Below are 71,050 nucleotides of genomic sequence, written 5' to 3'. Positions count from 1 at the left end.
GGGGGAGGGGCTAAGAGGCCATAGCTCTCGTGCCCCCACCTCTGAGTTGGATTGATGTGGACGTGATTTATTAGTGGGAAATGAACTCTCATTCCGGTGTGGCCTGGGGAACCGAGAGTAGGCAAACCGACACCAGCAGCGACGACTCCACAGGGCGCCGGAGGGACCCCGGTCAGAGCTCCGGGGCCTGGGCCGTTGGCTGACACGGAGCATGAGTATGGCCCGACCGGGGACATGGGCATGGGTGTGTGTGTACTCAGGGAGGCTGGTGTACACAGGAGTCATGTGGTTTTCACATGTGTTGGCGATAAGGCCGGATCGGGGTGGTCGCCAATCCCTTTGGCTGTAGTAGAGTCAGTTCATGTAAGAGTTATGGTTGAGACTTGTGTAAAGTGAACATCTTTTTGCTGCTCCGGTTAAGGACAAGACCATATGCGCATTATGTGCAAACCCATTTTATTTCTTGTCATTACCTTGCAAGTACCAGGTGGAGGTTTCTTCAAAATCTTCAATGATTGAACCTTTTGCAGGGTGACCAGGCGTTTTAGCCAACAAGAATTTTCAGGTGACGGTCGTAAACACCTTTTGTTATGTCAAGATCCTTAAATTCTGCCAATGTTTGGAAGTATTTGAAGAAACAGGAAGACCACTGCATAATTAGGGTTGCAGACCAGGTCTGGCTCAAATGAAGACTTGGTCGAAATTTGGGCCGCAGCATGCACAGTCCAATGTCTTACATGCCAACCCACGATTCAAACTAATTGGGGACTGCTCAGGACATGATTTCGATTACACCACGTACCTTATCTAGCTTTCCTGCAACAAGAAGTTTTAGGAAGTGAAGCAAAAACAAATAAGGCAGTCTAACACCACCAAGGATTTATGTATCATAAGCAAATAGAATAAGTCTGTTGTACAATTGTACTTTAGCAATATTCAAGTACCCTTGATGTATATTTACATTCTCTCATATCTGATGTGATCCTCACATGGAATTCACAATTAGGTGAGACAAGGAGGTATAAACAGGATGATATTAAGGGGCATAATTAGGAGAGACGAGGAGGTATAAACAATATGATAATAAGGGGCAGGGGGGACCAGAGCAACTTACAAATTCGAGTCACTCAATTTGATTTATTTGGTGAACTAGGTTCCTTTATTTATCTCTTTGTGGATATACTTTTGTCTTCTTGATATGGCATTCATCTAATTTAAAAAAAGGATGTTTCGTTCAGAACATAAGATCATTACACTACTGCTGCCATGCTTGATATTTTTTCTGCTCAGCCTTATGACAAGAACAATAAAGTGGAACAATGTTCTCTCCATGATAATACTATATATGAATCAGTAATGAGCAATATTTTACTGCTTCTCCAACTGTAACCTGGCATGAGCTCAATGTTTATGCCCATTAAAGTCAGAGCAGTATCAATCACTATGAACTATAATGCTTAATATTGCCGAGACATCTTGCTTCTGATGACTAAGCTTTCATATGCAGGGAACTGGAGCTCACATTCATTGGCCAAGACTTGACCTTGTATACACTATTTAGGTACATGACCTCCTTTTGGCAAAGCAGAACCTGGAATGTAGACGTGGGTAGTCATATTTTGAAGAAATACCCTTTTTAGTTGCAATTTCATAATGTACCCTTTGCTAGAGAATGATGAAGCTACAGATCAGCTTTTCGACTGCCCGAAAGAGACGAAGCAAAGGCTTGGATCTCTACTCTAGGATTTAGATTGATGGTTAATGCTAACACCACTAGGCGTGGGCTATAGAAGTTCTAGCGGCAGGATCAACTGCAACCCTTGCCGAGGAGTTCTGGTTTACAGAGTGATCCTTTTTCAGTATGAAAAGCCAACATGAAATATGAGTTCTGAACGAGGCATGAATCAAACTTGGGTCTATGGATCATTATAAACGAGTCCACTTCAGACAACTATAAGTCGCAACTGGATATGACTGATATTTGACAATATAGACTTAACCATTTTGGACCATCTTGTGCACCCCAAAGGTGAATCCACCACGCCAATCCATTCATAAACATCTTATCATGTCAAAATTCAGTTACATAGCTTAACCTAATAGCACGCAAGATTTGAACCTGAGATAACAAGTTCTTCAATACAGAGACGCCTTTTGGATCTGAGGATTTCAACTAAGACAAGAAATCCAGTCAATTGAAAAGCCTCTCACAAGTAAAAGTTTCCCTGCTTGTTTTATGTGAAGTCTCGCGACCAAAAGCAACTCAACTGGAGAAACATAAGTTTGTCTAAAATGTGGATTGACATCATGTAGTTGAGAGATCTCATGATAAATGCGTCTTTATAATGCTAGAGCTGCAGATAAACTGAATGTTTTCTTAGTCCCCACGCACAAGCTTCACCATCAAATCTGTTTTACCCTGGTTCCCTGCTATGCTACTAGTCACTCATATTTGGGTAGAAAATCGGAGTTCTTGGAAAACACCAAGCCAACAAATAGGCTGATTTGACATAGATCACTCAGGCACGTGCATCTGAAAGGCATACGTGCATCACTTCATCATAGCCACAATGTCAGACAATGAAACCTGAATAGTACTAGAAGGAGAAAAATATAATGCTATTTAAGATTTCAATGAAGAAGTATCTCCAAACACCCATGCTATAATAGCCCATAAGCAGAGGACTTCCTACTGGTATTATAGGACACTCATTAACAAGACCGTACTTGAAAAGCAGCAACAGGAGGAAAAGAACAGAAGGAAACAGAAAGGGATCAAGTGAAATAGAAAGGAGTATATCCAGCTACCAGAATTCCATGATCCTGAGATATCGCTGTTCTGCTGCTCATCCAATCAATTCAAGACAGCATAAAATGCACTACCAAAAGCTTGAAACGCCCATCAGTTCATCAACCCTCTACTCAAAGGCTGCCGTCATCATCATCAGGAAGTGGCTGAATAGCTGCTTGAGCAAGTTCTGCCTCATGCCTGTTGAGAGAATAAAAATCAACATTGGTCAATGGAAAGTTGAGAAGAGATTTATGAACTATGAAACTAGCTACAGAATATTAATATTAACGTAACCCAACAAGAGAAGAGCAGCTAAGATCAGAGAGGCAATCCACAGCCTACAATTTCTGCCTTATACACACTGTAACATTCTTAAGCATGATTACGATTTATATAAGCAATTAAGGGCATCTAGAAGAGAGAGGAAGAGGAAGGCCAGGATGTATGCCCATTTGCCTTACTATAGTAGAAATTTATGTAAAATAAAGCAGATAATAGAGGCCAAGATTCTTACTGTTGCTGTGCAGCCACGTCAATATGCACTTCTGGAGGAGCAAGGGCAGGAGACTCAACAAAGTGGAGGTTCGGATCCCTGCGATTGCAAAACAAATGATTAGCTACTAGACCATGACAACTTCTGCAAACAGGATTTGCACGCTTTGCTCAAGTACCCAGCAAGTTTTCTAGCGAGGTAGAGGAAGGGTTTCTCAAAGTTGTAGTTGCTCTTTGCAGAAATTTCATAGTACTGCAAATTCTTCTTCCGATGGAATGTAACCTGCTTTGCTTTAACTTGCCGATTCTTCACATCTACCTTGTTCCCACAGAGGACAATAGGTATGTTCTCACAGACCCTGTATAAATATGGGAAATTAGCAAAGATGTAGTGCCATCAAAAACTGCAGTACGAAAATAAATAAGTAGGTCGCCAGCGTTTTTACTCTACCTGCAGAGATCGCGATGCCATGTTGGGACATTCTTGTACGTCAATCGAGCAGTGACATCAAACATGATTATTGCACACTGGCCATGAATGCTGCAGAACAGCGAATAAAAGTTTGAAATTTCAACACACGAAGACACAGGAGGAAGAGGGATTCCCCCTCCCACAAGCAAGGTTAAAAAGTGAATAACGGAAATCACCACATTCAGAACTATCACCGCCAGCAACACACAGTCCAATAACACTTAAAGCCCTCCTCCTTTTTCTCCAAAATAAGATTAAAAGATATACTACTGAAATATAAATTTTACCAACTTTTAAGAATATCACAAATAAGGATGACCACAAAACAGATATACAACACCATACTGTCGAAATTCTTTTGCAAAACTACTTGCTCCTTCATCCACAAGGTTAAAAATAACAATTGACAGAACCACTATTAAGTAATAATAGTTATCCTTAGTATCACTCAATTCACAAGAACATATAATGCAATCTGAAAATCCTTCCACTAATTTAAAAGCAAGGAACTTCTAAGAGGGAGCTCTCTTTACTCACTAATATCCATCTCTTAGACCACCAAACTTCTCCTGCCCTGCAGTGTCCAGCAGTAAAACCGGATCTTCCCACAGTTTGTGAAGAAATCCAAAGGATGGACTTCGACACCAATGGTCGCTGTTATGCACAAGGACAAATACCAGAAGATCAGTACAGACTAAACAAAATAATAATCTAATGACAAAAAAAAAAGAAGAAGAAGAAGAAATAAAAGGCATTTCCACATCACTTACGCTCATATTTCTTTCGAACTCCCCAGTAAGATGTCTTTTCACAAAAGTCGTTTTACCTGCACAAAGTTACAGACTACGCTCAGCCTGCTATCCATTGCTCGAAGCTAGAAAGAAAAGATACACCCCGTGGCTTCTACATCATGACAAATGAAGAAGATCGCAAAACCACTTTTCGTCCGACACCCTTCGATTTCAGACCGATCCCCAGGAATCGTGCAAAAACATACTGTCCACCACTTCAAATGGTAAATCCTCTATCATTAAGGATACAGCCATGGCCATGCTACATTTTCCCGATCCCGACCAGTAATATAACTAGAGCAAACCCTAACGCATACGCACCCTCCTACGCAAACGGAGCAACGAACGACTGAATCAAGAAACCAGCAAAAAAAACAGAGCACGCCAGCGACAAATCACCTGTGCCTCCATCGCCAACAATGACGAGCTTGAAGTTCGGGTAATCGACGGTCTGCTGATTCGGCAAAGCCTGAAAGGGACACGCAAGGGAAACAACAGCAATTAAAACAACAAACCAAATGAGATCAAAAACAAATCCAAACTCGGCGATCACGTAACCAGATCGCTCGGCTCCAGCACCACCCCGCCAAAAGAAAATCCGACCACGACCCAAGAACCCGAGAAGAACGGCAAACAAAACCCAGATTCAAGAACACCCCGCAACCAAAAAGCAAAGAAAAAAAAAAACGAGCCACCCATGACGACGAACGCCCAGAGAACGACTCGATCGAAGGGAAAGAAAATCGAGCAAACGGACTCACCATCGACGACGGCGAAGAGGGTCGCGAGGGGGAGAGAGAGAGAGAGAGGAATGCGTTCTCGGAGGAGCGAAGCGTAGGGAGGGGGAGAGACAGCTGCGTGCTTTGATGAGGAAGAGAGGGGGTTTAAGAGGAGGGAAAGCGACGGGAGAGGAGGAATGAACGAGAAGGAAGACGCGATTTTGGGCTTTTGTCGAACGTAGCTTTAAGCTGACGCTGCCGCCTCGTCCGTCAGATTCGATTATTTTCCCGACGGCGAGCAGGCGTTCTAGAATCTGTCGACCGTCCGATCTGTGCAGTCACCTGTTTTAAAATCCCAGGGGTAGAGAGAGAGAGATAGGGAGGACACTTGGCAGCAAAATAAACCGGAAAAAAGTTCAAATTCTTTCGTCCTCCATCTCGCCAGGATTCTAGAATTTTCCCAATTATTGCATCGAATTTGAATGTGGGGAACGAGAATTTGAATGAAAAGCAAGGGAAATTTTTAATTTTTTAGCGAGAATTAATTAGTTTTTTTTAACTTCTTTAATTTCCTTACCAAATAAAGGTCGTATAATGAGATATCTCAATCAATTCTAAATAGTAATCGAATAATAATTCATAAAGTAGATTATGCACGTCCAAATAAAGAAAATTCATAGATAATAAATCTATTGTGATGGAAGGCGGGTTGCCCTTAGTAAAAATTGAAATCAAGAAAGTGTTTCGGGGCTATTTATGAAGAAATTTGACTTTTGCTAAAAAAACAAAATGTAAACCGTCGAACTGAAGAGCTTAAATATCCACAAATCATATGATAAAGTATTGTCTATGATCAAACCAAAATGACTCGTTATCAATTGCTAGATGAGCAAAGGATAATATTATGATAAAATTCCCCCAAAGACATAGAAAAAAGAAAGTGATTTTAAGGCATGAAGTATGCATTGTTCAAAGTTTTGTAAGACCTCCAATGATCCACCACTACGCCGGTGAAAAAAGCCTCTATGGAATGAGGCGTTCATGATATGAATCCCACAATCGAGAATATAATAGAACTTGCAACAATTTGTCGCATTTCCTCTAACAAAATTGTGCAACGAGTTCTCAGTCTTATGTATGGAATAAATTTGAATTCTAAATCTTTTCATTTGTTCAATTAAATCTTAAACTAGGCTAGAAAACACTAAAAAAAATCCTAAATATTTCAGTTGTTCAATTAAGTCATAACCATTTTCAATATGAAGCACAATAAGGCCTTTAACAATGATAAGAAATTAGCAATTCATGAACCATAATTGTCTAACAAGATATATGTTTAAAATAGGCATGTCTTCATTGAAATTGAAGGTTAATTCGATAAATCAACCGAAGACAATTATGTAATTTAGCAAAACACCAAAAAAAAAAAAAGTGAAAATAAATCTCATCCCCATATAGAACTCCAAAAATCAAAGGGTGCAAGACTAGGGGTAATTGATTCGTGGTCCAGTCCCACCAAGGAATCGGGAATCGAATTAAGAGGACCTCTTCCCAATTTCTATGACCGAGGAAGAGATCGGGCAAAGAAATAAGATTTTCAATTGAGTCGTTAACATTTGCAAATTTTACGATTTTATTTAGGATTTAGTCGTGTAGAAAAGTAGGAATTAGTCGCTAAAAAAAATAAAAAAATATAATTATTATTAAACAAAAAAACTTTAGGGGTCCGGTCGGGCCGGATCCGGCCTTGGCCCGGCCCGCCCCCATCCTTCATTCTTTTTCTCTCAGGCGCGCACGGCCCGGCCCAGTTCCTTTCTCCTTCGGCCCGGCCCGCACCCGTCCTTCCTCACCCTGGTCTTCGCGCGCAGACCTGCAAGAGAACAGGAGGGGACAGCAAAAACAGGGCAGCAGCGACAGAGGAGCAGGGGGATCGGTGGCAGGCGAGCGGCGCGATCCGCCGGTCGGGGCCCGGCAAGGCAGCCGGTGCTGCAGGGGGCCTGGCGCGCGAGCTGGTTCAAGAAAAACTAGAGAGGAACGACAGAGAAAGAGGGGAAGCACAAGCCGAGAGGAGGGAGAGAGAAACGGGGAGAGAGGGAGACGGAAACAAGAGAGGAAAGGAAGGAGAACAGGCCGGAGAAGGAGGAGGAGTTCCCCCTGAACCGTCGATCGCTGCCGGAGCCGCCGACCGCCTCCAACCTCCCCAGAATCCAGGACCGAGAGCGAGAGGAGGAGAGGAGGAAAGGAGTCTCAAGACCCTCGCTACCGTCGTCGACGCGCCCCCACGGGATGCCCTGCCGCCGCCGGTGAGCCACTGACCGACGCTGACCGCCGCCGTCTCCTCGGAACCCAGGTAGGCATTTCGCCAAACACTTGGTGTGCGGGTGTTGTACCGAGCGGGCCGGAGCTCCTCGGCCGTTTCGGAGCGAGCTCCGGCCACCACCCATCCCCCTCGCATTTCCTGTTGCTTTGGCGCCCTCACCGGCGGTCCGGGCTCGCGTTCGGGCCTCGGCCAAGCCCGGAACCCCTCGACTCCCGAATGCCCCCACCTGTTTGCTGCAGTGCCTGGTCGAAACTTGCGCCTGACTTCGTCGTTTAGAGCTTCGATCTGGACGTTTGGTCACCGAAGCGGCGCCGCGTCCGCCCGGAAGCCGGACGCAGGGCCGTCGAGCCCTAGCCAGACACCCCGCGCCGTCCGCCACCACTACCCTCTCTGTCACGACCGGACGGTCGCTGAACCGGAGGCGCGGACCGGCGAGGCCTCGACCGAACCTCGCCACCACCGAGGGGCCGCCTGACCGCTAGCCACCGCCGCCGTCCGCCCGGAAGCCGCCCGGTGTTGTGCGCCGTCGCGGCTCCTCTGGTCGCGGACCAGATGGCCGAGTTGGGCCAGATCTGTGATCTGGCCCAACTCGGCCTTTCTGTTTTCTTTGTGTGGGCCTACAGAATGGCCCACTTACAAGAGTATAGGGCCCCTCTGGTTGGGCCCAACCCCGGCCGCGCGAAGGCCCGACCAGTGCTGGTCGGGCCTGGCCTGCTCGGGCGGGTCGATCGGCCTGGCCCGGCCCGGCCCGAGCGTGCCAGACCCGAGTCGGGTCAGACTGGACCCGACCCGATTTTCCCAGAATTTTTAAAATAAAAATAAATAAAAATTTGAAAATCAAAAATGTAGGGTTTGGTTAGGGAATTGTCATATATTGTATTCTTAGTGTAATTAGACCTTTATTTGCTCATATTTTGGTTATATCACATGCTTAATTCGCATATTTTATCATATTTAATTGCATGTGCTAAAGTTTATTACAATTAGGAATTTGATTACAAATGGTTACTTTAATGATTGCACACCCGCATGATCACCTCATATGTTAATTGATAGGTATAAAATCAATTTAAACTGCTTGACAAAAATCTTTTCTTTTAAAATGAACAAGATTAGGTAACGAAAATGCACTAGTTGGTCAATTAGTATAATCAAGTCCTCGACCCTGGATTCTTTGGTTGCGTAGGAAGCGAGGTATATTCCTATGCCTCGAATGGTTTCAAACCTACCCAATAGGCAAATGGCGACTCATTTTTACAAAATTGCTAAAATTATCCAATGTCACGCGGGGTATGAGCTTGAGAGAGCTCGTGCCTAATCATGGCCATAGGTCCGTCCTTTAGGTAATACCCCTAAACCTATTTCCTCCTCCCAAGGGATAAGTCACGACAAAACCGATCCGGTCTGGTTCCAATCAGTGACTTCTTTGTTTTCTTCCTCTATGCAATTGAAATCAATGTGTATCATATGTAGTCCAAGTTCTTTATAACAAAAGAGATACTATAATAAGGTCAGCCAAACTCTCGCAATATAATTCATCCTATTTTGCATGTCATTATCTTCCAAAGAGACACAACAAACAAAAAGTAAGATTTGCGATATCTCCTCATGAAAACTTATGGAGCAAGTAGTCTTTCTGCAGTCTTGATCATGTCCTCCGGAAGATAATGACATGCAAAAGGGTGCATAAGTCTTCTGCAAGGCTGCATCAAAATCACCAAAATGAATGAGATCATGTCCTTCGAGCCATTTTCTAAACTCTATTCCCTCCGGAACTTGTACATGCTGCTGACAAGACAAGAGGGATTGAGGGACTGAGGAATTGAGGGATTGACGGACCGAGGGAAATATTAGGTTTTTAAGAAATTAATAAAAATAAAATATATAGGCCCCTGTTCTTCCTCTGTACATATGATGATCGTTTAGAGTTTGATTAAATTTCGTGGGTTCTCAATTGTTTCTGTCATAACCTATCCGGCTTTTGTTTTTCTTATTGAATTGATGTTGCTTCGTTTGGAATCTAGTTTCACGGTTCGGCTCTCGTTGAGGAGGAACCCGGTGGTGAGGATCGTTTGTTTACCCTCGTCTTAGCCGGGGCTTTGATTATGGGTTTTACTCGGTGTATCCTTTTTCCTTGCATTCTTTTTTTTTTTTTTTTGCAATCTCGTGCTTTGGGCTGTTATTTGTCCATGGTACTGATTCATTGTGTTTATTAAAGCATTTGTCTTTGAAGTATGTCGAGATATTCTGCCAATGTTTTTGTATAGATGAATGTGTTAGTATTTTACATTGTATCCATTTATTACCATCTACCATCTAGTGCAGATTATTCCATCAGCAGTTTGTAATTGTCTATGATCTAGAACATGGTGGTGGGTCTTCGTCGGTACAAGATATTAATTCCTTAATAGGAGTCTCACTACAGGAGGTTACTAGATGCATGTCACGTAGTGATCCTGAGTGAGCAGATTCGACCTCATGATCTTTTGAACAGAGGATTTGCTTGATAAGGTACAAAACATTCAATGTTAATGGCCTTGTCCCTCTGTTGATCCCTTGAGAAACTTTGGTATCATGCTCTGATATCGTTTAGAAAACCGTGTCAAAGAACTAGTGATTGAGTTCTTTGGAGCACCTTTAGATACTTAGGCAGTAGCAGATAGGTTTTGAATCCTTGTATACTTGTGAAATCAAGTCTTTACTGGCAATCTATGAGAGAATGTTTTCCTTAGTGATAAGTTCTTTCTTTCTGAAAAAAGTATACTCTCCAAATGCATGTCGAGGTCTACCCAGGATGTTGGCATGCAAGGTCTCTATTCTTCTGCTGCGGATGTTTTAAATACGTGAACTAAGATACAGTTTCTTTCAATATGTAGCAAGTGGTTTTTGGCTGAAATTTGTAGGTTTAAGGAACCACAAGTTTTAGGAAGTCAAGCAAACAAATAAGGCATTCTAACACCACTTGGGATTTATGTATTCTAAGCAACTAGAACAAGAACAAGAACCTGGGGTCCGATTGTACTTCTAGCAATATTAAGGTGCACTCGATGTGTATTTACATTCCCTTGTAGATGATGTGATCCTCACGTGGGATTCACGATTAGGTGAAACGAGGGTATAAACCGGATAATGTCAAAGGGGGAAAATCAGAGGAACTTGCAAATCTGAGTAACTCAAATTGATTTATTTGGTGAAATTCCTTTGTTTATCTCCTTGTGGATACACTTTTGTCGCATTCATCTAATTTAGAAAAAGAATGTTGCATTCAGAACATAATATCTCTACACTAATGGGCCATGCTTGATATTTTCCTGCTCAGCCTCGTAACAATAAAGTGGAACAAAGTTCTCCTATGATAATACTATCTATAAATCAGTAATGAGCAATTACCCTACTGCTTCTCCAACTTTAACCTGGTTTGAGCCCAATGTTTAAGCCCATTGAAGTCAAAGCAGTATCAATCACTATGAATTAACATGCATTTCCACATCACTTACGCTCATATTTCTTTTCAAACTCCCCAGAAAGACGTCTCTCAAAGTAGCGACGAGCCTAGTACTATGACTACAGGGGGGAGCTACCGCTTTGTAGACAGCTTGGCTTACTCGTCGCTTCTTTCTGGCGACTAGCTTCTCAAGTGGGTGGCATTGCCTCATCAACTAGCTAATCAGACGCGAGCCCCACCTCGGACAGATTCCTCCTTTTGCTTCTCAGCCTATGGAGTATCAGCAGCCGATTCCAACCGTTCTTAGCCTCCCAAGGGCGAGTTCTTACGCATTACTCACCTGTCTGCCACTGAAAACCAAACCTTGCGCTCGTCTATGACCATCCATGACCATTAGTAGCAAAAGAACGAATCCCAGTTTGAAACCATGAAAAGCAATGTCAAACCAAAATACCCAACTAGTATTAGCTCTCCCTGAAAACGAGATGATTCAGCCGCACCTTCCAATACAACTACCTTGTAAGGGTGTCAACGGTTCGGTTCAGTTTGGTTTTTTTGAAATACCAAACCAAACCGTTAGAAAAATCTTTCGAACTGAACTGAAGTTCGATTCAGTTTGGTTTTTCGATTTTTGGTTTTCAGTTTTTTTTTTCGTAGGAAATCCATTCTCAGATGACTCTAGCATATGTATGCCCCTATTGCCGAAAATATATTGAGTTCTATGAGAAATTTCTGCAATGATCTCTAGCAAAGAATCTGCAACTGCAACCATCCATTCTACACGAGCGCCATGATAAACAAGCTACTTCAATCTAATTTTAACACATCAGATCGAAAGAGCGGAACAGCAAAGGCCTACCTGCCTACCTTCCCTATGGTCGAGAAAGCCAGAGTCCCCATTATTATTCGGGGAAGTTGGATTAGCTTCCAGGAATAAGGGTATATCACCTTACATCATCCATGGTGACAGTGTTTTAGCGAGATAAACTTTATCAGCTTATTGTAAACTCCCCTGACAGATCCTGAATAGTAAAGCAGTTGGGCAGGCATAAGAGGGGGTTGGGAAGAGGAAATTGAGGTAAGAGAAATGGGTCAAAAGAAGAATCGCCAGAATTCAATAAAACTTTGGAACAGATGCCATCATTTCAACGATAAACTATGTTACAAAGCGGCCTACAAGGTGGAGCCGCAGGTCTAAAGCAAAGAACATGACACCAGTGCCATACTGGATATATGGCTCTTCTTTCCTAAGATTCTAATATGTACAGAATGAATCCAGAAGACCAAATCAATTATCACAAAGCTTAAACTAGTGAAGAAGACAACCATTCGGGGCTATGTGCTTCAGGTCTATAATAAAATTGTCCCGAAGAAACCCGAACCCAAATGTACCGTCTCTATACTGCCAGATCCTTCCCTCGTTACGCCTGTCAGTTGCTGTAGTCCCAGCTAAATCAGGAATTAGCAAGTCATAACTTGAATTTATGTACAGGATGCGAGCGACCAGCTCATTTTCCATTGGAAGCTCCCTGAACATAGAATTTTCTTCATCAATGGGGTGAAGGTGCATGCAACTGTCATACATGATCACCTCCTCTTGAGAAAAAGGTGGCTCAATAAACATTGCTTTTGATGTCCAAAAAACTAGGGCACAACCAGAAAAACGGTCTGCTGGTTCCCCAACCCTTCGGCAGGCAATTCCCCCAATTTCATTGTAAGTGACAAGAAAGAATTCCAGTTTCGTCCAGTCACCGATTCCCTGTGACGATGGGTAAGAAAGAGCTTCAGATATCAAGGAGAGCTCAAACATATTTAAGCCAACCCCCACATAAATAAATTTACAGCATACGATGTCATAGTTCATTCTTGTTCTTTTGAGTGTGTTGGAACAGAAAGGAGTACACTAAATTCGCAAGCACACAATGTCCTGACTTTCTGAAAAGCACTGTCAATCCACATTTATCAAATGAAAGCCTCAAATAATTTCAACTGAGCATAAGTTAATAGCCAGAATGAGGCACCAAGTTGACACCATTGTTTATATGCAAACTAATTCACCAGAGGAGTGAACAGAGGAAGAATTCATGTAACAGAATTTACAATCACAACGCATTGGCAATGGACCTTCCATCTTTCTTGGCATAAGTAGTGAAGTGTCACCACAAGGCATCTCTTGAAAAATCATTGGCATAAGCTGTCTTTAAATCGTAATGTCTTAATACCCAGTTCAAGTTAAACTTCTCAGAAGCATTACACTGACTGAACAACAACAGCCATTTTGAGAACTATAATAATCAGGCAGCATCAACATATAACTACAGTTGTCGATTGGCATAAGAGCAAATATGTAGTATTTGCATCATCGACATAAATTGTTTGATCGCAATGGGCTGGTTAGGAGTCAAAACTTTTTTAATCCATTTTGACCTCTTCAACAAATAATGCAGTGCGCTCAGCCCAAAGCATGAATTGCTTGGATGTACCAAGGGAAGACTAATCAAGTGTACTGAAAATCCCAAACAGCCAAAAAGCATATAAAGCATTTAGCACAAAAGACCCGACATATGGGATATACACAGAGAATCCTAACCAAGATGAGATCTTTCTACTCATTCATTTCCTAACAAGCCCTTCCTGCTCCAAATTAATGCTGGTCAGTCATTAAGTCCATGTAATGCTACAGACTCCGACAATCATACACAAGAGAACAGTCCCCCAAAACACCAAAAAAGGAAACCAATCCGATTCAAACCGAAACATGATCTTGCCAGGGTAATGTGCAAACAGATATCGTCACAACAAACAGCTCATTCAAATGAGCCCTCACAAGATAACTTACTCCAAGAAGAGAGAATTTCCCCAGAAAACGAAAAGGGAAAAATCGCACCTTCAAAGAGGCAAATCGCTTTCGGGTTCCGAAACCAAGACCCGCAACGCCACCACTGTGGGAGCAATTCGCAGAAGCATCGGACCACCTGTGGAGCTTACGAGGAGGAGGGCAGAGGGCACCACGCTGGCACGAAGAGGACGGCGTCAGAGATGAAGAAGAAGGAGAAGAAGAGAAGCGCAATGAAGACAGTCGAACCACATCCGCCATCTAAGCCCCCAAGACTCGACCAAAAGCCAAAACCCAGAAGAGCGGAGCCGACTTTCTTCCCCCTCGGAGCTTCCGGGCACCAAGAAAAAGGGGCAAAAAACGCAGCTTTACCAAAGAAAGAGGGCGAGGGGAGATATGGGAACGGAGGGTCGAAGCAGCTAAGACAAGCCCAAGCTTGGCCAATCCCAAAACTACAGCAGCGGACGCACGTACAGCGATTCGTTCCTCCATTCCCTCCACCCCAAATTTCAAGCCACCAATACGAATCACCGACCCCACTCATTCACCCGAAATCCGACAGGCCCGAGACTCGAGAAAGCACGAACAAACGGGAGATCCCGAAACAAGAAACGAAAGATCCAAACGCGATGCGCCGGGAGAAAAAATCCCAAAAACATCCGAGCTTACCGTCGCAAAACTCGACAATTTGCGCTACAAAAGGAAGAGGACGAAGGAGAGACTTGCAGAAGAAAGGGGCTCTGTCCCTCAATCGGCCGCCGTCGCCGTCGCAGTCCCCGTCGCCGTTGCACCTCCAAGCCGACCAAGACGAGACACGAGAGGGGAGAGGAGACAGGAGTCGGGAGAGAATAAAACGATGGTTTGATTTTATCGGTTTGTGGTTCGGTTCGGTTCCTTCGTGAGCCCCTCTAAGTTCCTCATCCATTACAGACATTTGAAGAGCATTTGATGTTTGATAAAAGTTTTTCGCGTCATTTAATATAGCAACTCAGACATTATTCTCTCTACATTTAGTGACGTTCGTCTCGATATATTTGAGTTATTTATCTTTTAATTTCTCGATCGAAATTAGTTATTTGCAAGAAGATTGTGGCGTGCTTCAGACATTCATCGACCTCGATGCTTAGAATGGTTATCATCTTTCCGTACATTGACTGAGGTACTTTTTGAGTCCATTGGATACAATTGTTAAATGATAGCATTGTTGTTATAATTACTTCTGTAAAAACCCTAGGATGCAGCTGAAAAGCACACTATGCATGCCCATAGATACCACATATAATGAGAGTGTAGACAATAGGTAATTCAATGGACATGTTGTCAAAGCTATCCCATCAGCTAAGCTGTAATACTCTTCAAATGTCTGCAATGGATGAGGAACTTAGAGGGGCTCACAAAAGATGACGATCGATGGGTACTAAGCTGTACTACTCTATATTGTTACCAAGTCTCATCCATTTCTATGCACAATTTTCCTATCGACTTCATTGACTTGTCATAAAAGTTACCTCCTTCCTGCCCTCCCTCCCTTTATATTTAGGAATAAGTGTTTCGGAAGTACTAAAATTTGTCGCGAAAGTGCAATTTAATTCTAGAACTTTCAAAAAGTACAATTAAATCCTAAAATTTATTAAGAAAAAAAATCAAATTTTAAAATTTTCAAAAAGTACAATCAAATCTTAAACTTTATTATAAAAATACAATCAAATCTTAAAATTTTCAAAAAGCGCAATCAATGGAAATATTTGATTAGACCAATTTAACAATATTAGGATCCGATTGCATTTTTTGAAAATTTTAACACTCGATTATACTTTTTGACAATTTGTATGATTTAATTACTATTTTAAAAAATTTAGAACAAAACTACTCTTTAATGTTAAATTTTAAGAATTTCAATGCATATATTGTTTTATCTACGGACATTACTTTTCTCTCCTCCCTGCACCTCATCCCTCGCTTCTTCTTATATGCCAAGCCCCAGAGCTCCTACTCCAAAAGGTCCCTCTCTCTCTCTCTCTCTCAACATTCGCGAGCACACATCATAACGCCATGGTGGTCCAAGAACAGGAGAAGCTCGTGTACGGCCTGAAGCTCTCCACCGTCGGGCCGGCCCGGGTGACGGCGGCCGACGTGGTCCACGAGCCGGCTGCTGCGGACCTAGCCATGAAGCTGCACTACCTGAGGGGGGTCTACTTCTTCGCCGGCCCCGCGGTGGAGGGTCTCACCATCCCGAGGATCAAGGAGTCTATGTTCTCCTGGTGCACCGACTACTACGCCGTGTGCGGCCGCTTCCGGCGCTCCGACTCTGGCCGCCCCTACATCAAGTGCAACGACTGCGGGGTCCGCTTCGTCGAGGCCGAGTGTGACCGCACCGTCGACGAGTGGCTCGAGGCCGACGGCCACGGCTCGCTCCTGGGGCTGCTCGTCTCGCACCAGGTCGTTGGCCCCGAGCTGTTCTTCTCCCCTACATGTCTCGTCCAGGCACGTATCTCCCTCCCTCCCTCTCTCTCTCTCTCTCTCTATCTCGATTTTCTGATAGTGCTAAGTAGACTCATAAAATTGAGTCTGCAAAACTGAGTGTAATAAATGATTCCACGTGCTCTTGCTTCGCATTTCGTGCTTTAAATTTATGGTGAAAGGACACCCCTACTAGTAATTACGACTTCACTCCAATCATTGGCCCTGCCATCGGCATCCCCTCCTTGCACACAAAAGTCGTTTTGCCTGCACGAAGGAACGGACTACGCTCAGCCTGCTATCCCTTGCTCGGCGCCAGAAAGAAAAGATACACCTCATGGCTTCTACATCGTGACAAGTGAAGAAGATCGCAAAACCACTTTTCGTCTGACACCCTTCGATTTCAGACAAATCCCCAGAAATAGTGTTAAAACATACTGTCCGCCACTTCGAATGGAAAATCCTGTCTTTCAGGATGTAGCCATGAGCACATTACATTTTCCTGATCCCGGCGGGTAAAATAACTAGAGCAAACCCTAATGTATAACGACAGCATATGCACCCCGATATGTATACAGCCGGTAAAGCAGAGCACGCCAGTGTTACCTGTGCCAGCATCGCCGATGATGACGAGCTGGAAGCTCGGGCAATCGACAGCCTGCTGACTCGGCAGAGCCTGCAAGAGACGCAAAGGAAACGAGAAAGAAATTAAAAACAAAAAAAAAAACAAAAAAACAAAGAACACACACCCAAAATGAGAGCAAAATCCAAACTCGCGATCACGTAACCAGATCGCTCAACTCCAGAACCCCCAAAAGAAACAGCATCTGACCAGGATCCACAAACTCGAGAAGAATCACGAAAAGAATCGAGATTCAAGAAGACCCAGCAACAACAAGAACACGAGCTATCTATATAAGAATGGGACACGCGGAAAATGGGATGATGAAAAAGGAAAGAAAAGCACATAAACCAACTCACCATAATGATTGCGAAGAGGGTCGGGATTTTGGAGGGTGTCTGAGACAGGAAGAATCTCGAATAGGTGTACGAGGAGGGGGTTTAGATGGAAGGGAAAGCGTGATAATCCCTTCTTCTTTTTTCTTCTGTCTAACATGGCTTTAAGCCGACGCTGCTGTTCTCCTCCGTTAGATTAGATTTACTTAGAATCTGCCGACCGTCCCATTTGTACAGACTCCTGGCTGAACTCTGCCCCTCCTTCCCTCCACGTTTCTAAATTTCGTTCCGAAAGTGAGAGGAAATTTCTGAAGAATATACAAAAACTAAATTTCAAATTCTTGTCAATTCTCATCGATTTTCATTCCCTCGTTTGTGAGAGTAAGGGGAACGAAGATTTGACTGAAAAGCAATGAAAAAAAAAAAATCTAAAATTTTGGCCCTTTATTTCCTCCCCCTCCCACTACTAAACCGAAGCCGTGTCGTCGGCTATTTTAATCCATTCCGGCATACTAAATCAAATGATTACTTATCAAATATAGATAGTTCACACCAAAACGAAGAAACACGGATGCTTAATCGATTATGATTGGAGACTGTCCGTCTATCCTTGGTAAAACTGGAATTAAAATGTGTTTTTAGAACCATTGATGAAGTTCGAATTTTGTAAAGAGATCGACATATAGACCGTCATATCAAAGACACTGAGTATCCAAACGTTGGACGATCAAATAGTGTCTATCGTCCGACTGCAAACAACTCCTCATTGACTGTCGGATGCCAAATAGACAAAATTACGGCGAAATTCTCCTAGAGACTGCCAGATGAAGAAAACCGATTTTAGGCTGTTAAATTGCTAAAAGGAGGAGAGATGATGCTGAAATTTCATCTTACGTACAAAATAACCAAGTCTTTTACAAAAGATAAAATACATAACGTAAAACACACCATAACTACCCATGTTCTCCATAAAGCACTTGCCCCACTAACACCTAAAAACTAGGATAACCAACACACATGACTCCACTAACTTTAATAACTAAAAACCAAATCAGCAACACGTGAAAAAGAAAATAACTATTTTATCAACAATCCCTCCCTTAAACTGATGTTTGCTAACATTCAGTTTAAAGCCTTGACTTTTTTCATCGTGCAAACACCTAGTAACCTTCTGAGCTTCACAAATGACTCCATCTTGATGGCCTTGGTGAATATATTAGCAACTTGATCTTCACTCCTGCAGTAGATTAGATCAATTGTTCCGTCATTGCTAAGATCTCTCAAGAAATAAAACTTCACATCAATGTGCTTGCTTCTTCCATGTAACACCGAATTCTTGGAGAGTTTTATTGCTGAGTTATTGTCACAAAAAATTTTAGTAGGTCCCAGTTGCTTGAATTGTAACTCCTCAAGAATTCTTTTTAGCCAAATAGCTTGACAAGCACTAGCTGTTGCAACAATAAATTCAGCTTCTGTACTTGACAATGTGACAATTGGTTGCTTCTTGGATGATCACGAAATAGCACATGTTCAAAACATAAAAGCATAACCCGAAGTGCTTCTCCTATCATCTTGATCTCCTGCATAGTCACTATTAGTAAATCCCCACAAATCGGACTTTTCACCCTTCTTGTAAAATAACCCAAAGTCTCTAGTTCCTTGCAAGTAACGAAGGATTCTCTTGGTAGCTAACAAATGCATTTGTGTAGGATTCTCTATATATCTACTGATTAAACTCACAGAATACATTATATCTGGTCTTGTTGCAGTTAAATACATCAACTGCCCACAATTTGTTTATGAAGTGTGCTGTCAACTTTCCTCCCTTCATGATCTTTGTATAACTTTAAGCCAAACTCAATTGGAGTGTTTACAGGATTACAATTCTTCATCTGAAACCTGTCCAAAATTTCTCCCACATATTTCTTTTGAGAAATAAAGATCCCATCATCCGATTATACCACTTCTATGCCAAGGAAGTAATGCATCATACCAAGATCAGACATTTCAAACTCATCCATCATAGATTTATTGAATTCTTCAAACATGCCATCACAACTTCCAGTAAATATAAGATCGTCAACATACAAGCAGACAATAAGCATTTTCCCTTTATCTCCAATCTTGACAAAAAGCGTATGCTCATAAGGACATTTTGAAAAACCAACTTTAAGAAAATAAGTTTCAATGCGACTATACCAAGCCTGAGGGGCTTGTTTTAGCCCATAAAGAGCTTTCTTCAATCTATAAACTTTATGCTCATTTCCAATCTTAACATAACTAGGGGGTTGCTCGACAAATACATGTTCCTCCAAGTATCCATGCAAGAATGCCGATTTGACATCTAGCTGGAAAATAGGCCAAGAATTTCGTGCCGCCAATGCAACCACCAATCTGATCGTGTCATGTCTCGCAACTGGAGAAAAAACCTCTATATAAACGATTCCATATTGCTGCTTGTATCCCTTGGCTATCAAACGTGCTTTGTATTTGTCAACTTCACCATTTTCTTTCAGTTTTGTTTTAAAGACCCACTTTACACCAATGGTTTTTTGTCCATCCGAAAGATCGGATAACTCCCAAGTATCATTTCTTTCAATAGAATTAATTTCATCATCCATCTCTTTTCGCCATTTTTCTTCTTTGACAGCACTCTCAAAAGTTGTAGGGTCATAGTCTGAAAATAAGGCAAAGTGAGTAATTGAATCTCCAATTCCAGTTACCTCATAATCTTCCATCCAAACAGGCTTTCTTCTAACGCGGCGAAGAGATTGGGCTTCTTCTTCATTGACTTCAACGCCTGTTGGTGAAATTCCAGCAGCTGTAGAAGTTGTATTTGATGAATTTTGGGGCATATAAGGTGCTGAAATTTGCTCCTGTTCAGCATCATTGTCATAAAGAACTTGGGTAGGCTACTGCCTATTCCAATCCCAAGTGTTCTCTTCATCAAAAACAACATCCCTACTAGTCACAATCTTCTTTGTTAGTGGATTGAATAATTTATATGCTTTGGATGCTTCACTTACACCAAGAAAGACACATTTTTCAGCATTGTCATCAAGTTTATTCTTTTTTACATCCGGGACATGGGCATATGCGATGCATCCAAAAATTCTGAAGTGATCTACAGCCGGTCTTCTCCCACTCCAAGCCTCTTCAAATGTCATATTCTGAACAGCAAAAGTTGGACTTCTGTTCAAAATATAAATACTCCAATTTACTGCTTCTGGCCAGAAAGTCTTTGGAACTCTTTCTCTTGCCAATAAACTTCTCACCATGTTGAGAATTGTTCTATTTTTCCTCTAATATACACCATTCTGTTGTGGTGTATATGCAGCGATAAGCTCTTTTCGAATGCCATACTCTGCACAAAAACTTCAAATTCTTTTGAGCAATATTCACCACCACGATCTGTTCGAAGAGTCTTAATGGTTTTTCCTGCTTCATTTTCAACACGAGTTTTTGAAGCTTTTAAATGTGGAGAAAACTTCTGATTTTTCCTGTAAAAAATATACCCAATTTTTTCTAGAAAAATCATCAATGAAGGTAATTAAATATCTTTTACCTCCATTAGAAGATGGATTTATGGGACCGCAAATGTCCGAATGCACCAGCTGCAAAACATCCTTTGCTCTCCATGACTTTTCTTTTGAAAATTGAGAATGATGCTGTTTGCTAACAACACATTCTTCGCAGACTTGGGAAGGAACAGTAATTTGAGGAAGACCCGTCACCATGTTTTTCTATTGGAGGGTCTTCAATCCACCAAAACTCAAGTGACCATAGCGAAAATGCCAAAGCCATGAGGGATCTTTCTTTTCAGCCATCAAACAAGACTGAATATTTTCAATCTTTAATGGAAACAATCTATTTGAATTCATAGGAACAACTACAATAGCACCTTTAATAGAATCATAAATTTCACAGACACCCCTCTGAATGGTGATTATATAACCATTTTCTTGTAATTGGCCAGCACTCAATAGGTTACTTTTCAAGTCAGGAACATACAACACATTAGAGATCGTTTCCACAAAACCATTCTTGGTTCTTATCTTAATATCACCTTTTTTCCATCACTTTTACAGTAGAATGATCCCAAAAACTCATAGTGGAATGAAAATCTTCATTTAGATGAGAAAAAGAAGGCTTACTTCCACTCATGTGGTTACTGCAGCCTGTATCCACATACCAAATATCTGACTCGCTCTCCTTTTCATCTTGAATAGCCATCAACAACGTTTCTGCTTCTTTTTCTTCAACAAAATTTGAACTCTCTGCCTTTTTTTTATTATTATTAGGCAGCCTAGTATAACATTCAGATGCATAATGACCAAATTTATGACATTTAAAACACTCTACCTACCTTGGATTTGTTAGGATCTTGTCCTCTGCCTTTGCCTTGAAATTGGTCATTATTGGCTTTGAAATTCCTGCCAACATCTCTATTTCCTCGATCTCCCCTTCCTCTACCTCTACCTCTACCCCTTCCTCTGAAATTGTTGGAATGAGTATTGGTAAAAGCCTTCAACGCTTGCTCCTCTACTGTTGAACTTCTGTTCATCTTCTGTTCATGGACCAATAAGGAGCTTTGCAAATCATCAAGACAGAGCGCATCTATGTCTTTCGACTCTTCAATTGAGCAAACAACATAATTAAACTTTGGTGTCAAGGAACACAAAATTTTCTCCACAATGGTGACATCGTCCATCTTCTCGCCATGGAATCGCATCTTGTTGCTGATTTCCATTGTTATGGCACAATAACTAGTGACAGATTCTCCATCTTTCATCGCTAGTGTCTCAAAATCTTTCCTCAAGGCTTGAAGCTGTGCACGCTTCACTCTAACAAAGCCTTGATATTTCTTCTTCATAGAATCTCAAATATCCTTGGAAGTTTCTTTGCAAAGAATAGTCTCCAAGATGGGACGATCGATAGCCTGAATAAAATAATTTTTGCCTTCGGGTCCTTCAATTTTCTAGCTTCCAATTCGCTTTCGGGGATCCGTCAAAGCCATGCCTACTGGTGGCTCTTGAATTTCAGATTCGACAACCGACCAATACTCCTTTGATCGTAAAAAATTCTCCATCAGCATGCTCCAATGGTCATAGTGACCATCAAAGCGTGGAATTGCTGGTTGAACAAAAGTGTCGGTGGCCATTGGAAATATTGCTTTTTGCAATTTTCTCACGAAAGTTTTTTTTTTTTTTTTTTTTAGACTCTCACGTTTCTCTCAGGCTCACGATACCACTTTGTTAAATTGCTAAAAGGAGGAGAGATGAGGCTGAAACTTCATCTTACGTACGAAACAACCAAGTCTTTTACAAAAGACAAAATACATAACGTAAAACACACCATAACTACCCATGTTCTCCATAAAGCACTTGCCCCACTAACACTAAAAACTAGGATAACTAACACACATGACTCCACTAACTCTAATAACTAAAAACCAAATCAGTAACATGTGAAAAAGAAAATAACTATTTTATCAACATAGACAACCGAAATTCGAATGAAAAGTAAGAAAATATCTAAAAATTTAGCCCTAAATTCCCCCTTCCCATCGCCAATCAAAGCCGCGTCATGAGGTAACTTAATCAATCTCGACACGCTAAGTTGAATATTCCTTATCAAAATAGGCCATCCACACCGACGGGAAAAAACAAATTACAAATAATTAATCGATCGTGACAAGAGACAATTTGCCCTTAGCAGAACCCGAAATTAAAAAGTGTTCCGAGGTCATTGATGAAGTCCAACATTTGCGGGGCAATCGGAAAGAAGAGATCGGGCACCCAAACGTTGGATGGTAAAGTAACACCTATCGTCGGACCAACGACGACTCGTTATCGATTGTTGGACGCGTAACAACAAAATTACGGCGAAATTCTCCAAAGACGCCGGAGAAAGAAAACTTTCCTCCGGCGATCCGTGCTTGCTCGGTCCAAGTTTTTTGAAGCTTTCCTCATGCCATGCCACGACGCTAGTGAAAAAGCAACTCTCTTCTTTCCCCGCTATAACTTCCCGGTCCGAAAATGGGCAATGGATGAATATTTTTCGCCCGATTTTGTCTCCTTAGATTATGTGTTCGATTGGTCATCTTTCGTTTTAAAGCACATTTAATTGTAGTATCGATGGATTCTCAAGATGCAAACTCTAATAAGATGTAATAGCACGCATAATAATTTATTGCGTTCCTTTTGAGAAAATTGTGCCAAAAGTTGTAAACCCTATGTATGAAATGTGTCTGAATTCTAAATCTTTTAATTGGTCCAGTCATGTCCGAAATCAACGTCAACGCCATGGGTCCCACTTCCCATCTCCCCGTGCTTTGACCCGCTTTACTCGCAACGTGCTCAGAGAGAGAGGGGGGGTGATTTCTAGAAGTGCGTCGAAGACCGGTGATCGTGGTGCTTTGGTGTACGTAGTCGGAGGTGTTTAGTTCGGGGTGCTTTCAATTCACAATTTGAGGTTGTCGTTAGCCGCTTATTTTTACCGGTTACATCGTCGGCTCGCCGTTGAAATAGGCATCGTTAACATGGGTTTGGAGGTACTTGTTTATTAGTTGCATACGCTACAAGGTTGGAGCGGCGAGAGATACGCTTCCCTTTCTCCGATCGTGTGAATTATCGAGTAAGTGGGGATTTGATGTTTGTGATGACGACGCGCAGAGGCTATTTCGTTTTTTGGTGCTTGTGATGATGACATGCAAAGGCTATTTCGTGTTCTCACTGAGCGTATGTTGGCTTTTTCAATTCGCACACTTGGTGCTTAGTGCTTGTTTTTTTTTTTTTTTTTGGTAAGTGCTTAGTGCTTGTTTTTATGTTTGATATAAGTAAAAGATTCTTTTTCTCGCGTGGGATTCACAAAGCTTGTAATTCATCGTGTTATAAAATTTTCTTTCGTTCGATCCATAGCAGATACACGCGCACTTCTCTAATTATTATGATTCTTTCATTTTATTTACGTACATCGTCATATTTTGTTATTTTAATCTCTTTTTTCTTTTTTTCTTTTTTTTTTTTAAATTTGGCATAAAATTTTAACCGAGTAACATAAAGAGCCTAAAGTAATTAAATGGATGCATTACGGCAATATAAATCGGCTCGAGTACAAATTATCGAAATTGTATTACATAATAAGAATGGATCGATACAAATTAAATGAATTAATTTAGGTCGGACAATCTTCGAATCGACCCGCCTATTTAACACCCTCAACAGCATCCATGTACCGCAATTGTCTAAAAGAATAGGGACGCTGTTAACTATCAATACATGTTCGCCGAAATTGAGGTCAATTTGATGAATCAAGCGGAAACGATTACGTAATTTAGCAAAACCAAAAAAGTGAAAACATCTCCCATCCCCAATGAAGAACTCCAAAATCGCAAGGATGCAGGCTGAAACCACCTGCCGTCTCGAATGCTCATTACTGTCTCCAAACCTGAAAACTGCTTTTCTAGCGCCATCGGGAAGTGGCTGAATAGCTGCTTCAGCAAGTTCTGCCTCATGCCTGTTCGAGACAAGTCAACGGTCAGTCGAGAAGAGGTTTACGAACCATCAAACTAGCTACACAACTTTGACCCCCAAAAAAAAAAAAAAAAAAACTAGCTACAGAACAATTCAAGTCAGATGACGTCAGCAAATGGCATTCAAAGGTCCGCAAATGCCAATCGTGACGTCAGCATATTTTTTCTTTTAAAAAAAAAAGACACTGGCCACAGATATAGAATACTAGTATATCTGTGACCCCACGCGAGACTGGGACAACTGCCTACCCACTCCATTATATCTGTGACCCCACAAAAAGAACAGATAGACCGGACAGGAGGCTACCATTACCACTCCACAACACAAACCGCATCAACCGCAAGCAACATCGTGATTTATTTAAGTGCATCCAGAAGAGAGAGGGGGAGGACGAAGGGCGGGACGCACGACGACACGACTATTCGTAGAAATCAACGTTATATAAAGCAGATAATATAGGCCAAGATTCTTACTGCTGCTGTGGGGCAAAGTCCATGTGCACTTCCGGAGGAGTAAGAGCAGGAGGCTCAACAAAGTGCAGATTTGGATCCCTGCGTTTACCAGAACAAACGATTAGCTACTAGACCATAACAACTTTTGCAAACGGGATTTGCGCGTTCTGCTCAAGTACCCAGCAAGTTTTCTGGCGAGGTAGAGGAAGGGTTTCTCGAGGTTGTACTTGCTCTTTGCAGAAATTTCATAGTACTGCAGATTCTTCTTCCGCTGGAACGTAACCTGCTTTGCTTCAACTTGCCTATTCTTCACATCTACCTTGTTCCCACAGAGCACAACAGGTATGTTCTCACAGACCCTGTATAAATATGGGAAATTAGTGGAGATGTGGTGCTATCAAAAACTGTAGTACGAAAATGAATAAGTAGGTCGCGATCGTTTATGCTCTACCTGCAGAGATCGCGATGCCATGTTGGAACACTCTTGTACGTCGATCGAGCAGTGACATCAAACATGATAACTGCACACTGGCCATGAATGCTGCAGAACAACGAATGAAAGTTTGAAATTTCGACACGCGAAGACACAAGAGGGAGAGGGATTCCCATCTCCCCGAAGTAAGGTTAAAAAGTGAATAAAGGAAATCGCCACATTCAGAAGACCACTCCACCACCACCAGGATTAAGTACAAGACGGAGTTCGAATATAAGATTTAAAGAGATGCGACTGACATAAATTTTACCAACTTTTAACAAAATCAGAAATAAGGACGACCCTCAAACAGATATGCACCCTTTACCGTAGATTTTTTTTTTTTTTTGGGCGAAAATACTTGGTTCTTCCTCCACAACTTTACAAAAAACAATTGACTGCACCACTATTAAGTAATAATACTTATCCTTAGTAAAACCCAGACAGTCAAATAAACTACCGACCAAGATATAGCTACCCCGTAATTAAAGCATTTTTAAATACGAGCTCAACGCGACATTTTTCTCCGCGTTATCACTCAATTCACGGAAACATAAACTGGAATCTGAAAATCCTTCCACGGATTTAAAAAGCAAGGAAATTTTAAGACGGAGCTCTCTTTACTCACTAATATCCTTCTCTTAGACCACCAAGCTTCTCCTGCCCTGCAGTATCCCAGCAGTAAAACCGCATCCTCCCGCGGTCTGTGAGGAAATCCAGAGGATGGACTTCGAGGAAATCCAGAGGATGGACTTCGACGCCAATAGTTGCTGCCATGCGCAAGGACAATACCCGGAAGATTAGTACAGACTAAACAACATGATAATCTGACGACATCAACAAAAGGAAATAACAGGCATTTCCACATCACTTACGCTCATATTCCTTTTCAAACTCCCCAGTAAGATGTCTCTTCACAAAAGTCGTTTTGCCTGCACAGAGGAACGGACTAAGCTCAGCCTGCTATCCCTTGCTTGACGCTAGAAAGAAAAGATACATCTCATGCCTTCTACATCATGACAAATGAAGAGGATGGCAAAACCATTTTTCGACATCCCCAGAAATCGTGTAAAAACGTACTGTCCGCCACATCAAATGGTAAATCCTCTATCTTTAAGGATATACCCATGGCCCATGAGCACGTTACATTTTCCTGATCCCGAAGGGTAAAATAACTAGAGCAAACCCTAATTTATGGCGACGGCATATGCACCCCGTTATGTATACAGAGCAACGAACGATCGAATCAAAACTGGTAAAACAGAGCACGCCGGCGACAATTACCTGTGCCAGCATCGCCGACGAGGAGGAGCTTGAAGCTCGGGTAATCGACAGTCTGCTGATTCGGCAGAGCCTGAAAGAGACGCGAAGGAAACAAGAAAGAAATTATAAAAAACAAAAAAAACAAAAAAAAAAACAAAAAATAAAATGAGAGCAAAATCCAAACTTGCGATCACGTAACCAGATCGCTCAGCTCCAGAACCCCCAAAAGAAACAACATCTGACCAGGACCCAAAAGCTCGAGAAGAATCACAGAATCGAGATTCAAAAAGACCCAGCAACGACAAGAACACGAGCTATCCATATAAGGATGGACGCGTGGAAAATGAGATAATGAAAAGGAAAGAAAAGCACATAAACGAACCCACCATTGATGATTGCGATTTGCTAAGAGGGTCGGGGATCTTTGATTCTTTGCTAGGTCGCAGGACGGAGAGAATCTCGAGTTTAGGTTGGGAGCAGCGAAAGCGTTGACTTCCCCTTTTTCTTTTTTCTCCTAAGATAACATAGCTTTAAGCCAACGCTACTGTGTCCTCCGTTAGACTCGATTTTACTTAGAGCCTGCTGAGTGCTGACCGTCCGATCTGTAAAACTGGAATTAAAAAGTGTTCTAGGGCCATTGATGAAGTTCGACTTTTACAAGACAATCGAAATATAGACCGTCAAATTGAAGAGATCAAGTGATAAAATATTGTCTATGATTAAATTGAAAATAATTTTTTTATCGGACTTTTCAAGTAAAGTCTTGATTAAGTAAGCGATCATTTAAAAGCTCTCTTCCTTTGCGATGGAGGTCTCCCTCTACCGCTTGTGTAGTCCCCCTCTACCAGCTGGGTAGCTTTCCGTCCCGTCCCCTTTCTCTTCGTACAGCGAAGCTCCGCATCTCAACCTTTGGGTGTTGTTCCAGCATCGAGGTTTGAATCACTCCCCCTTCGAATAATCGCAAACCCTAAATGGACAAGGCACCCCCCATTCCCACTCATTTGACCATCCTTCATCTCATAAACTCATAATCCAGTGACTCTACGCTCTTCTCCAGATTCTGAAAACCCTTATTCGGCAAATCGCAAACCCTAACTTAAACCCCTTTCCGACGCATCAAGCCACCCCCCATTTTCACTCATCCGACCCTCTTCCATCTCGTAAACTCTTGATCCAGCGACCTCCCTCCTCATCAACTCTCGATCCAGTGACTTCCGGTTCTTCTCTCGCTTTACTCAACAGAGCTCCCTTCAACCCATACACCCACGAATCCACCAAAGTCCCTACAATAACCATGGCAGATCAAATCAATGAAGACAGGCGACTAGCGGCTCTCTGTAAAAGCATGGGCAAGCTATGGAATGCAGTCGACGTCGTCGATATACCAGGTGATATCTCTCCTGATAAATTACTAGAGTGCCGCAAAACCCTATTTGGTCGATTCTATACCAACCCCGCATTAAACTACAATGCATTTCAAACACTCATGCGGAAAGCTTGGAAGACTGAAAACTTTACCTGTGCAACGTTGGAACCGGGTTTTTACTCATTCTCCTTCCAATCGGAAACTGAAGCACGCAGTACTCCACACAGGACCTTGGTCCTTCTCCGGTCACCTCCTCATACTCCGGCAATGCGAACCTGACACACCTGAGTTCCATTTATGACTTCGGCTATTGTGATTTAAGGTTAAGTTCATCGGATTACCGTATGGGAGAGTTTCCTACGCTGTCATTGAGGAACTAGCATCCAAACTAGGTGCAGTTGTCGAAGTGAAACTTGAAGCAAAAGGAAGTAGTACCTACAAAGTGGGCAAAGCCAGAGTTCGATTAACCTTAGCAAACCCTCTAAAGACTGGTGTGCTTGTGAATCTAGAGAACGAGAAAGATATGGGTTGAATTTAAATATGAACGACTGCCCTATTATTGCTATTCCTGTGGACGAATTGGCCATTACGCCACGGAGTGTGCCGAAATACCGTATAGAGAATCAGGGTTGGAACAGAACTTACCAGCTCGTTGCGGCGATTGGCTGCGCGTCGAGGTGAAGGAATTAAGCCCCTATGGCAAAATATTCTACGGCAAGCAGGCACTCCTTCCTGAAGAAGTGGAGGTAGTACCAGAAACCCCACTATCACCTGTAATTGAAACAGAGCAGAATCGATCTCCTGAAACCCAACAAACACAAGTCTGTAATACTCAGCAAAAGGGAAGGAGATTTACCATCATTCCACATCTAAGGAGATAATTCGATAGAAGAGAAAAGTCCCTTAAAAGAGGCAATAGCTGTATCGATGAAGAATCACTAATGATAATCCACGAGGAACGAATGAAGGAAGCGAGGCGAGTGGAGACCATCTCTCCCTGCAAGGTCGAAAGGAAAACATGTGAAGTCGGCGGGATCAAAGAAAGCAAAAAGGTTCTGTCCATATGGAGCACAAACCGCACATCAAAACTCAGAGGACAGTAATCAACTAGTGGAAACACCTATAAGGGTGGCAAGAGAATCAGCTCAATGGGCTTTGGTGGCTAGCCCTAATAAGCCACCAACTTACCCATGAAACTACTAATTTGGAATTGTCGGGGTTGGGCAATCCCACGACAATTCCAGCCTTGCGAGTCACCGTGACTCAAGAACGGCCCAATCTTGTTTTCATTATGGAAACAAAAACCCCGAAGAAAGTGCTCAAAATCAAAAAGAGACTTAAGTTCAAGAATAGTTACCTAGTTAATCCGGAAGGTACAGCGGGGGCTTAGCTTTATGCAGGATGATCAAATGCAAGTGACCATCAATTCCTCCTCGGCCTCGCCGATATTCACCCAATGTCACCTCGACAAACAAAGCAATCGAGAATGAATATAATTTTTCTACATGCTCCATATGTGTTCGAGAAAGGTTACGGTTATGGGAACAAATTCATTCAAAGCAAGTGCGAACTATCGACTACCATGGCTTTGCTTGGGCGATTTTAACGAAATACTCAATCCTTTGGGAGAAAGTGGGAAAGCACAAAACCGAAACTTACAGGATAACAGCTTTTCGAGATGTTGTAAGTCAATGCTCCTTGATGGACCTCGAATGCAAGGGATGCTCCTTCACCTGGTCAAACAAACGTGAGGGAGAAAATCTGGTGAAGAAGAGACTTGATAGAGTTTTTCGTTCGCTTCGGTGGCGAGTCACTTACCCCGAGGCTCAATGTTTTGCACTCCAGCGATAGGCTCAGATCACACTCCTCTCCTGCTATCCTTGGCTCAACCAAAAAGAAGAAAACGAAAGCAATTTAAATACGAAGCATACTGGAAAGATGAAGTTGAAAGCAAAGATATAGTCAATGAAACCCGGAATGGCACCGATCTAACTCCGTGGAGAAACCGCAGCAAGTATGCGTAAAACCGCTTAAGCGGAGCGAGAAGCAAATTTGGCCACGCCAGAAGAGAATCACCACTTATTTGCAAGGAGAACTTCAAAACCTAATGACCCCCGCAAAGTCATGGAGAATCAAAGACAGGAAAAAAAAGATCACTAAAGAAATTGACCAACTATGGCGACGGGAGGAGATGTGCGGGGGGATGCGGTCGCGGATAATTTGGATAAAGTGGGGAGATAAAAACACCCGCTTCTTTCATGCGACGACGATTCGAGAGGAGAAGTCACAACTAGATAACAATGCTGAAAAATGATAACGGAGATTGGGTCAGAGGGGAAAATCACCTACAGAGGATGACAGATCAATTTTATAAAAACTTATACTCCACAGTGGGCCACCGCAACTACCAACCCATTCTAGAACTCATACCTACCTTAGTGGATGACCAAATCAATCAAACCTTGATGGCTCCAGTCACAGAGGAGGAGGTCACTCATGCTATGCAGCAGTTAGGGGCCTACAAGGCACCAGGTCCCGACGGTTTTCATGGCATTTTCTACAAGGAGCACTGGTCAGTAATTTCCAAAGATATTCTCCAAACAGTACAGCACATTTTCACTACCGGCCACCTAGACCCCGCAATAAACAAAACACTTATCACACCGATACCCAAGATCCCTCACCCTGAAAAACCGGAGCAATACCGCCCTATCGGCCTACGCAATTTCCTATACAAAATAATTTCCAAAGTACTTACAAAACGAGACTCAAACCAATTCTACCACATATTATTGTAGAGGAACAGAGCGCTTTTGTGGGAGGCGGATTCGGGACAACATAATGATAGTTCAAGAGGTGCTACACGAGACTAAGAAACGGCGAGCGGGGAAAAGAAGTTCCAAGCGGTTTAAAACTTGACATGCAAAAGGCATACGATAGCATAGAATGGGACTTCCTCAAAGCCTGTTTAGCAAGACTAGGCTTCAGTCATCAATGGGTACAGATTATTATGCAATGCGTGACCACAGTGACCTACAGCATAAACTACAATGGAGAACCCTTACCTCCCTTTAAACCAACCCGAGGCTTGCGCCAAGGGGATCCACTTTCACCTTACCTCTTCATCATCGTGGCCAACGTGCTGTCTACCCTGATGAAGAAAGCAGTACAAGATGGCTTGCTCACGGGAATCGAATGAACAACCTTTTGCCCTACTCTGTCCCACCTTCTCTTCCGTGACTCCATCTTCTTCTGAATGGCACAATAGCGAGAATGTCGGCAATTGGTAAACATCCTAAATCAATATTGCTATGCATCCGGTCAGGGCAATCAATCTTAATAAGTCAGAGTCTACTTCGTAAAAGGCTGTCCTGACTCTAAAGCGAAACATGGCTTCAACTCTTCGAGTACCAGAAATTACCAAGACAGGGAAGTATTTAGGTATACCTTCAGATTGGGGGAATTCCAAGAAAGACCTCTTCGCGTGGATACTAGCTCGGGTCAACTCCAAACTCGACAGCTGGAAGGAAAAATTGCTATCAAAGGCAGGAAAAGAAATACTATTGAAAGCGGTAATCCAAGCTATCCCTCAATACGCCATGTCAATTTTCAAAATACCTACATCAATTTGTAAGGCAATTGAGAGAAAGGTGGCATCATTTTGGTGGAAAAGCAATGACAAAAAAGCTGGCGTTCACTGGAAGAGGTGGGACTTGTTAAAAACCGGGAAGGATGAGGGGGGATTGGGCTTCAAAGACTTACAAACATTCAACATAGCAATGCTAGCTAAGCAGATGTGGCGTATCTTTAAAAAACCAGACTCTCTCCTCACCAAAGTCATGAAAGGATTGTATTACTCACAGGGTGACATCTGGAACGCTCGAAGAGGCTCCCGACCTTCGTGGAGTTGGCAAAGTATCCTCAAGGCCAGGGACATGGTTGCTCCTCAGGTAATGCACAGGATAGACAATGGAAAAACACAAAGTCATCGTAACAGACGAGATGGCTAAAAAGCGGCCCTATAGGAGGCCCAGCAACAAATAACGAACCAGAACGTGTTTCGGACCTCATCAATACAGAAATAGGCACATGGAACGAAAATCTACTGCATTCTATGTTTGATGAATCAAGGGTCCAAGAAATACTAGCCACACCCATCAACTTACCTAACGAAGAAGATAAACTGGTCTGGATACATACTAAGTCAGGAGATTACGAAGTGAAGAGTGGTTATTTCATTTTCAGGGATGCCAGGCTTCAACCACAGGAAACACAAGCACATTCATCTTATACAGCTAACCCAAACCTCTGGAAATATATTTGGCAGTCCACAATCCCACCCAAAATTAAATTTTTTCTCTGGAATGCATGCAACAATGCACTCGCTACAATGGAGAACTTGCACCGAAGAAAGATTGTACCTTCTCCTCTATGCCCCATCTGCAAGCAGGAACCAGAAACGCCCGAGCATACTCTTCTTCTATGCCCATGGACGGCCAAGGTATGGATTTCATCTCCCGAATCTTCAAATCTCCAGGTTTGGCCTCACCGGTTCGAAGAATGGTTGAGAATCAAACGAGAACCCAATTACTTCGGGCAAATTTAACAACATAGCGGTCTTTGCTTTGGAGTGTTTGGAAGGAGAGAAATCAGGCCATTTTTAACCATCAAAACCCGAGACCGCACTCAACAATCGCCAGAGCAGAGGCGACCTCAGAGAGTTATGGGGCCATGAACAGAACACCCAAAAGAGAGAAGAAAACAGAACACTTATCTGAGATCTGGCATCCACCTCCTCCAGGCACAATCCGAATCAACGTAGACGCCTCCTTTGATCCAGATCTGGTAATAGACACATCTCCCACTGACGGAACAAATCCCCCTCGCATCAGCGAAGACGCTCTGGCAACAACCCCCACGGAAGAAAGAAACGGAAGCAACCCTCCTCGACACAGAGCAGCCATCGCCTGTGTCTGTCGAGATCACCGCGGCTTCGTCGTCGATGGCTTCGCGAAGCAGGTTCCTTCGACCTCGGCCCCTCAAGCGGAAGCGATAGCAATGGACGAAACCCTAAAGTTTATCACAAGCCGACACTTTCTCTCTCCTCAAGTACATTCTGACTGTTCAACTCTGGTGCACGCTTTGAAGACTTCCACTGAACTCAACTGGGAATTGCAACCGATTGTGAGCCGGGCCAAAGCCAAACTCGCTCAACTTCCGGGCCTTTCCCTGGCCCACTGCCATCGCAGCTCAAATCGCCCCGCGGATTGGATAGCCAAGGCTTGCCGGAATAATTTCTTACCCCCAAACCGGATATCAAATCCCCCTGCTTTATTTGATCTCTTATGCACGATGTAATGGGTGTTTTATTCCCAAGACAAAATGAGTAATCAAGTTTGATGTTTGACGACCAAAAAAAAAAAAAAAAAAACTGAAAATAACTCTTTATCAATTGTCGGATGCAAAATAGACAAAATTACAGTGAAATTCTCCCATAGACACCAAATAAAGAAAACTGATTTTAGGGAACCAAAATTTGAATGAAAAGCATGAAAAAATTTAAAATTTTGCCCATAATTTCCTCCTCTCCCATTGCCAAACAAGGTCGTGATGCAAGGTAACTTAATCAATTTTGACACTCTAAATTGAATATTCCTCATCACAAATAAACCATCTACCCCCAACACCAAAAAAAATTTACAAATAATTACTCGATCATGACTGGAGACAATTTGCCCTTAGTGAAACCTGAATTAAAAAGTGTTCTAGGGCCATTGATTAAGTTCAACTTTTGCAAGGCAAACAGAAGAGGAAGAGATCAGGTATCCAAATGTTGATGTTAAAGTAATGTACATCATCGGACCAACAATGACTCATCATCAATTGTTGGACGCGTAACGACAAAATTACGGTGAAATTCTCCAAAGACACTAAAGAAAGTAAACTGATTTCAAGGAACGGAGTATGCATTGTTCAATGTTTGCAAGACCTCCGGCGATCCGTGCTTGCTCGGTCCAAGTTTTTTGAAGCTTTCCTCGTGCCATGCCACGATGCTAGTGAAAAAGCTACTCTCTACTTTCCCCCCTATAACTTCCCGGTCCAAAAATGGGCAATGGATGAATATTTTTCGCCCGATTTAGTCTCCTTAGATTATGTGTTCGATTGGTCATCTGTCGTTTTAAAGCACACTTAATCATAGTATCGATGGACTCTCGAGATGCAAACTCTGATAAGATGTAATAGCACGCATAATAATTTATTGCATTCCTTTTGAGAAAATTGCGCCAAGAGTTGTAAACCCTATGTATGAAATGTGTCTGAATTCTAAATCTTTTAATCGGTCCGGTCATGTCCGAAATCAACGTCAACGCCATGGGTCCCACTTCCCATCTCCCCGTGCTTTGACCCGCTTTACTCGCAACGTGCTCAGAGAGAGAGGGGGGTGATTTCTAGAAGTGCGTCGAAGACCGGTGATCGTGGTGCTTTGGTGTACGTAGTCGGAGGTTTTTAGTTCGGGGTGCTTTCAATTCGCAATTTGAGGTTGTCATTAGCCGCTTGTTTTTACTGGTTACGTCGTCGGCTCGCCGTTGAAATATGCATTATTAACGCGGGTTTGGAGGTACTTGTTTATTAGTTGCATACGCTACAAGGTCGGAGCGGCAAGAGATACGCTTCCCTTTCTCCCGATCGTGTGAATTATCGAGTAAGCGGGGATTTGATGTTCGTGATGGCGATGTGCAGACGCTATTTCGTTTTTTGGCCCTTGTGATGACGACGTGCAAAGGCTATTTCGCGTTCTCGTTGAGCGTACGTTGGCCTTTTCAATTTGCACACTCAGTGCTTGTTTTTATGTTAGGTTAATACCTTAAAAAACCCCAAACTGGTACACTTGTGACAAATTTACCCCCAAACTATTTTTTGACCATGAAAAACCCCAAACTGGTAAATTTGTGACAAATTTACCCCGTCGATTATAAAAACCCTAAACCTGGGTACATTTATGACAAATTTACCCCCAAACTAATTTATTCGACTGAAAAATCCTAAACTGGTAAATTTGTAACAAATATACCCTATGCTAAATTGAATTAATACCACAAAAAAATCATAAAAATTGTAAACTGTGACAAACGGAACGTAAAATCATAAATTGGTATACTGGTTAACTGTCACGTGTCATGTTTGATATAAGTAAAGAATCTTTTTTCTCGAGTGGGATTCACAGAACTTGTAATTTGTCGTGTTATAAAATTTTAGTTCGATCCATAGATCAGATACGTGCGCACTTCTCTAATTATTATGATTGTTTCATTTTAATTACGTACATCGTCATATTTTGTTATTTTACTCTCTTTTTTCGTTTCCCTTTTTAATTTGACATAAAATTTTAACCAAGTAACACATTAGCATAAAGAGCCTAAAGTAATTAAATCGATGCATTACGGCAATATAAATCGGGTCGAGTACAAATTATCAAAATTGTATTACATGATAAGAATGGATCAATACAAATTAAATGAATTAATTTAGGTCGGACCATCTTCGAACCGACCCGCCTATTTAACACCCTCGACAGCATCCATGTACCGCAATTGTCTAAAAAAATATGTAAGCTGTTAACTATCAAAACATGTTTGCCGAAATTGAGGTTAATTTGATAAATCAAGCGGAAACAATAATGTAATTTAGCAAAACCAAAAAAGTGAAAACATCTCCCATCCCCAATGAAGAACTCCAAAATCGCAAGGATGCAGGCTGAAACCACCTGCCGTCTCGAATGCTCATTACTGTCTCCAAACCTGAAAACTGCTTTTCTAGCGCCATCGGGAAGTGGCTGAATAGCTGCTTCAGCAAGTTCTGCCTCGTGCCTGTTCCAGACAACAACCACCGAAGGTCAACGGTCAGTCGAGAAGAGGTTCATGAACCATCAAACTAGCTACACAACTTTGACCCAAAATAAATAAAAAATAAAAAATACAACTAGCTACAGAACAATTTACGAAAAAGACAAGATAGTGTGTGACCAAGCGACGCAACCCCTGGCAACGCTGATGGGGGACCAGCACGTCCTCTTGTTTTGTTTTTGAAAAAGACACTGGCCCCAGAATACTATTATATCTGTGACCCCACGCGAGTTGGAACAACCCCCCAACAAAATTTGTCGTTTTCAAAAAAAATTTGTCTTTTAAAAAGGACACTGGCCACAGAATACTATTATATCTGTGACCCCACGCGAGTTGGAACAACCCCCAACAAAATTTGTCGTTTTGAAAATAGCATGGTAGCTGTACCAAAAAAAAATTGTGTTTTTAAAAAAAGACACCGGCCACAGAATACTATTATCTGTGACCCGACCCGACAAAAATATCAGATAGACCGGACAGACAACCCCAGCTACAATTACCACTCCATAATACAAACCGCATCAATTGCAAGCACGACTGTGATGTATCCAGAAGAGAGAGGGGGAGGACGAAGGGCGGGACGCACGACGACACGACAATTCGTAGAAATTAACGATATGTAAAGCAGATAACATAGGCCAAGATTCTTACTGCTGCTGTGGGGCAAAGTCCATGTGCACTTCTGGAGGAGCAAGAGCAGGAGACTCAACAAAGTGCAGATTTGGATCCCTGCGTTTACCAGAACAAACGATTAGCTACTAGACCATAACAACTTTTGCAAACGGGATTTGCGCGTTCTGCTCAAGTACCCAGCAAGTTTTCTGGCCAGGTAGAGGAAGGGTTTCTCAAGGTTGTACTTGCTCTTTGCAGAAATTTCATAGTACTGCAGATTCTTCTTCCGCTGGAACGTAACCTGCTTTGCTTCAACTTGCCTATTCTTCACATCTACCTTGTTCCCACAGAGCACAACAGGTATGTTCTCACAGACCCTGTATAAATATGGGAAATTAGCGGAGATGTAGTGCCATCAAAAACTGGAGTACGAAAATGAATAAGTAGGTCGCGATTGTTTTTACTCTACCTGCAGAGATCGCGATGCCATGTCGGAACATTCTTGTACGTCAATTGAGCAGTGACATCAAACATGATAATTGCACACTGGCCATGAATGCTGCAGAACAACGAATGAAAGTTTGAATTTCGACACACGAAGACACAAGAGGGAGAGGGATTCCCATCTCCCGGAGTAAGGTTAAAAAGTGAATAAAGGAAATTGCCACATTCAGAAGACCACTCCACCACCGCCAGGATTAAGTACAAGACGCAGTTCGAATATAAGATTTAAAGAGATGCGACTGACATAAATTTTACCAACTTTTAACAAAATCAGAAATAAGGACGACCCTGAAACAGATATGCACCCTTTACCGTGGATTTTTTCTTTTTTTTTTTTTGGGCAAAAATACTTGCTTCTTCCTCCCCAACTTTACAAAAAACAAATGACTGCACCACTATTAAGTAATAATAGTTATCCTTAGTAAAACCCAGACAGTTAAATAAACTACCAACCAAGATATGTCTACCCCGTAATTAACGCGTCGTTAAATACGAGCTCACCACGACATTTTTCTCCCTATCATCACTCAATTCACAAGAACTTTAACTGGAATCTGAAAATCCTTCCACGGATTTAAAAAGCAAGGAAATTCTAAGACGGAACTCTCTTTACTCACTAATATCCTTCCCTTAGACCACCAAGCTTCTCCTGCGCTGCAGTATCCCAGCAGTAAAACCGCATCTTCCCGCAGTTTGTGAAGAAATCCAGAGGATGGACTTCGACGCCGATAGTTGCTGTCATGCGCAAGGACAGTACCCGGAAGATTAGTACAGACTAAACAACATGATAATCTAACGACATCCACAAAAAAGGAAATAACAGGCATTTCCACATCACTTACGCTCATATTTCTTTTCAAACTCCCCAGTAAGATGTTTCTTCACAAAAGTCGTTTTGCCTGCACAAAGGAACGGACTAAGCTCAGCCTGCTATCCCTTGCTTGACGCTAGAAAGAAAAGATACATCTCATGCCTTCTACATCATGACAAATGAAGAAGATGGCAGAACCACTTTTCGACATCCCCAGAAATTGTGTAAAAACGTACTGTCCGCCACATCAAATGGTAAATCCTCTATCTTTAAGGATATAGCCATGAGCACGTTACATTTTCCTGATCCCGAAGGGTAAAATAACTAGAGCAAACCCTAATTTATCACGACGGCATATGCACCCCGTTATGTATACAGTGCAACGAACGATTGAATCAAAACTGGTAGAACAGAGCACGCCGGCGACAATTACCTGTGCCAGCATCGCCGACGAGGAGGAGCTTGAAGCTCGGGTAATCGACATTCTGCTGATTCGGCAGAGCCTGAAAGAGACGCAAAGGAAACCAGAAGGAAATTAAAAAAACAAAATGAGAGCAAAATCCAAACTTGCGATCACGTAACCAGATCGCTCAGCTCCAGAACCCCCAAAAGAAACAACATCTGACCAGGACCCAAAAGCTCGGGAATAATCACAAAAAGAATCGAGATTCAAGAAGACCCAGCAACACCAAGAACACGAGCTATCCATATAAGAATGGACGCGTGGAAAATGGGATGATGAAAAGGAAAGAAAAGCGCATAGAACCATTTGGTTCGGCTTTAAGGAAAGGGAGAATGCAAATATCTCTGAGGAAATGGGATTTTCCGAAACGTTACGCTTGGCATTGAAAGGTAATTTAGCATAAATACCGGCAAAACTCACAAATGGGCTTTGGCTTTTTCTTTTTCTAATCTGAAAATTAAATCCGGCTGCTGGCTAACCACCGGCCAACTGCCGGACGGCCAGATTTGGCCGCCTGAGGTCGCGACCTCAGGCGACGCCGTCGTCTACGGTCGCAGAGGCCAGATCTGGCCGTCTGGCCTCCGGACCGCCAGATCTGGCGGCCTGAGGTCGCGCGGACCCAGGCGGCGACGCCGCATGGCTCGCGGGTCGCCCCCACCCCAGGCGGTGGTCACCGGGGACGCGCGACCCCAGGCGGCGGCGGCGGTTGCCGGAGAAGCCCGACTCTCAGGCGGGGATGACGATGACGAAGACGAATGGGGAAGAAGATGAACAGCGACGCATGAACAGTGAACTTGCATTCAAAAATTGTCTCCCAAACGCAAAATATTTTTCTCAAGCGGCTCTAGCCCCAGAGTCCCTTGAAAAAGCCGAATCAAACGAGGCAAACCAACTCACCATTGATGATTGCGAAGAGGAGGGTCGGGATTTCGGTGGGTGTCTGAGACAGAGAATCTCGAATAGGTTCGGAGCAGCGAAGTGAAGTGGGAGAGGAAAGGGCGGACAGCTGTCCAGGGAGGGGGTTTAGATGGAAGGGAAGGCGTGATTTTCCCTTTTTCTTTTTTCTTCTGTCTAACATGGCTTTAAGCCGACGCTGCCGTCTCCTCCGTTAGATTCGATTTACTTAGAACCTGCTGACCGTCCGATCTGTACCTCCCTCCTCGTCCCTAAATTTCTTCGAGGCGAAAGTGCGAGGAAATTTCCTAAGAGTCTATATACAAAAATTGAAATTTCAAATCCTTCGCTCTTTTTTATCTCACCAAACTCCTTGGACTTTTCATCAAATTTCATGCCCTCGTTCCGACGGAGGGTCACGGGACGAGAATTTGAAGGAAAAACAGGAAAGAATTTTAAATTTTTAACGAGAATTAGTTTTTTTCTTCTTCAACGAGCCGATTTATGGAACCACTCGTTTCTTTCAAAAATCAATAATCTAATGAAAAAAAAATTTAGAATTGATCTTGAGTCACATACCGATCACTACATTTACATTACACATAAAATATGTTAATTTTGATTCGGATCATTTTTCGACTCGACTCTCGACTCATCGGTTTGACGGATCTAATTTTGGCATGCTGAAACGATTGATTCCTTATTAAAGATAGATTATTCACGCCCATATATATAAACGAAAAGATTAATCTATTGTGGCCGGATGTGCTTTCTTGGTCCAAGTGTTTTTGAAGATTTCCTTGTGCCATGCCCCCGCGCCGGTGAAAAATTGCCCATGAGTTGAGGCCTTCCCGATTTGAATCCCGCAATCCAGCAGCTGAACATCCGTAGAACTTGAATGAACGATTATGTAATTGTGTCGAGTTCATTAGGATGCATCTTACCCGTGACCTAACTGATAATTCTTTCCTACATGGCCCGGTTCGAAAAGTGAGCAGCGGATGAATGTTTTCGCCCAATTTTGTCTACTTAGGTTATGTTTTCAACTGGTTCCGCGATCAGAGGGAGCCGCGACGGCGCGCAACACCGAACGGTCGCTGAACCGGAGTCGCGGACCGGCGAGGCCCTCGACCGAACCCTCGCCACCACCGAGGGGCCGCTTACAAGAGTATAGGGCCCCCTCTGGTTGGGCCCAACCCCGCCACGCGAAGGCCCGACCCGGTGCTGGTCGGGCCGGCCCGCCCGAGCGTGCCGGACTGGACCTGAGCCGACTGGTTTTCCCAATTTTTTTTTTAAAAATAAAAAAATCCAAAATCCAAAAATGTAGGGTTTCGTTAGGAATTGCCATTTATTGCATTCTTAGTGTAATTAGACATTTATTTGCTCATATTTTGGTTATATCACGTGCTTAATTCGCATATTTTATTATGTTTAATTACATGTGCTAAAGTTTATTACAATTAGAAATTTGATTGTAAATGGTTATTTTAATGATTGCACATCTGCATGATCACCTCATATGTTAATAGATAGGTATAAAATCAATCTAAACTGTATGACAAATTTTTTTTTTTTTTAAATGAACAAGATTAGGTAACGGAAATGCACTAATTGGTCAATTAGTGTAATCAAGTTATCGACCCTAAATTCTTTGGTTGCGTAGGAAGCGAGGTATATTCCCATGCCTCGAATGGTTTCCAGCTTACCCCAATAGGCCTAATAGGCTAATGGCGACTCATTTTTGCAAAATTTCTAAAAATATCCAATGTCACGCAGGTATGGGCTTGGGAGAGCTCATGCCTAATCATGGCCATAAGGTCATCCTTAGGCAATACCCCTAAACCTATTTCCTCCTCCCAAGGGTAGGTCGCGACAAAACCGATCCAGTCTAGTTCCAATGGAACCAGTGACTTATTTGTTTTCTTCCTCTATGCAATTGAAATCAACGTGTATCATGTGTAGTCCAAGTTCTTTATAACAAAAGAGATACTATAATATGGTCAGCCAAACTCTGCAACATAATTCATCCTATTTTGCATGTCATTATCTTCCAAAGAGACACAACAAGCAAAAAGTAAGATTTGCGATATCTCCTCATGAAAACTTATGGAGCAAGTAGTCTTCTGCAGTCTTGATCATGTCCTCCGGAAGATAACGACATGCAAAAGGGTGCATAAGTCTTCTGCAAGGCTGCATCAAAATCACCAAAATGAATGAGATCATGTCCTTCGAGCCATTTTTCTAAACTCTATTCCCTCCGGAACTTGTACATGCTGCTGACAAGAGGGATTGAGGGACTGAAGAATTGAGGGATTGACGGACCGAGGGAAATATTAGGTTTTTTAAGAAATTAATAAAAATTAAATATAGGTCATGTTCTTCCTCTCTATACGTATGATGATCGTTTAGAGTTTGATTAAATTTCGTGGCTTTTCAATCGTTTCTGTCGTATCCTATCCGGCTTTTGTTTTTCTTATTGAATTGATGTTGCTTCGTTTGGAATCTAGTTTCACAGTTCGGCTCTCGTTGAGGAGGAACCCGGTGGTGAGGGATCGTTTGTTTACCCTCGTCTTAGCTGGGGCTTTCGATTAAGGGTTTTACTTGGTATATACTTTCCTTGCATTCTTTTTTTTTCTTTCTATTGCTATCTCATGCTTTCGGCTGTTATTTGTCCATGGTATTGATTCATTGTGTTTATTAAAGCATTTGTCTTTGAAGTATGTCAAGATATTCTGCCAATGTTGTTGTATAGATGAATGTATTAGTATTTTACATTGTATCCATTTATTACCACCGTCTAGTGCAGATTATTCCGTCAGCAGTTTGTAATTGTATATGATCTAGAACATGGTGGTGGGTGTCTTCGTCGGCACAAGATATTAATTCCTTATAGGAATCTCATTACAGGAGGTTACTAGATGCATGTCACTTAGTGATTCTAAGTGAGCAGATTCAACCTCATCATCTTTTGAACTTAGGATTTGCTTGATAAGGTACAAAACATTCAATGTTAATGGCCTTGTCCCTCTGTTGATTCCTTGAGAAACTTTGGTAGCATGCTCTGATATTGTTTAGAGAACAAGTCAAAGAACTAGCGATTGAGTTCTTTGGAGCACCTTTAGATACTTAGGCAGTAGCAGATAGGTTTTGAATCCTTGTATACTTGTGAAATCAAGTCTTTACTGGCAATCTATGAGAGAATGTTTTCCTTAGTGATAAGCTCCTTCTTTCTGAAAAAATTGTACTCTCCAAATGCATGTCGAGGTCTTCCCAGGATGTTGGCATGTAAGGTCTCTATTCTTCTGCTGCGGATGTTTTAAAGACGTGAACCAAGATACAGTTTCTTTCAATATGTAGCAAGTGGTTTTTGGCTGAAATTTGTAGGTTTAAGGAACCACGAGTTTTAGGAAGTCAAGCAAACAAATAAGGCATTCTAACACCACCTGGGATTTATGTATTATAAGCAACGAGAACAAGAGCCTGGGGTCCGATTGTACTTCTAGCAATATTAAGGTACGCCCGATGTGTGTTTACATCCCCTTGTATATGATGCGATCCTCACGTGGGATTCACGGTGAAACGAGGGTATAAACCAGATAATGTCAAAGGGGGGAAAATCAGAGGAACATGCAAATCCGAGTAACTCAAATTGGTTTATTTGGTGAACTAGGTTCCTTTATTTATCTCCTTGTGGATACACTTTTGTCACATTCATCTAATTTAGAAAAAGAATGTTGCATTCAGAACATAATATCTCTACACTAATGGGGCCATGCTTGATATTTTCCTGCTCAGCCTCGTAACAATAAAGTGGAACAAAGTCCTCCGTATGATAATACTATCTATGAATGAGTAATGAGCAAAATCCTACTGCTTCTCCAACTTTAACCTGGTTTGAGCCCAATGTTTATGCCCATTGAAGTCAGAGCAGTATCAATCACCATGAACTAACAGGCATTTCCACGTCACTTACGCTCATATTTCTTTTCAAACTCCCCAGAAAGACGTCTCTCAAAGTAGAGACGAGCCTAGTACTACGACTACAGGGGGGAGCTACTGCTTCGTAGACAGCTTGGCTTCCTCGTCGCTTCTTTCTGGCGACTAGCTTCTCAAGTGGGTGGCATTGCTTCACCAACTAGCTAATCAGATGCAAGCCCCACCTCGGGCAGATTCCTCCTTTTGCTTCTCAGCCTACGGGGTATTAGCAGCCGATTCCAGCTGTTGTTCCCCTCCCAAGGGTGAGTTCTTACACGTTACTCACGTGTCTGCCACTGAAAACCAAACCTTGAGCTTGTCCATGACCATTAGTAGTGGCAAAAGAGTGAATCGTGGTTCAGAATCATGAATAGTAAAGCAGTTGGGCAGGCATAAGAGGGGGTTGGGAAGAGGAAATTGAGGTAAGAGAAATGGGTCAAAAAAAGAATCGCCAGAATTCAATAAAACTTTGGAACAGATGCCATCATTTCAACGATAAACTGTGTTACAAAGCGGCCTACAAGGTGGAGCCGCAGGTCTAAAGCAAAAGAACATGACACCAGTGCCATACTGGATATATGGCTCTTCTTTCCTAAGATTCTAATATGTACAGAATGAATCCAGAAGACCAAATCAATTATCACAAAGCTTAACCTAGTGAAGAAGACAACCATTCGGGGCTATGTGCTTCAGGTCTATAATAAAATTGTCCCGAAGAAACCCGAACCCAAATGTACCGTCTCTATACTTCCAGATCCTTCCCCCGTTACGCCTGTCAGTTGCTGTAGTCCCAGCTAAATCAGGAATTAGCAAGTCATAACTTGAATTTATGTACAGGATGCGAGTGACCGGCTCATTTTCCATTGGAAGCTCCCCGAACATAGAATTTTCTTCATCAATGGGGTGAAGGTGCATGCAACTGTCGTACATGATCACCTCCTCTTGAGAAAAAGGTGGCTCAATAAACGTTGCTTTCGATGTCCAAAAAACTGGGGCACAACCAGAAAAACGGTCTGCTGGTTCCCCAACCCTTCGGCAGGCAATTCCCCCAATTTCATCGTAAGTGACAAGATAGAATTCCAGTTTCATGCAGTCACCAATTCCCTGTGACGACGGGCAAGAAAGAGCTTCAGATACCAAGGAGAGCTCAAACATATTTAAGCCAATCCCCACATAAATAATAAATTTACAGAATACGATGTCATAGTTCATTCTTGTTCTTTTGAGTGTGTTGGAACTGAAAGGAGTACACTAAATTCGCAAGCACACAATGTCCTGACTTTCTGAAAAGCACTGTCAATCCACATTTATCGAATGAAAGCCTCAAATAATTTCAACTGAGCATAAGTTAATAGCCAGAATGAGGCACCAAGTTGACACCATTGTTTATATGCAAACTAATTCACCAGAGTGAACAGAGGAAGAATTCATGTAACAGAATTTACAATCACAATGCATTGGCAATGGACCTTCCATCTTTCTTGGCATAAGTAGCGAAGTGTCACCACAAGGCATCTCTTGAAAAATCATTGGCATAAGCTGTCTTTAAATTGTAATGTCTTAATACCCAGTTCAAGTTAAACTTCTCAGAAGCATTACACTGACTGAACAACAACAGCCATTTTGAGAACTATAATAATCAGGCAGCATCAACATATAACTACAGTTGTCGATTGGCATAAGAGCAAATATATGTAGTATTTGCATCATCAACATAAATTGTTTGATCGCAATGGGCTGGTTAGGAGTCAAAACTTTTTTAATCCATTTTGACCTCTTCAACAAATAATGCAGTGCGCTCAGCCCAAAGCATGAATTGCTTGGATGTACCAAGGGAAGACTAATCAAGTGTACTGAAAATCCCAAACAGCCAAAAAAGCATATAAAGCATTTAGCACAAAAGACCCAACATATGGGATATACACAGAGAATCCTAACCAAGATGAGATCTTTCTACTCATTCATTTCCTAACAAGCCCTTCCTGCTCCAAATTAATGCTGGTCAGTCATTAAGTCCATGTAATGCTACAGACTCCGACAATCATACACAAGAGAACAGTCCCCCAAAACACCAAAAAAGGAAACCAATCCGATTCAAACCGAAACATGATCTTGCCAGGGTAATGTGCAAAACAGATATCGTCACAACAAACAGCTCATTCAAATGAGCCCTCACAAGATAACTTACTCCAAGAAGAGAGAATTTCCCCAGAAAAAAGAAAAGGGAAAAATCGCACCTTCAAAGAGGCAAATCGCTTTCGGGTTCCGAAACCAAGACCCGCAACGCCACCACCGTGGGAGCAATTCGCAGAAGCATCGGACCACCTGTGGAGCTTACGAGGAGGAGGGCAGAGGGCACCACGCTGGCGCGAAGAGGACGGCATCAGAGACGAAGAAGAAGGAGAAGAAGAGAAGCGCAATGAAGACAGTCGAACCACATCCGCCATCTAAGCCCCCAAGACTCGACCAAAAGCCAAAACCCAGAAGAGCGGAGCCGACTTTCTTCCCCTCGGAGCTTCTGGGCACCAAGAAAAAGGGGCCAAAAACGCAGCTTTACCAAAGAAAGAGGGCGAGGGGAGACATGGGAACGGAGGGTCGAAGCAGCTAAGACAAGCCCAAGCTTGGCCAATCCCAAAACTACAGCAGCGGACGCACGTACAGCGACTCTTTCCTCCATTCCCTCCACCCCAAATTTCAAGCCACCATACGAATCACCGACCCCACTCATTCACCCGAAATCCGAAAGGCCCGAGACTCGAGAAAGCACGAACAAACGGGAGATCCCGAAACAAGAAACGAAAGATCCAAACACGATGCGCCGGGAGAAAAAATCCCAAAAACATCCGAGCTTACCGTCGCAAAACTCGACAATTTGCGCTACAAAAGGAAGAGGACGAAGGAGAGACTTGCAGAAGAAAGGGGCTCTGTCCCTCAATCGGTCGCCGTCGCCGTCGCAGTCGCCGTCCCTGCCGCCGTCGCCGTTGCACCTCCAAACCGACCAAGATGAGACACGAGAGGAGGGGAGACGGGAGTCGGGAGAGAATACAACCGATGGTTTGATTTTATATTCGGTTCCGACAAAAATCGAACCAATGCGAAAATATTAATTTTTAATGAGAACTGAACCGAACCATCGATTCGGTTTGATTCCTGACACCCTACTTGTTACGAGTTCACTCCAATCACTAGCCCTGCCATCGGCATCCCCTGCATACAAAAGCCGTTTTGCCTGCACGAAGGAACGGACTACGGTCAGCCTGCTATCCCTTGCTCGGCGCCAGAAAGAAAAGATACACCTCATGGCTTCTACATCGTGACAAGTGAAGAAGATCGCAAAACCACTTTTCGTCCGACACCCTTCGATTTCTGACAAATCCCCAGAAATTGTGTAAAAACATACTGTCCGCCACTTCGAATGGTAAATCCTGTCTTTCAGGATGTAGCCATGAGCACGTTACATTTTCCTGATCCCGACGGGTAAAATAACTAGAGCAAACCCGGATGTATAAAGACAGCATATGCACCCCGATATGTATACAGCCGGTAAAGCAGAGCACAGCAGTGACGATTACCTGTGCCAGCATCGCCGATGATGACAAGCTGGAAGCTCGGGCAATCGACAGCCTGCTGATTCGGCAGAGCCTGAAAGAGACAAGCAAAGGAAACAAGAAAGAAATTTTAAACAAAAAAACAAAGAACACACACACAAAATGAGAGCAAAATCCAAACTCGCGATCACGTAACCAGATCGCTCAGCTATAGAACCCCAAAAGAAACAGCATCTGACCAGGATCCACAAGCTCGAGAAGAAATCACAAAAAGAATCGGGATTCAAGAAGACCCAGCAACAACAAGAACACGAGCTATCCACATAAGAATGGACGCGCGAAAAATGGGATGATGAAAAGGAAATAAAAGCACATAAACCAACTCACCATTGATGGTTGCGAAGAGGGTCGGGATTTTGGTGGGTGTCTGAGACAGGGAGAATGTCGAACAGGTTCGGAGCAGCGAAGCGAAGTGGGAGAGGAAAGGGCGGACAGCCGTACGGGGAGGGTTTAGATGGAAGGGAAAGCGTGATTTTTCCTTCTTCTTCTTTTTTCTTCTTCTGTCTAACATGGCTTTAAGCCGACGCTGCTGTTCTCCTCCGTTAGATTCGATTTACTTAGGGCGTGCATGGAAACGTTTCTAAACGTTTCCGGAACACTTTGTACGGATTTTGTTAAGAAAAAGAACAGAAACGTGTTTGGTTGCGTTTACATTTTTTTTTTTTTGTTTCGAGGAATAAAATAAGAACAAAAAAAGAAACAACAAATTGTTGTTTTCTTGTTCCAAAACAAAAATGAAGAAATGTTTCGTCTCTCTCTTCTTCTTCTCTTGTTCTTTTCTTCTTCTTTTTTTCTTCTTTTTCTTTCGCCGGTCAGGCCTCGGCCATGGCCGGCGGCCGGCCGTTGAGGCTCGGCCTCGCCCTCGCCCCGGATCCGGCGAGGCCGAGCCTCGCCGTGGCTGGCGAGGGCCGCGCCCCGTCGGTCGTCGCCGGAGGCGGGACCAGAGCCGAAAAAAGAAAAATAAAAAAGAAAGGAAAAATGAAAAATAAAATTAAAATGTTTAAAAAATTAAAAGAAACAAAAAAAGAATAAAATTTACCAAACATGTTTCTATTCATTTTTATTCCCGGACCAAACGTTACCAAACGCGTTCTTTTGTTCAAAAATAGTTAGAACAAAACACTTTTTGTTTATGTTCCCTAAAACAAAAAAAAGAAAAACGTTACCATTCACCCTTAGAATCTGCTGACCGTCTCGTCTGTACATACTCCTGGCTGAACTCTGCCCCTCCTCCCCTCCACGTTTCTAAATTTCGTTCCGAAAGAGAGAGGAAATTTCTAAAGAATATATAAAAACGAAATTTCAAATTCTTGTCAATTCTCATCGATTTTCACTCCCTCGTTGTGTGTGAGAGTAAGGGGAACGAAGTTTTGACTGAAAAGCAATTAAAAAAAAAATCTAAAATTTTGGCCCTTTATTTCCTCCCCTCCCACTGCTAAACCGAAGCCGTGTCGTCGGCTATTTTAATCCATACTAAGTCAAATGATTCCTTATCAAAGATAGATAGTTCACACTGAAACGAAGAAAATTCATGGATGCTTAATAGATTATGATCGGAGAGTGTCCGTCCTCAGTAAAACTGGAATTAAAAAGTGTTTTTAGGGCCATTGATGAAGTTTGAATTTTGTAAAGCGATCGAAATATAGACCATTAGATCAAAGAGACCAAGTATCCAAACGTTGGACGATCAAATAATGTCTATCATCCGACTGCAAGCAACTCTTTATCGATTGTCGGATGCCAAACGGACAAAATTACGGCGAAATTCTCCCAGAGACACCGAAGGAAGAAAACTGATTCTATGCAACCAAAATTTGAATGAAAAGCAAGAAAATATCTTAAAATTTAGCCCTAAATTCCCTCCTTCCCATCGCCAAGCAAAGCCGCGTTGTGAGGTAACTTAATCAACCTTGACATGCTAAGTCGAATATTCCTTATAAAAAATAAACTGTCCACACCGACGGGAAAAAACAAATTACAAGTAATTAATCAATTGTCACCAGAGACAATTTTCCCTTAGCAGAACCCGAAAATAGAAAGTGTTCTAGGGCCATTGATGAAGTTCAACTTTTGCGGGGCAATTGGAAGGAAGAGATCGGGCATCCACATGTTGGATGGTAAAGTAACGCCTATCGTCGAACCAACGACAACTCGTTATCGATTATTGGACGCGTAACGACAAAATTACGGCAAAATTCCCCAAAGACGCTAGAGAAAGAAAACTGATTTTAAGGGACGAAGTATGCATTGTTCAATGTTTGCAAGACCTCCGGCGATCCGTTCTTGCTCGGTCCAAGTTTTTTGAAGCTTTCCTCGTGCCATGCCACGATGTTAGTGAAAAAGCTACTAACGTCTTTCCCCCCTATAACTTCCCGGTCCAAAAATGGGCAATGGATGAATATTTTTCGCCCGATTTCGTCTCCTTAGATTATGTGTTCAATTGGTCATCTGTCGTTTTAAAGCACACTTAATCGTAGTATCGATGGATTCTCGAGATGTAAACTCTGATAAGATGTAATAGCACGCATAGTAATTTATTGCATTCCTTTTGAGAAAATTGTGCCAAAAGCTATAAACCCTATGTATGAAATGTGCCTGAATTCTAAATCTTTTAATTGGTCCGATCGTGTCCGAAATCAACGTCAACGCCATGGGTCCCAATTCCCATCTCCCCGTGTTTTGACCCGCTTTACTCGCAACGTGCTCGGAGAGAGAGAGAGAGAGAGAGAAGGGGGGGTGATTTCTAGAAGTGCGTCGAAGACGGGTGATCGTGGTGCTTTGGCGTACGTAGTCGGAGGTTTTTAGTTCCGGGTGCTTTCAATTCGCAATTTGAGGCTGTTGTTAGACGCTTGTTTTTGCCGGTTTCACCGTCGGCTCGCCGGTGAAATTGGCATTATTAACGTGGGTTTGGAGGTACTTGTTTATTAGTTGCATACGCTAGAAGGTTGGAGAAGCCAGAGACATGCTTGCCTTTTTCCTGATCGTGTGATTTGGCGGGTAGCCGGGGATTTGATGTTTGTGATGACGATGTGCAAAGACCGTTTCGTGTTTTGGCGCGTTCGGACCAGGAGGATGAATGATTGATTTCGTGCTTATGTTCGAAGCCTTGGTTAAAGAGCCCACACAAAAATTGGTTTGGTTTCCAAACAGCAAAATTGTCTCTTTTTTAAAGTTGTCGTTAGTCACTTCAGTCCATATCATACACAACGCGACCCCTCGGAGGTGGAAATCTCCGAAAGAGCCGTGGCCTTTCGTCTTGCGGCCTTTTTCTACGCTCTCGTGATGCTGCAGTGGCGGCAAATATCTCCTAGGGAAAGTTACTTTGCATTGACATTTTACCGCTTTTACCCATCTTGTATCTCGGTAGTAATTTCTTGATCAGACAGTTGACTTTCGCAGAAAAAGCTTAAGCGAGTTCGAAAGACTAGGCGTAGGAGGTTTCGAATTCGCCTAGGAAATTGTTTCGCCCGTGGATGTACCACTACTGTGTTTTTATTATATTTTCCTAGACGAGGATTTGGGCGGAAGATCAGTCTCCTAGCTAGAGAGGTGACATCGAAAGAAGAAAGAACGAAAATAGAGTGTATCCGTCGTCCTATTTCTTCGTCTTGATCTGCGCTTGGAGCCTACTTGACCCGACAATAGGGACAATAATATAAGGAATTGTCTGGTGAGGAGATGCGGATTTAATTAAATTGGTTCGATAGAGGAGATTCGTGCGCCCAAATGTATAGTTAATAAGAGGACAAATATATCAAAATCAGACTGTGAAACCATAGTTTAAGAAGCATGTGGGTCAAAATTTAACACGCTGTACATTTTGCATCAAATTAAATAGCTTAAGTTGGCGATAATCTATTATCAAGACAAATATCTTAAAGCAGATCTGGCATTATTTAATGACACATTATTGCCAATAATGGGTTGTTGTTGGGTCCATAATCCATGTGATTCTTTTGTTCTTTTTCTTGCTTTTTTATTGCTCATTTTCATTGCCACAACCCTTGGCGGCATGATGCGTATCAGGAACGTGTAAGAAATAATATTACTTTAGGTGGTCAGTTAACATGCAAGTTAGATTTAGAGGAACTAAACCAATCACAATTCTTTTCTAACAAAATAATCCATAATGATCATTGACAAATTGCTCGAAAGTCTTTTGCTCTCACTCAATTGCTAAGAGGATTGGTCAACCACCAAGTAGTATCCAAACTTCAATTGGGTTTCTTCGTTTTCTATTTTAGGTGGAAAGTCCACCGGTTTTACATGTGCAAGGATAGACCATGTGGATTTTTCGGACCAAATCTCCACAATTCGTGCCATGGTTTCTTGCAAAAAATCAGTGGCCGTTTTCCTTTCTTTCACATTTAAGTGGCGGTGCCTCCAACCAGAAAAGAGAGAGCATGGATGGATTCGATTGTAGGACCGGTCGATTCACGAGGATAACTTAATGCATTCCTTGTCATTATTTACCCAACTTCTTTAAAATATGAAGGTGTTCCATCCTAAGGGGACCCGAGGTAAAAAGAAGAAGCATAAAGTGGGTTAACAAAAGATCACTATTGAGTATTGGCCATGGCCGAGTGCATGGATCATGGATCCTGGCCATGGCCGAGTGCATGGATCATGGATCCTGGCCATGGTCAAGTCTTTACTTCATCAATCAATTCTTCTTCCTAAATTTTGTTTGAGTCATGAAATTGCTCCCCCACTAGCTTTCCCTGTCCCAACTAATTTTTGGAACGTGTTGGATTTTTCTTCTTCTTTTTTTTTTTTTTTGGTAAGAAGTAATAATATATAGAGCTTTGAACTAACATTTACACAAAATCTGGCATAACAAAACTTGCACTCATCAAGACAAAAGTCTATGCGATTGGAAGGGAGCCGGATGTAAAAGAACCCGCAAGAACGGCCAAAGCACACAAAAGCCTATACAACAGGCAAAAGGATAGTTGGGAAAAGAAGGCCGCATAGGACCAAGAGGAAGCCACAAGGAGACCAACCTCACAAATACAACCAGCTACAAAACAAGACAGAAAGCAACCAGGAGGAGTCACCGCCGTAGAAGAATAGCAGTCATACCAACAAGGTGAGCAGAGGAAGAGCCGAAGGGAGAAGGCATATGTTGGATTTTTCTTCTTTTAATTACCAAAAATTAAGAAAAAAGAAATATTTTTGCTCATCACTATTTTTTTTTCAATTTTTTTTTTCAAAATTTAGTTCACAATTTTCTAAGTATCCCTGCAAAATATATTTGAGGCAAGAAAAAGGGTTAACTTAAAATCACTGTGAGCAGTAATTACTAATTGGTGTGCCCGGGAATAGAGATAAAGAATGAATGGGATGACATTCTTGGTATTTCCGAAGTACGTCCTTGTCCAGACATCTTGGGCCAACAAAGCATGGTTCGATTGCCGGTGGAGATTGCCATCATTGGGCCGGTGGGGAATGAAGGGGTTGACTTGTGAAGCCTAACTAGGCTTAGAGGCCCAACTGAGCTTTCTAACTTAAGTGAGTTTGGGAAAGAGCTTAATTATAAGCATGAGAACTTGATTAAAAGGGTAGAGTTAAAGGGAATAAACCTCTTAATTTTGATGGAGTTGTTCCCTTTTTACTATCTTAAAGAAATATGGGATGTTCCGAAAATTACCTTGGCCTATATTTTGTTAGGAGGATAGTCATGATCAAACTAAAGAATTCTAGGATGTTCAATATATTGATGAAGGAAATCAAGATATGTGTAAGGATTAGTACATCACGTTTGTTAAGATATGAGATGCCAACATGGCAAGGGGGTACTCGTTGAGTGCACTTTGTTAGGAATAACTCTATTTTCAAGATACTGATTATGCATAATATGAGGATAGCCATTGCATTGGATATTGTAAAGTTTTCTCAATTGGTTGCTTGGGCTCTTTTTAATAAAGTCCTATAACTAGGAACCAAAAAAAAAAAAAAATTAACTTAAAAAAGACAAGGCCCTAAAACTAAAATGCAAGGCATTTTGGATGCCTCCCATTGTAACAAATTAGCGAGCTTGATTAAATTTGTCAAAATTTGAGACCTAGCTCGATGATCTAGCCTACTCTCTTCGTCTTTCAATCTAGCCTATTAGTTATTGAAATACACATGCAAAGAGTGTTAGGTGAAGTCTAGCACTAGAGAGCTGTCATGGTGTATAAAAGTTGACCTAGCATTCATTGACCTATATTTTCAAGTGGAAGATGTGTTTAACTAGATATATTGATGAATTTGACTTGGATTCTCTCTTTAGAAATTTCTCTTGATTAAGATTGAATTTCTGTTGCACGTCTCAACATTAATCTTATAAAAAGAAGTTTGCCAATTAAATAATGAATGCCCCAAAATTACATTAGAAAACTTGAATGTAAGCGGGCTAAGTTGAGCACGAGAATAGTTTCGAATTACTGAATCTCCCCATTTGAATTTTGTGCCCCAAGGCCAATCACATCATGCATAACATATGCATATGCCACAACAAAAATATTGAATGGACTATACCCATGCAGATCAAATTCATCTAGACCATTGGTTCTACGGGCATCACAATAAACCTCAAAACTAACAATGTAATTTTTATTGATTCATGATTTGTAGTCCATGCAATAACCTTTTACTTACAATCACACCGTCTTTACAATGACACCATCTCATTTGTATTTAAGAAGAGGGAAAATCACCATAAGTATCGATCAAGTATTAGATAATTGTCCAAATTTCCTAGCACCACATTGGAAAGAGCACAAAGATACCAATTGCAAATAAGAAAAGAGAAACATCACAAGAAGTATCAATCAAGTTTTCTGAAATGAGAGGATGAGATAACAGTTAGGAATAAAATGGATCAACCGTTGCAATAGTTGGCCGAGAGAAACCTCAATGCACCATGCCACCAGGAATTGATGGAGGAACCGTCACTCCAACTAGCCGACTCATTTGCTCAGCATTGGCCGCCCATCCTACATTGCATCACATATGTAAACATGTAACTTATCAGTCACACCCATTGCACGCATTCAATTATTAGGATTTCATTTGTTTTGTGGAAAATAAATGATTAGAAAATGCTTTTCCAAAAATAATTATCTATAATGCTTGTTGACACCTAAATTTTGGTGACCCTTTTAATTATTAGTTGCATTAAAAATTAGGGATTAATTTTAACCCCTAAAAATATATTAGTTAATTAATTAATTGCATAGCATATAGTTTTAGGTGCATTTTATTTTAATTTGCATTTTATCTATTGGACCGGTGGCGAATGGGTCGAATTGGTGGTTTTGAATTTTAAATTAATAGGCGGGCTAGGCCCATGAAAGGATAAAATTAACCAAAGCCCGTCGTTATTTTTAATTGATTATCTTGCGAAAAATTAAGATCTGATGCGATATTATGTTTTTTTTTTTTTTAAATTAAAAAAATCGCATTGTAATCTTATTTTTTATCAATAGATGATGAAATCGGGGGAGAATATTTTTGAGATAAGGATTTGGGTGATCGGGAGGTTATAGATTATCTTCGTGCATATTGAAAAAAACGAGATAAAATATTCTACGAAGATTACCTATTTTTACCTATAAAAGCAATCGTGTACGGAGAGATTAGGAGGGGGCTTCTGGAGAAAAAATTCAGAAAAGAAAAAAAGTAAAAGAGAGAAGGGAGTTTGAAGGGAAAGCGGCGAAAAAAGAAAGTTGATTTGACCTTTGCATTCATCATCTTCCCCAAAGCACCTCCGCCCCACTCACCGCTCCTGCAACTCTGCACCGAAGCACCTCCGCGCCACAGCGACACCAGCCGCTTCTGCAACCCGAGCACCCCGGCTACGCCTCCGCCGTCGCGACACGAAGCCCGCCGGACGCCGAACCTCTTCACTGCCCGCGCCGCAGCTCGCACGCTTCCATCCGTGAAGACCCCCGCACCACCGCGTCGCAAAGATCCCGATCGGCGACCGACGTTGCCCGCCGGACGCTGCGGTCTTGCCACATCGACGCGGGCTGGAAGTCGAGGCGCCCGCGGCCACCTCGCTCGAAGCCCCGCGTTGTCCGCCCGAGCTCTCCCGTTCGTGCCGTGCTAACCCACGATTTCGGTGACCCGTTGCCGCCCAACGCCTTCCGCGCCGAATCGCGACGCCTTTGTTGCTTGGAGCCAAAGACCCGCGATCCACCCGATGTTCGGAGACTAAAACCCGAGCTAGACCGCCCACCGCCCGCACCGCGTCGCTCCGAGCCTCCCGAAGCCGCTGCCGATCCGAGCTTGATCGCCCGAACCCGCCGGAGCTCCTCATCGCAGCCACCGAGGCCTCCCGTCCCCGCGGCGCCCCGCCGGCTGAAGCCCGTGATCCGAGCGCCCGACGCAGCCCCGCGACGCAGCCCGTGCCGCCCGATGCCGCCTCCGCTTCGCCTCTAGCCCGAGCAGACCCGCGACGCTCCTGCCGCGCCTCGCCGACACGCCGCTCCGGAGCCGGAACCCTAGCCGGTGATTCCCCCTCGCCGGACCGGCCCAGCTTTATTTTTCTTTTTCTTTTTAGAAAAAAAAAAAAGGAAAAAGAGAAAAGCAAAAGAAAATTTAGGTATTTTCTTTATCTTATTTTTGTTTTATTATTTTTGCTATTTTATCTCTTTAGTGAAATTGTTCCCTTTAAATATGTGATTGAGATCCCAATATGAAAGTCCCTCGGGTTAGGGATTGACGGTTCGATTTTCACGCCCGAAATCCGACTTGCAATCCCTTATAAAAATCGACAATCCAATCTCAAGCCCGAGATTTGATTCGCGATTTAAAATTAAAATTGGTCTACCCGATCTCATGCGCGAGATATGGTTCGCCAATTTTTGGATATCAATCTTATCTTTTATTTGATTTGCTATCGTTAAGTTGGTTGAGTCAAATCTTATTTTCGTAAAAATAAAAAATCAAAAAAATCTTAATTAGGATTAGGTTTGTTGTCATCTTGCATATTTAGGATTGCAATCTTATTATGAATTTTTAAATAAAAAAATCCAAAAAAGAAAGTGCATTCATTTAGGTTGTTAGTTTTTTATTTGAATTGCATGTTAATTATGTGTTAGCTTTAATTTCGAAATTAATTAAAAAAACCATAAAAAAAATCATTGTGCATATTAGATTAGAATTGCATGCTTCATTTTAAATTTAGATCATCTTTTTTAAGATAAATGGCATTTTAGATTTAGATAATGTCTTAGTTTAAATTAGGATTTAATATGACTTAATCCCTAGTTTAAATTAGATAGAATCTTAATCTAGCTATAGATCATTTGAAATTTAATAAAATTTGTCTTAGGATAAATTAGAGCATTCTTTGCACGTCATTGCATGCTAAGACTGCATATTATAGGTTTAGATAATTTCTCTTAAATAGGTTGCATGCTTATTAGGAAAATAAAAATCATGTGCACGTCATATAGAATTAGTTTCATACAATGCACGTCATTTAGTGATTTTTGTTAGGTGCATTTAATTAGAAATTGCCCGTCATTAGAATTAGGTCATTAGATTAATTTAGATTGCATATTTAAATGTTGCATTTCTTAAATTTCGAATCTCATAGAAAATACAAAAAAATTATTTAGAATAAATCATCTCATGCTTAGAATATATTACATGCTTAGTTATGTCATATTGCTTAGGTCATATAGCTAAGTCATGTTGCCATGTCATATCATTTCATGTTAAATTAGTGGCATGCATTGCATATTGCATGATTTTCATTAATTAAGTGAAAACAAAAAGAAAAATTGCGTGTTAATTAGAAACCATATCTAGGGTTGCTGATGTGGATTTCAATTTAACACTGCAGATGCTTTCGTTGCTTTGAGGTAAGTCCTGCATTATTTAATTACTTTCTTGGGTGTTAAATTGGTGGCTTGCGCACCTGCATGAACACCTCACATGTTAGTGAGATAGCTTAAAATCAATTCAAGCTGCCTGCCAAACATTTTTCAAAATTAAAAGAATGGTACCGAAATGGCATTAGAGAAATCTAGTGTAACCAAATCCCCGTACCCATAATCTCTGGTTCGTAGAAGTAAAATAATTCTCCTATTATTTTACTTAGGTGTCTAATCGACCTACCATAAATTGATTAGTGGCGACTCCTAATTGAAAATCAAATGCATGTTAAAAACTTGAATTTAAGTCGCGAATTGGTATGGGTTTGGGAGAGTCCGAGTTAAGTCTAGGCTTAACAATCCATTAGCCAAACCCTAGGTGGTTCACACTTGACCCAAAAAAAATTGGTCGCGACGGCTTGGCGACTCATTGGGGACTTGAGTTGAAATTCTTAGTGGACTTAGGCCAATATTCTTTTTGAAAAAATATTTTTGTTTGGCAGCGAGGATTCCAGGTACGTCCCTAACATTTAAGGTGTTAAATGTTTTTGCAGATGGGGAGATATAAGGGGAGTAGTCTTTGCTAACCTTTGTCTTGCAGGTTGGAGTTGGGGATAAATGTTTTAAATTCAAGCTATTGAAGTGTTGTTTGATTTAAATTGATGTGCATGCCTTGCATCTAGCACTACACTATTGCACACACAACCCGCCGCCGGACCTGGGCCGCATAGGATCATTTAGGAGGGTATTGAGATGGATACCACTTCGACCGCATGCTCGCGGTACGAGTCGCCCATCTCAATCCCGAAATTTCTTTCATGGTGTCAAGAGTACCCACCTCGGTCCGCATGCCCGCGACCCGGGTCGGCTCTTTGACCAAGCTGAAGTCATGAGGACCCGACATAGTCCACAAGCCCGTGGCTAGTCCGATCATCCTTATGGCTCCACTTTGATAAGCCTTATAGAGTAGAAATCGAGCCACTTATCATGCGCATGTCTATGTGATTGCCATTGATTTTCCTTGGTGAAGTAAGTCTTCTATCCCTATACTATGCAATTTACTTTTGGTCCGTCCATGACAATCTAGGTTAGTCGTTTGATCTAATTCATTTGTCAATTGGAAATGAAATGAGAAATTGCTAGGGAAAAAAACTTTGGAGAATTTGTTTTCAATTCATGTTTAGGAAATTTGGTCTTTTTAGGGTGTCTATCTTTATTTTCCTAGTCCATTTTTAGGAAATGCCCTTATTGTAAGAACTTTTCATGAATAAATGAAAAAAAATGGAAAAATCAATTAGATCATTGTCATGGATTGACTTTCTAATTACACCTCATGCTTACTTGTTCCCGTTCATCTAATTAGGTGGTTATGGAATGATCCCGCTCACTCATCCGTTCACGATCGAGAGTTAAAATGACGGATCAAAAAGAGCTTATCTCGTCAAGCAAAAATGCTGCAATCTATCTTTAGTGAGAAATTGCAACTCCAAGAAGAGAGCCAAGAAGACCTTTTGAATCTTCTCATTTTCCTGAGGTAGTCGAATTTGATGCCATCATGAAGAGGGTAGCGACACATCTAGATGAAAGAATATCTGACTTGAAGAGTTCATATCACAAGATCAAGGAGGGTGAAGAATTCAAGTACACATGATTCATGGTCCTAAGTTGTTCTATTTCCTCATTTAATTAGGGGCATGCACCTTCCCCGCATGGGAATTCTTATCGCTTTTAAGGATTGATTTCAATTTCTTCGTGCTTGAGCATCACATTCCAATAAATGTAATCAAATTACAAGTTTTGTTTTGAGAACATGATGGGGTACACCAAACTAGCCCGGTGACGATATCCAACAATGAAAAGAAAATATCATCCAAGGAGAATTCTGAGGACTAGGCTTCTTCATGCTTCCTCATCCAAAAAAATTGTAAAAGAACAAAAAAAAGATCATTTTTCAAGCCATTTCCAAAAGGCATGCGTTAGATTAGCCTTGTTTAATTTTCTGACTCATTTACTTCATGTTTGAGCATTACTTTCTTGACCCGATAAGAAGGCAGCTAAAAAAGGCACACCAGGTTGCAATTGGTTCAATTGTTACTCAACAATTTTTTAAAGAGTTAATGTCTGTCACATCTCGATACTACTTTAAATATCCATCTTGAAGGGCCAAACAAAGTGTGTTCCATTTCCATGCTTGATGGAATTTTCATTCTCGCCCATTAAATGAGGGGCAAGTTAAAAGAGGATCATCCATCTTTGGTGAAAGAGGTACATCTCGTCTTTAAACATAATTAATTTGGGGAGATGACACTCTGTTCTTTTCCTTGCAGATGACGAATTGGGGGCACTCTGATTCTAGTAGTGACATGACCGAGACAAAATCTCGATCCGAGCCAAAATGGTTGTGCAATTTGAATTTACTTTGAGTTGCATAGTATCCTATTCATGCATGTTCTCTTGTGCAGGGGCAAAAGCAAGAATGGAGCATTCATCAAATTAAAAAACGGATTTTCAATCCAAGGACATCCATTGCTGAGACAATTCCTTGGATGAATGCTGAAAACCATGTTTTGAGTGCAATAAATTGTTTGTTTTGAAGTCACAAACACTTTTCATGTTTAAAGTTGCTGGACTCTTTTGAAAAGAGAATTTTCATATTGATTTAGCTCACCAATTTCATGTGGAGATTTGTCAAGGTAGACAATTTAATGGAGTGACATCAATGCTTAAGAATGCTGAATGAGACGTGTCAGTATGATGAAAGGCAAGTCTTATCCTATACACAGTCCCCTACTTATACATTTGTGAGATGAGTGTAGGAAGTTCCATATCTACAAGGTAAAGAGTTCTCTCGCAAAAGGTACGATGACCGAAATGATGAGGGGCAGTTCATTTCTCTATCCCAAACACTATAGGTGATACATTGCTTAACCCCTTTTGAGCCTTATACACTTGTGGAGATTCTTTTCAAATTACCCCTGTCAAGAACCACCCCACTTTGGGGCAAATTGGAGGGTAAGATAGCACCATAAAGTAAAGAAATGGATTGAAATTTTCTTGCTTTCACTTGCATCAATTTTCAAGTTATGCTATTACATTGAATTCATGTGGTAATTTAAGTGCCTTAGGATGACGAAGAACATTTCTTTCTCTATCCTACATACTTATATCCTTTGCACAGCCCATTTGAGCCTGCAATTTTTCATTTCTTTAAACCCAGTTGGTGATCATCCCCCACATTGGGGCAGGGCAAAAGCTAGATGAGAACCTTTGAAAGTTCAAGTGCCATTCAAAGTGTAATTGCTTGACACTTGCATTGTGCGCAAGAATTGAATTCAAAATAGAACTAAGGGGCATGAAAAAGGTGTGTGCAGTAAAAGCAAGGCCAATGCCCATGAAAAAAAGTGAAGAAAAATGAACAAGAACTAGGGGCATGAAAAAACAGTGTGCTTGATAAAAACAAGGTCGATGATGCCCATAGATGAAAAAAAGAGAGTCAAGATAAAGACTATCTGTTGTAAAAAGATTGTATCTCCAATGGAGCAATACTCAAAGAACTCAAAAGTTGAGTTTTTACAATCAATGGGGCATTTCATGAAGACAATCCCCGATGATGAAAAAGAAAACTGGTGGCAATGCCAAGATGATCACCAACTTTCACCCTTTATACACATTTTGAGCATGATGATCCTTTCATTTCTCAACCCATGAACCTAACCTATGTTACGTCCCTTTACAAAGTCTCTTCAGATTAGGGCACTTGAATTAACATAGGAGTTCACATGTTTTATGCATCGCTCGAAGAAGTGCGAGCAAGATTATATCTTTCTCATTTTGCAGGGTTCTTGACTTGTAAACTCGGAGATGATTAAAGAGTTGTTCTTTCAATAGCCTTGACTCAAAGAGTCCCTTTGTTAAGCCGTTGACCGAGCCCTCATTATGGTCCTGTTAAAGACCTCTCAGATTGGTAAGGTTGTACCGCTTGCGAGAAAACTCGGACCCTTGTTAGTATGATGACAGTGAGATGGAGTGATTCTCATAAAATAGCATCTAAATGAGAGTGAGTGAAAGTCCTTTTTTAACCGAAGGTCTCTCATTTGGTATTCTTAGGAAATCCATGTCATGAGTGAAGATTGTCTTGAATGATAATTCTCTCAAGTGGAAATTTGGGTGATGCAAAGGTCATTATGCATGAACCCCGATTGAGTTGATGAAAACCTCACTAAATTTTGAAATGTGCATTCTAGAGTAACTCAGATTGTCTATCTCTTTGATGAATGCATATAAGTTTTTGCTCTAAATCATGTCGATTGTAATTCAAGTTCCTTTCAGAATGTTTCATGATATTAGGAGATGAGAAACCTCCACCATGAGGTGAAAGACCTCCACAGGATATCTAAATTCCAAAAGACATTTTTCTCCAAGAATCAGAGATATCACCAGGTAAGTATATCTCTACCATACTCTAAAATACTTGTCATTGTGCAGGTATTCTCTCTTAAGTGCATCGACACTTGACTTGATCAAGCTATCCAGTTATATTGACCTGGCGTGCTTTCGTAGCCCAGAGTCTCTTTATCGACTCGGCGTGCTTTTGTAGCCCGATGTCCCTTTATATTGACCTGGCGTGCTGTCATAGCCCAGAGTCCCTTTTGAAAACACCGACACTCGACTGAGTTGTCCCCCAAATATTTTCCTCCAGATTCAATCTGATTAAGGCGACCGAAGAACGGTTCGGGTCCTGGTCAGTTGACCTTTGTTGCAAGGCTGGGCGACCGAAGAATGGTTCGGGTCCTGGCCAAGCAAAACCTCGTTTAGGCGACCGTAGAATGGTACGGGTCCTAGACAACATTTATTGCTCTAATAGGCGACCGTAGAATGGTACGGGTCCTAGAAAAGCAATTTCCTCATTCAGGCGACCATAGAATGGTACGGGTCCTGAAAAATCAATTTTCCGTCAAGGCGACCGTAGAATGGTACGAGTCCTCGACAACACCTATTCCCTATTTTAGGCGACTGTAGAATGGTACGGGTCCTAGAAAGTGAATCCCCGTTTAGGCGACCGTAGAATGGTACGAGTCCTAGACAAAACCTATTTCCCTATTCAGGCGACCGTAGAATGGTATGGGTCCTGGAAGGTAAATCCCCGTTTAGGCGACCGTAGAATGGTACGAGTCCTAGACACAACCAAACACTGTTATACTAGGCGACCGTAGAATGGTACGAGTCCTGGGAAAGCAGTCTCTTTACAAAGCCATGTTACTATTCTAGGCGACCGTAGAATGGTACGGGTCTGGACAAGTAACACCCACTACCTCGAATTACTCTATCCTCCTCGAAGGTAAGTTATTTCAGGTAGGTTCATTTATCATTTGCATTTGCATTTCCATGCATCACATAAGTTGCATTAAAAATGGAATTCATGTTCCAACAAAAAATCATTCATTGCATGTGCATGATCAAAATTTAGGTCTCAATTTATCTTTGAATGCAACCTTTACGAGCTCACCTTCAAAGAGGGGCAACTGTTGACACCTAAATTTTGGCGACCTATTTAATCATTTATCACATTAAGAATTAGGGATTAATTTTAACCCCTAAAAAAATATTGGTTAATTAATTAATTGCATAGCATATAGTTTTAGGTGCATTTTATTTTAATTTGCATTTTATCTATTGGACCGGTGGCGAATGGGTCGAATTGGTGGTTTTGAATTTTAAATTAATAGGCCGGGCTAGGCCCATGAAAGGATAAAATTAACCAAAGCCCGTCGTTATTTTTAATTGATTATCTTGCGAAAAATTAAGATCGATGCGATATTATGTTTTTTTTTTAAATTAAAAAATCGCATTGTAATCTTATTTTTATCAATAGATGATGAAATCGGGGAGAATATTTTTGAGATAAGGATTTGGGTGATCGGGAGGTTATAGATTATCTTCGTGCATATTGAAAAAAACGAGATAAAATATTCTACGAAGATTACCTATTTTTACCTATAAAAGCAATCGTGTACGGAGAGATTAGGAGGGGGGGCTTCTCTGGAGAAAAAAATTCAGAAAAGAAAAAAAGTAAAAGAGAGAAGGAGTTTGAAGGGGAAAGCGGCGAAACAAGTAAAAGGTTGATTTGACCTTCACTGTTCATCATCTTCCCCAAAGCACCTCCGCCCCAATCACCGCTCCCGCAACTCGCACCGAAGCACCTCCGCGCCCACGCGACACCGCCCGCTTCGCAACCCGAGCGCCCGGCTCTCGCCTCGCCGTCGCGACACGAAGCCCGCCGGACGCCGAACCTCTTCACTGCCGCGCCGCAGCTCGCAACTTCCATCCGTGAAGACCCCGCACCCACCGCTTCGCCAAAGATCCCGATCGGCGACCGACGTTGCCCGCCGGGCCAGCGGTCTTGCCACATCGACGCCGGGCCGGAAGTCGAGGCCAGCCCGCGGCCACCTCGCTCGAAGCCCCGTTGTCCGCCCGAGCTCTCCCGTTCGTGCCGTGCTAACCCACGATTTCGGTGACCCGTTGCCGCCAACGCCTTTCCGCGCCCGAATCGCGACGCCCGCCGCTTGGAGCCAAAGACCCGCGATCCACCCGCTGTTCGGAGACGAAAACCCGAGCAGATCCGCCCACCGCCGCACCGCGTCGGCTCCGAGCCTCCCGAAACCGCTGCCGATCCGAGCTTGATCGCCCGAACCCGCGGAGCTCCTCATCGCAGCCACCAGCAGGCCTCCCGCCGTCCCGCAGGCCCCCGCCGGGTGAAGCCCGTGATCCGAGCGCCCGACGCAGCCCCGCGACGCAGCCCGTGCCGCCCGATGCCGCCTCCGCTTCGCCTCCGCCCCGAGCGGACCGCGACGCTCCCCCGCCTCGCCGCGACACGCCGCTCCGGAGCTTCGCCGGAACCCTAGCCGGTGATTCCCCCTCGCCGGACCGGCCACCAGCTTTATTTTCTTTTTCTTTTTTAGAAAAAAAAAAAAAAGAAAAGGAAAAAGAGAAAAGCAAAAGAAAATTTAGGTATTTTCTTTATCTTATTTTTGTTTTATTATTTTTGCTATTTTATCTCTTTAGTGAAATTGTTCCTTTAAATATGTGATTGAGATCCCAATATGAAAGTCCCTCAGGTTAGGGATTGACAGTTCGATTTTCACGCCCGAAATCCGACTTGCAATCCCTTATAAAAATCGACAATCCAATCTCAAGCCCGAGATTTGATTCGCGATTTAAAATTAAAATTGGTCTACCCGATCTCATGCGCGAGATATGGTTCGCCAATTTTTGGATATCAATCTTATCTTTTATTTGATTTGCTATCGTTAAGTTGGTTGAGTCAAATCTTATTTTCGTAAAAATAAAAAATCAAAAAAATCTTAATTAGGATTTGGTTTGTTGTCATCTTGCATATTTAGGATTGCAATCTTATTATGAATTTTTAAATAAAAAATCCAAAAAAAGAAAGTGCATTCATTTAGGTTGTTAGTTTTTTATTTGAATTGCATGTTAATTATGTGTTAGCTTTAATTTCGAAATTAATTAAAAAAACCATAAAAAAATCATTGTGCATATTAGATTAGAATTGCATGCTTCATTTTAAATTTAGATCATATTTTTAAAGATAAATGGCATTTTAGATTTAGATAATGTCTTAGTTTAAATTAGGATTTAATATGACTTAATCCCTAGTTTAAATTAGATAGAATCTTAATCTAGCTATAGATCATTTGAAATTTAATAAAATTTGTCTTAGGATAAATTAGAGCATTCTTTGCACGTCATTGCATGCTAAGACTGCATATTATAGGTTTAGATAATTTCTCCTAAATAGGTTGCATGCTTATTAGGAAAATAAAAATCATGTGCACGTCATATAGAATTAGTTTCATACAATGCACGTCATTTAGTGATTTTTGTTAGGTGCATTTAATTAGAAATTGCCCGTCATTAGAATTAGGTCATTAGATTAATTTAGATTGCATATTTAAATGTTGCATTTCTTAAATTTCGAATCTCATAGAAAATACAAAAAAATTATTTAGAATAAATCATCTCATGCTTAGAATATATTACATGCTTAGTTATGTCATATTGCTTAGGTCATATATCTAAGTCATGTTGCCATGTCATATCATTTCATGTTAAATTAGTGGCATGCATTGCATATTGCATGATTTTCATTAATTAAGTGAAAACAAAAAGAAAAATTACGTGTTAATTAGAAACCATATCTAGGGTTGCGATGTGGATTTCAATTTAACACCGCAGATGCTTTCGTTGCTTTGAGGTAAGTCCTGCATTATTTAATTACTTTCTTGGGTGTTAAATTGGTGGCTTGCGCACCTGCATGAACACCTCACATGTTAGTGAGATAGCTTAAAATCAATTCAAGCTGCCTGCCAAACATTTTTCAAAATTAAAAAGAATGGTACCGAAAGGGCATTAGAGAAATCTAGTGTAACCAAATCCCCGTACCCATAATCTCTGGTTCGTAGAAGTAAAATAATTCTCCTATTATTTTACTTAGGTGTCTAATCGACCTACCATAAATTGATTAGTGGCGACTCCTAATTGAAAATCAAATGCATGTTAAAAGCTTGAATTTAAGTCGCGAATTGGTATGGGTTTGGGAGAGCCCGAGTTAAGTCTAGGCTTAACAATCCATTAGCCAAACCCTAGGTGGTTCACACTTGACCCGAAAAAATTGGTCGCGACAATGCTTGAAATAATTAGTTAATAAAAAAATGTTATTATCGTTAACAACTATTTATATCTAAATATTTTTAAAAATTAATAAGATAATATTTTTCATTAACATTTTTGTAAGTGATACAATTAATCATTTTTACAAAAATATTTTTTAAATTAATCATTTTTTTCAAACAAATGATGCTATTTTCATGAACAACCGTGATTTCCCTTAAATTTGTTTTTGCCGCTGTATCGAGAACTTACCGATAGAGGGATCCAACCCATGATTTTTGAGCTTTCGATGCTCTTTGGCAAATCGCGCATAATTCGCACCAACAGTGCAAACAATGGGTCTCGGCACTTGCTGCCGGGGGATCGAGTGGTGGCCTCGGAGCTTGGTCCGGTAAATGCAAGTACACCGGTATGAGCAGCCGAAAGTGGCATATCGGGCAGCACTTAAGCCCGGCGAGACACAAGTTGCAAGATTTGCTAGCCACACCACAGTTAAAATTAGCACGAGAAATTAAGCCCTCGATCACATAGTTTAGTAAAGACAAACGTTGTCAAGGTTTTTCACTTACAAGTGCCTTCTCTCGTCTATGATCGCGGCATTCCGGCTGAACGTGATACAAGCATGAACTTAATAAAAGATCATCACAATGTCAACAAAAGCAAGATCAGTCTTGTAAACCTTTATGAAAAAGATTTACAATTTGTCATATTATCGCAACAAGCGAAAAGACTGGTGGTACCCGTGCTGGTATTGCTGCGAACAAGAGAATAACGGCTCTTTTGTGGTCGTCAATCTATGACCTTTATGGTCTATATAATATGAGAAGTCAACTGACGATGCAATTATCATCGTGATTCGTGAACCACGACCTGAATAAGTTAGCCTTCTCGAATCTACCTTGTATCCGCTGTACTTATCATTCCCTTCAATTTCCAGGTTGTTGTGATATAACTTGAGATAGCATAGCTTACTTATATTAAAATGGAGTACGAAAGTCCGACTTCCAGTCCTGGAAATTAAAACAAAGCCCCGAAACTAAAATAAAAGCCACACAAAGTACTCTCAATCGCTTGACTGGCTCGGCTAGGTTTTCCTACGCTTTTGAAAGGGAAGGTTGGCCCGAGATATCCGTCAATGAATCATGCTGCTGGGAACTGACGGAGGGTCCATGGTTTTAACCTGCTGAGTCCTTCGAACCTGGTTAGCAACCCATCCTATGCATCACAATACTGTTGCGTAAGAAAACATCTAACCGATCACATTCATATCATATAGGTACATAAGTATCTTTGAGCAAGGCTAGGTGTATTAAGATTGGCCTATGAAATTCATGAAATAAACATCTAACCGGTCACGAGCATCTCGTATACAACACTCGCCAATAATATGGTATTCTATGTAATTTGAGCTTCCAAAATGCATGTTAGAATCTCGAAGCATTTGCCTTTACTTAGGCCTCTAATCGCAACTGAGTAGAATCTATTGGTATCAAAAGTGAAATTGGACTTGCCCGAATCTTCCTAAAACATAGGGCTTTGGCAATCTTAAATAACCTTGTCATAAGAGATTTTATACATGGGACATTTTTTTTTCTTTTTTAAAGGAAGCCGAGCTTCCTCCAACGGATCTTTTTAACATCAAATGGATTGATGCTAGATTAAAATAAAAATAAAAATAAAAATAAAGACAAGTGTATTGAAAATCTTAAAACTTGTCATAAAAGCATAATTGAATCTTAAAACCTTTAAAAAGAAAAATTAAGTATTGAAAATTGTCACGAAAGTGCACTTAAGTTCTAAGCATTTCAATTAGAGCAATTAAGTCTTAAAATTTATCAAATTAATCCAATCATGCCATTTCGTTGATTGTACTTTTTAAAAGTTTTAGTATTCGATTGTACTTTCATGACAAATATCAAAACTTGATTGTACTTTTTTTGAAAGTTTTAGAACTTAACACTTTCACAATAAGTTTTAGAATTTGATTACAGTTTTTGAAAGTATTAGAATTAAGTTATATTTTCGTGATAACTTTTAGAACTTCTGATGCACTTATAAAAAATGAAAACTTCAATAGTTGCTTTATCCTCCACACCCCTTAAATTTTAGGAAATTTTCATGTCAACAATCTTCTTATACAGGTATCTAGAATACAAAATGGGATCGACTTTCAATATAGTGGATAGAGTCATGATTCATTGGACTAGGTCTATTTACTTTTTCTTTTGTTCGTTGATTTGTAAGTTTAAGAATAGATTTGATAGGAATAATGGAATATTTGGCAATTCAACAGACAATATTCTAATTGTCCATGAGCAGGTGCGCCGCCTTATTTTAGTACTATAATTTCTAAGACTCATTATTCTGATAACTTATGAATAATGATAGCCTATCATGATAAAAACTATAGAGTTTGCTCCTTATTAAAATTAAAAATAGCACTACCGAATTTAGTGATGGAGTTTAATAAGTTTAAACTACTATTGGGTTTGAATGATTCAATCCTCGCCATATGAAAACAATACTCTAGCCACTAAGTTAAGTTAGATTATCTGTCTTCACAACAAGAAACACAAAAGAACTCTTCATATTGTGAATTATAAATCCCATATTACTTCCAAGCAATACCAATCAAATGGAGTAAAAAGTAGTTGTGTCCCTTGTTAGCACAGAAACATGCATAACCAAACGGACCGCATTTTATTAGGGTTATTATGCTTCTGATGCCGAGTTCTTTGGTGGCTTATAGTCGCTCGATTGAGTTTCAATCTAGTTTCGATGTTCTTTTTTGTTCTTTTTGAGTATTGATAGAAGTCAGGAACGATGAATTACTTGTTGGAAATTTCCTATAATATGGGCTTACATTAATTAATTGATTTTCTATTTTAAATAATCGGGTTAATGGATATTCCAATATTTGTTGAACCCTACAGTGATCTGATTGAATTGGGTATTGGCATCTATTGATAACGGGCCTAGTTGAGCAACAAAGTGTAGGCAATTGTGTTTAACTGAAGCCCGTAATGGGAAGGGCCCAGTTGACACGCTGTTGATTAGGGTTTGCTAGGTCTCCTCTCTAGCCTATAAAAGGGTAGGTTATACCTATCAGTTGCTTTAATCCCATTGAAAGCTGCTATATCGAAATAGGTCATAGAGAGGAAGATCTGGCATTCCGATAGATCCCCGATTATCAGAGTGATCTACTTTTCTTAAAGTGAAACAATGGTTCAAACAGGTATGCTTCAAACAATCATATATGGATCCTTTTTTCTTGATTGATTAGTTGTATATGTGAATAAATTTTTTTACATTACTTGGACTAAGAACATATGGGGTAACGAACTTACCAATAGAGGGATCGAACCCTTGGTTCTTGAGCTCCCGATACTCTTGGCAAAGCGCGCATGGCTGGCAACAAAAGTGCAAGAAACAATCTCTGCACTGGTCACCGGGGATCGCGTAGAGGCCGCGAAGCTTCGTCCGGTAAGTGCATGTGTACCAGAACGAACAAGCAGAGATATGGCATATCAGGCAGCACAGATACCCGGCACGCATACAAGCTGCCAGTTCATTAGCCAGGGTCAAATTGTTAGTAGGAGGAAATTGAACCTTAATCATAGTTGTTCCCTAAGATGAGGATTCGTTGAGGTTTTTCGCTTATAGATATTTCCTTGGTCTATGATCTCAGCGTTCTGGCCGAACGTGATGCACGGGCAGACAGAGGTGATCAAGCCTTCGTTGGAAACAAAAATGTAAGATGATCAATATGTTAGAGTTATGAAGAATTTATTATATATATCTCTAACAAAGAACGTCATACCTCAACGCATGATTGACAAAAGCAAGATCGAATTCTGTGGAATCATTCTTTGGAGAAAAAGACTTACAGTTCGATATATCTTTGAAGCAACCACAAAGACTGGTGCTCCACCCCCCACGTTGGCATTGGGAACGTTGTGATCAGGTGTTCCTGCGTCGACCTGTCGAGGAACGGGATGCCTGAAGTGTGCCGTGGCAGGGGTCGCTTCCGCACCTAATGTTGAAGGGAGCATCCCCTCTCCCGCTTCCATATTTAATGCTAAACTGAGCATCACCTCTCTCTGGATCTCACTCCTCTTCTGTAGAAGCCACAACTGGCCTAGCTGGAAAACTGTAGCACCGACACGGACATACGACACGTAACATGACACGACACGCCGACTCGACATTTCTTAAAAAATAGAGAATTCCGACACCTTATATATAAATATAAAAATATAAAAATAAATAAATAATAATAAAAAGAGCATATAATTAATTTATGCTAAAAATATTAATCAAATATTTGTTGATATCATTCATTATTTTAATTTGATAAAAATTGAATGAAAAATTCAAAGATTGCAAACATGAAAGAGTAAACTTGAAGGAACATGTCCTGTTTTCTTATATTTGTCGGAAATTAGTGAGATTTCTTATAGTTCTATATAGAGTTTAGAGTTCATGATATAGACTAGCTTGGAGCTCCTCTGCAAAACAAGGTTCAAGAAAAATGAAAATCTAGGACAAGAACTCTCGAAGTATGACCAAAAGAAAAGACAATCACTAAATTTGCCACGGAAAATGTGAGAGATAACTCACAAGCCAATAACATAGACCAAAAGAGATAACTTGCAAGCGATATTTGTGAGAGGTGGAAAGAAGCAAAAAAATTATAACTTTAAGTATGTGGAGGCAACGGAATGACGCCGACAAGAAGAGGAGCGTTTCATCGTCCCTCACGGGAAGATAAGAACTTATAAGTGAGAAACTTGAGAGTAATAATTTTCTTTTTTCCCATTTATTTTTTTATTTTCATTATTTTATCATATATTTACATTTTGACCCCTCAAGTATTGAAAATTTTTAAAATTGACCGGTGCGTGTCGGAATCGCATGTCAAAATTTTGGACTCGCGTGTCGGAGCGTGTGGGAAAGAGTTGATCACATGTCGGATTTTCCGACACTTGATGACCGCGTGTCAGAACGTGTTGGAGTGTGTCGGACGCGTGTCGGAGTGTTGGTGCTTCTTAGCTAGAAAGTTGGCAGGGGCCAAATTGGTGCCATAAATGAGGAGGCCTCCACCAACTTTGGTAGCTTATATAAAGGAGTGGGGATCCTGTTTCACTCGTTTTAGATCCCGTAACAAAATATTTTTCACTAAAGCTCCATTCGTTTTGTGGAAAATGTGACGCTTCTGCAAAATATTTTTTAGGAAGTCATTTTCCAAGAAAATGTAATTATTTTCCAGTATTCGAAGGAAACTTGAAAATGAAGCGAAAAATATTTTTCATTGTTTGTTAAGAAAAATATTTTCCTTCCTATACTTTTTT

General features: G+C 41.5%; 5 protein-coding genes across 11 annotated transcripts; all 5 read right to left on the bottom strand.

Annotated features, from left to right (window-relative positions):
- Nucleotides 1–2,635: 2,635 nt before the first annotated feature.
- Nucleotides 2,636–5,423, bottom strand: LOC104436643 (GTP-binding nuclear protein Ran-3). Its single transcript, XM_010049485.3, is given in 10 exon segments — nt 2,636–2,989; nt 3,306–3,383; nt 3,463–3,642; nt 3,735–3,824; nt 4,293–4,338; nt 4,341–4,409; nt 4,526–4,540; nt 4,543–4,581; nt 4,946–5,015; nt 5,308–5,423. Coding segments are annotated over 10 exon segments (657 nt in total). The 5' UTR covers nt 5,311–5,423; the 3' UTR covers nt 2,636–2,922.
- Nucleotides 5,424–12,120: 6,697 nt separating this feature from the next.
- LOC120292182 (F-box protein At3g12350-like) lies at nt 12,121–17,009 on the bottom strand. 5 transcript variants are annotated; one of them, XR_005549938.1, is made up of 3 exons: nt 14,536–14,736; nt 13,918–14,043; nt 12,121–12,789 (listed from the first exon to the last, which is right to left on the bottom strand). XR_005549938.1 is itself a non-coding variant. In XM_039310284.1 (3 exons), exons 1-3 carry the CDS (start codon nt 16,942–16,944, stop codon nt 12,340–12,342), a joined length of 588 nt encoding a protein of 195 aa, XP_039166218.1. In that variant the 5' UTR covers nt 16,945–17,009; the 3' UTR covers nt 12,121–12,339. The 5 variants fall into 5 exon arrangements, 2 of the variants coding, with proteins under 2 accessions (XP_039166218.1, XP_039166217.1); XM_039310284.1 differs by lacking the exon at nt 14,536–14,736 and adding an exon at nt 16,933–17,009; XM_039310283.1 differs by having other exon boundaries at nt 13,918–14,736.
- Nucleotides 17,010–24,359: 7,350 nt separating this feature from the next.
- LOC104431007 (GTP-binding nuclear protein Ran-3-like) lies at nt 24,360–27,468 on the bottom strand. Its single transcript, XM_039309362.1, has 9 exons — nt 27,392–27,468; nt 27,027–27,096; nt 26,618–26,674; nt 26,371–26,512; nt 25,722–25,811; nt 25,450–25,629; nt 25,292–25,369; nt 25,060–25,062; nt 24,360–24,801 (listed from the first exon to the last, which is right to left on the bottom strand). Exons 1-9 carry the CDS (start codon nt 27,392–27,394, stop codon nt 24,360–24,362), a joined length of 1,065 nt encoding a protein of 354 aa, XP_039165296.1. The 5' UTR covers nt 27,395–27,468.
- Nucleotides 27,469–35,797: 8,329 nt separating this feature from the next.
- On the bottom strand, nt 35,798–39,703 carry LOC120291677 (GTP-binding nuclear protein Ran-3-like). Its single transcript, XM_039309361.1, has 8 exons — nt 39,563–39,703; nt 38,636–38,705; nt 38,234–38,290; nt 38,009–38,126; nt 37,357–37,446; nt 37,085–37,264; nt 36,927–37,004; nt 35,798–36,239 (listed from the first exon to the last, which is right to left on the bottom strand). Exons 1-8 carry the CDS (start codon nt 39,563–39,565, stop codon nt 35,798–35,800), a joined length of 1,038 nt encoding a protein of 345 aa, XP_039165295.1. The 5' UTR covers nt 39,566–39,703.
- Nucleotides 39,704–43,970: 4,267 nt separating this feature from the next.
- Nucleotides 43,971–47,703, bottom strand: LOC120286264 (F-box protein At3g12350-like). 3 transcript variants are annotated; one of them, XM_039310281.1, is made up of 5 exons: nt 47,640–47,668; nt 47,470–47,499; nt 47,107–47,176; nt 45,772–45,897; nt 43,971–44,638 (listed from the first exon to the last, which is right to left on the bottom strand). In XM_039310281.1, the coding sequence occupies exons 1-5, from the start codon at nt 47,651–47,653 to the stop codon at nt 44,189–44,191; spliced, it is 690 nt and encodes a 229-aa protein (XP_039166215.1). In that variant the 5' UTR covers nt 47,654–47,668; the 3' UTR covers nt 43,971–44,188. The 3 variants fall into 3 exon arrangements, 2 of the variants coding, with proteins under 2 accessions (XP_039166215.1, XP_039166216.1); XM_039310282.1 differs by lacking the exon at nt 43,971–44,638 and adding an exon at nt 44,647–45,516 and having other exon boundaries at nt 47,640–47,703; XR_005549936.1 differs by lacking the exons at nt 47,107–47,176; nt 47,470–47,499; nt 47,640–47,668 and adding an exon at nt 46,388–46,594.
- Nucleotides 47,704–71,050: the final 23,347 nt, after the last annotated feature.

This window comes from Eucalyptus grandis, chromosome 3 (genome assembly GCF_016545825.1).
Source record: "Eucalyptus grandis isolate ANBG69807.140 chromosome 3, ASM1654582v1, whole genome shotgun sequence".
Classification (NCBI taxonomy): domain Eukaryota; kingdom Viridiplantae; phylum Streptophyta; class Magnoliopsida; order Myrtales; family Myrtaceae; genus Eucalyptus; species Eucalyptus grandis.
The sequence above is the reverse complement of the archived record's forward strand: the minus strand, read 5'-3'. Positions and strand labels throughout refer to the sequence as shown.

Excerpts from the sequence above, each read along its gene's own strand:
- LOC120292182 (XM_039310283.1), bottom strand. The coding sequence starts at position 14,127 with ATGGCGGATGTGGTTCGACTGTCTTCATTGCGCTTCTCTTCTTCTCCT. Across the intron at positions 12,790-13,917 it reads AGCGATTTGCCTCTTTGAAG|GGAATCGGTGACTGGACGAA; the intron begins GTGCGATTTTTC and ends CCATCGTCACAG.
- LOC104431007 (XM_039309362.1), bottom strand. Across the intron at positions 26,513-26,617 it reads GTTTGAAAAGGAATATGAGC|CAACTATTGGCGTCGAAGTC; the intron begins GTAAGTGATGTG and ends TGCGCATGGCAG. Across the intron at positions 25,812-26,370 it reads GGTCTAAGAGAAGGATATTA|CATTCATGGCCAGTGTGCAG; the intron begins GTGAGTAAAGAG and ends GTTGTTCTGCAG.
- LOC120291677 (XM_039309361.1), bottom strand. Across the intron at positions 37,447-38,008 it reads GGTCTAAGGGAAGGATATTA|CATTCATGGCCAGTGTGCAA; the intron begins GTGAGTAAAGAG and ends GTTGTTCTGCAG. Across the intron at positions 36,240-36,926 it reads GACTTTGCCCCACAGCAGCA|GCACGAGGCAGAACTTGCTG; the intron begins GTAAGAATCTTG and ends TGTCTGGAACAG.
- LOC120286264 (XM_039310281.1), bottom strand. Across the intron at positions 47,177-47,469 it reads CCTCTTCGCAACCATCAATG|GCTCTGCCGAATCAGCAGGC; the intron begins GTGAGTTGGTTT and ends TGTCTCTTTCAG. Across the intron at positions 45,898-47,106 it reads CATCGGCGATGCTGGCACAG|CGTGGTGCCCTCTGCCCTCC; the intron begins GTAATCGTCACT and ends TCTTCGCGCCAG.